Source organism: Lissotriton helveticus, chromosome 6 (assembly GCF_964261635.1).
Source record: "Lissotriton helveticus chromosome 6, aLisHel1.1, whole genome shotgun sequence".
Taxonomy (NCBI): Eukaryota; Metazoa; Chordata; class Amphibia; order Caudata; family Salamandridae; genus Lissotriton; species Lissotriton helveticus.
The window spans coordinates 1,345,431,787-1,345,503,875 of record NC_136067.1 but is presented as its reverse complement, the minus strand read 5'-3'; positions in this window follow the sequence as shown (position 1 = coordinate 1,345,503,875).

Sequence of the window (72,089 nt, the reverse complement as noted above, 5' to 3'; positions counted from 1 at the left end):
ACAGGTCCCCTTACAAAAATAAGGCATGGTGAGGCGAACGAGAAATATGACATGTCTTTGGTGTATATCACCAGTTGAGGTGCACCATGCATATATGGAGTTATTACTGTAAGACAATACATTTGAGTAGAAAAATTTGTACCTGTATGACAACATGCATTACATCTGAGGAGTATCACATGCACATAAGTTGCACATGTTTGCACTGAGGAGTCATTGCGTGAATCACTGTGGAGGCCAGTAATTAATGAAGTAGGCAAGGCACTTGAGCAAGAAAAACAATTGTGAGCATCGTGGCAGGACAAAAAGCAATGAAAAGCAATATTAATATAAGGAAAACAAAATCCAAAACCCCGACCCTACCCGCCCTCAACCCAAAAACCCTCCAACCCACCCCTCTAGATAAAAAACAGACATGCTGACTGGGGAAGAAGCCCCCCTCTCATGTGAGCCAGACAAAATATGCTAATTGCATGAGATCATTGTGTGGCTTGAGAGTAGCAGCTTCAGCATTAAGAACTAAGAGCTGAGAACTAAGAACTCAGAACTAGGGACTAACAGCAGAATGAGGCCGGGTTAATGTGTCAGTTAATTCCAGGATATATCGCAAAATTCATGGTAGCAGTGTCCCTTAAACTTGCAAAATCCACTGATAGCAATATCTATCAATATCTAGCAGTATCTAGCAATATATCTGCCAATATGTCTAGCAAATCTAGCAGTATCTAGCGATATCTAGCAATGTCTAGCAAAACACCTAGCTTTATGTAGAAAATCCAGCAACCTCCAGCAACATATAGTGATATATAGCAGTAGATCAATACATAGTAACATGTAGCAATCTAGGAATATATATCAACATATAGCAATATATAGCAACATATAGTAATGTCTGGTCCTGTCCATCTAGTGCATATCTGCTGCTTATCCAATGACCTGCCTGTCTAATGGGTTGTTCAGGCAATTCAGGCAGCTAGTTGGGTAGTTGGCATCTAGTTGTTTATCCATACCGAGGTACCAAAGTAGAGAAGGCCAAACATTGTTGCACATGTCACAGCAGATTTTTAGAACACAACATGGTCAGGGATCAACAACCTGCAACAATCTGCAATGACCTGTATAGGTTGGAAATAATTTGAGCGCTACACAACCTGAGAGTGTCAAAGTGAATATAAGTAACCCAGAACCCAGTAGCGGTCTAAGAGCCTCTAGCAGAAGGACCGGGTGTCGTAGTGTCCATGGCGGGATTATCGGCGCAGTCGAGGAATTTCTTTAGTTGTAGGTAGTCTGTGAAAAAGTGTGGGGATCGCTGGATCATCACTCTGAATTTTGCTGGTCCTGCGAAGGCGGCATATTAATAGTTCAAGGCTTGCCTTGGTTGGAGTGCTAGGAATCCCTTCCTGGTGTCCATAGTCTATTTACTGTAGTCTTGAGAGATGTAGATTTTATTGTTCCTCCACAGGATATGGTTATTTTTTGGCCTGAAGCCAAGGATCTGCTCTACATGTTGGTAGCGGAGAGCTTTGCATACAATAGGCCTTGGTGATCTCTGGCTTGCTACAAGTCTAGTAGGGACCCGGTGGGCCCTGTCAAACTCCAGCGGCTTACTAAAGATCAAGTTGGTGGCTTCCGCAAACCATCTTTCCAGGAAGACGATGCATGAGCCTGAGAGATCTTCCTCTCCTTCCAGAATCCAAAAAATTCTAAGATTCCCCCTTCTGTTCCTGTCTTCAGCCCTGCCAGACGTTTTGTCAAGGAGTCTGTTGTGACTGTAAGCCTTTGAGGAATTTACACATTCTAGGTTCGGTGTCTTCTAGATGGCTGAACCTGTTTTCTGTCTCTGATAATCTGACGTTAGTGTCTCTGATGTCTTGCCTAATCACAAAGATTTCTTCCTTTGTTGATTTGGCGAGATCATGAAGCCCAGCTAACTTGCTTAGAATGGTATCCATTGTTGCATTAATGTCTTGCTTGCCTTTAATGGGAGGAACTGGGTTTGGTGGGTCCACCTTGACTCTCTTAAGGCCCTTGGCCTTTTTATCTGCCATTTTAGGAGATTGCCGTTTTCTCAATGTACCTACAGATCCGAGCAGCAGCCCGGTGTATTGTCTTGGTGTGATCTAGTATGGCTTGTATGGCTTGGTATAGTTGAACTATTTGTTTGTAGTTGTGTAGTAGTTGGTTATAGCACTAGTACTCAGTACAGTACAGTACCACATTGAACTCTGCTGGTGGCTGACTGTGGTTGCGGCAGATAGCAGCCGGTTTGTGATGCTTACAGTGTATATAGAGTATAGTGTATGCAGAGTATGCCACACCACGAGCGATACTAGAACACTAGGATCCTGGGAGTAGGTTGCTGGTAGGTCAATGCAAGGTGTCACCAGCTATTGGATGAAATTATTTGATGCATGAAGTAGATATTGCTGCTAGGTGTTAAGTGTTATCGGGTGGCGGTAGGTGTTGGTGTGCATTGATTATACTGATTGATTGACTGGCGGTCAAGTTGACAGGTAGATACCGTGTGCTGCATGCATAGAGACCTTCAGATTGCACAAAGACCTTCAGAATGCACGTAGAGTGCACACAGAATGCACATAGAATGTAGTAGTGGAGTGAAGTAGTAGTGCTCGGCGTGGCCTCAGACTTCTTAGAATATTACCATTGTCTCTCAGGGGACTGGTTGAGGTCTCTTGAGGTGCATAACCTTGAGGTGCATTACCATCTTGAGGCACATTACCCTGTGACCATGTGGCCACTGAGAGATGGGGAGCAGTTCAGATAGCTGCCATCTTAAGTTCAGATGTTCGACTGCCAGTTATAAGAACATACATGCATGCATGCATGCATCTCATAGCATTGCTTTAAGGTGTTGTGAACAGATTGAACAGTATGCCCTAGTTTGATCCTGCCGTTACAGGTGCACAAGCGCACAGTCATTTGGGTGACTTTGTAATTTAATATTTACGTGCCGGACCTTCACGCTAATTTGGCCGCCATTATGTGTCTCTTGCCGTACACTTCCGACATCACTCGGTGTACTGAAACCTATATGCACCGCTTTTAAGCAGCTATGTTGCTCCTGTGTTAGTGAAAAGTCAGGGTGCAGCGGAGCAGAGGAGCACTAGAAGAGGTCTTGGTGCGGGTGAACATTTGCAGATACAACCGCGGGCCGCGGGCACAGCCGCTATTTTAATTCTAGCGGGCAGCGGGCAGCGCGCAGCCTTACTGTACATTCTTACTGAACACTCATTGTACTTGCTGGTTTGCTAGCATTGTCGTTTTGCTGTTTTGCTGGGACCGCTCCTCTTTGGTTGTGGAGCATTCACACTTGGCATCCAATATCAGCGTAATGCCATCCGATTCATCTCGGCGTGTGGCCGTCTAGACTGCCTGTCGGCGGTGGTCAGAGGCAGACAAACTGCATTCGTGGAGCCCAGAAGCGCCCCAGAACGATACTACTGTGTATCGACAGTGTTCCGATGCGGATCTATCTACAGGTATGATCTGGATCCATGCAGGAAAGTGGTAAATATGTCCTTCTGGCATTCTCACGGGAGGAGCCAGGCTCACGCCACCATCTTCACCGGCGTCCAAACCACACCCTTTTGAGAAGTTTATAATTCTGCCTTCACCATGCCAGGCTGAATGGGGTGAGCCACAGAGTTGACTTAATGGAACACCTTGCCTCTAATAATCTGCAGGAAGGCTACCTGCCTTTCTTGTAACCCTTACACACAAAATGAAAGGAGGCCATCAAAGCGAACAACATCTGACCTCCTGGAGCCCTGACTAGGTTTGGAGAGTCAAATGTGCCTTTATCTGGACTTCCAGGTCAGCCCCGGCCATCACAATCAGGGTACAGTGCTGACTAAACACCACTGAGCAGGGATGTCAGCCTTGAATGTCTGCCTGCTCTCTTGGAAGCAAGGTTTGGACGAAAGGCCCATCATCACCAGTGTGCTGTCATGGCTTGGGCCAGACCGTGGCCACAGCAGCAGCCTGGTGAGAACAACCAGATGACAAAAGGGTCTCCTCTCCCTACTAGTCTGTAGCAAGCTACCCCTCTTTCTTGTAATATGTGTACACCAAGTCACAGGGGGGTGTCAAAGAAAACACACCCAAACTTTTAGAACTTTGAAGGCACTTAAATAGCAAAATAAGCCCTCATCGCAACTTCCAGGGCAGCAAACATCTGGGCGCTCCATGGGAATACATTCCTTTGGCACACAATCAGATGTCTGGGGCTTGGACGAGATGCCCGGCCTTGAAGGATAGCCATCTGGTCACTCTGTGTCTTATGAAAAAGTATTCTGGTCACCCTTGGAGGGCACAGGGACTCAGAGGCCCAAGTGCTCAAAGCCCAAGATGGGTATTAGGCAAGGGGCTATTGGCGGGCCTCACAGAGTTCTGACCCATGACCCGGTCAAAGTTTCTGAACCCAGACAAGCAGGCAAGACTGCTGGCAATGAAGATAATATAGTGCTTGACGCAGCAAAGGCAGACCACTTCTTAGTGCTACTGATAAGAATTTTAGTGGCTAAGCTAAACAATGCAGAGCTTGGAAACTGAATCATAATAACCCCTGTTTCTTTATTTGACCAAATTGTGTTATCTTTGACAAATAACTAGTTTTCCCATACATTGTTTCACAAATATTCACAAACGTGTTCTTTTAGAAACAAGTAAACATATATAGATTTGAGACAGAGTTTGTTATGGACTGCCTCGAGGGAGAAACTGTAATTTTACTTGCTTTTTCCGACCTTGTCCCAGATGCAGTTAAAAATTCATATACCAAAGAGTGGGCCTTAGTGTGAGCTCCTGTGTTTATCACAACCATGTGGGGTGGGATGATGGGTCCCCTTATCACATGATACAAGTGAGGTCAACCTCACAACCTCAAAGACAATGACCCATTAAGCATGAGGCTAAAAAACAAGTTTCAGAAATCCTCACACAACTTGAATACCAAGATGTAATTGAAAGTTGTACCTCACCTATGAATAATCATTTGCTTCCAGTAATGAAACCAAACTATTCTTATAGCGTAGTGTTAGCTTACAGACACTTGAGCACAGCTACACGTACATTCGCTGTACAAAACATGCACGGCACTGTACTAATAAACAACATAGAGCGAAAATGATACATAACCACATTAGACATTTCAAATGGATTTTCCTTCCAAAACATAGCTCCTGAAAGCAGGTACTTTACCGCATTCAGTGTGCTAGGTTTTGAAAATTGTTCTGTCGATTGCCCCAAGGATATAGGAATAGTCCGGGGTTGGTTTCAGTCCGGGTTACAGAACTTTTGCAAGATTTTGATGACCAGGAATTTTCCCATGTTGATGACATATATCTAATGGATGATGACATTTTAACTCACTTGGCTAGAGTAGATCACATCGTTTTAGGATTTGCTTACATCGGCTATCAATTAAATTTAAAAAAAACAAAAATAGCCCACCTCAGTGTCCTGCTCCTAGCATACGAGTTGTCAAGTGAAGGCAGAAACCTTGCAACACACTTCTTCACAAAGTGTGTGCTTTTACAACCACCAAACACATTGAAGAAACTCCAATCAATTCTCATGTACCCCACAAGGCTTACCTGTTGCTTGCAAAGTATTCTCACAGAGACTACATGAGCTATCGCCCAAGTACCCACCTTACCCCTGTTACGGAGTGTACACCAACCGGGATGGAGATGGGACCGGGGAAGGAAGCTAAAGATGACGAGGATCATGTTCAAAAGACCAGAAGAGAACCACCCTTGGTTTGGAGAAGAACCATCCACTCCGGCTGTAAGGAAGATAGGGAACATAGTTAAATCCGGCACAGGCAACACCCTATCTAGGTTTACCTCCTACGCACAAGTGGATCCTTGTGGAGGGTAGAACCTTGTGTGGAGATATCATCAGTAGTAACAGTAAGAAAAAGCAGCGCTCCTGCGCAATATTCAGGGAAAACGCAAACAGCTCCACAATGTTGGTAGCACTAGCTCCAGGGAAACTCAGGCAAAGTAAATGGCAAGCGCACCAGCGCGGTGAATAGGATTCACTGTCAAGCGCTAAGGGATAGTCAGGTAAGTTATAGTCTAACTCTCCAACATAGAGGGCAAGAAAATAAGCATGCGCTCCTGCGTGGTATAAACAAACAAAACAAGAGCTCCTGCGCGGTGCGTAAATACCAAATCAAGACTCAAAAGTGTGGCGTCTATAAATAACAAACAAAACCAAAGCGCTCCAGCGTGGCGTTTCAGGAATGCAAATAAGTGCTCCAGCGCGGCGTTTCAGGAATGCAAATAAGCGCTCCAGCGCATCGTTTCAGGAATGCAAATAAGCGCTCCAGCGCGGCGTTTCAGGAATGCAAACAGTGCTCCAGCGCGGCCTCTGGAATACCTGCAATGAGGTCCAGCGCGGAAGCAGGCGCTGAACCGACGGGAACAGCTGCGGTTTATGCGGTTTCCCCCGGAAGTGCTGAGGACACATTGGCATTTTCCGGTCGCAAGCTAGACCGCAACCCGCCTGCCAAACGGAAGAGAAGCAACTTGATCCCACATGCACGCAAGAGGTAAACGCGCTGCGCACTGTCGGAAGGTCAGACCCCGGGAACCATGACAGTACCCCCTCCCAAGACAGAACCCGATCCAACCACACATTTCAAACAGGGGTGGCAGGGCGAGGGTTCAGCGGGTGACTGATGTGGAAGGCGGGACTAGCTGGGGAGCATAACGCACGTGGAATAGGGGTTCCCAGGACCGCTCCTCCGGACCGTACCCTTTCCAGTCAACCAAGTAATAAAGCCGTCCCCGGGTTGCTTCTTAGGGCCATGCACGTTGAGGTTATGGACAGAGAGCCATACTCTGTCCCCTTTCTTGTACTCTCGTTCCTTCCTCCGGTGGTTGTCGGCGAATTGCTTATAGGTTTCTTTGGCTTTGGTCATCTCAAACCGGGCTTGTTGCCAGAGGTCACAAAGCTTGGCATGATAAGCCCAAACCGTGGGCAGGGGACTGTGCTGAGGTTCATCCCATGCTGTGGTACGAGGATGTTTTCCATGGAGGCAATAGAAGGGAGACATGCCAATGGCAGAATGCCTGTTGTTGTTGTATACATATTCCACCATCCACAGCACTTCGGCCCATTCCCTGTCCACCGCTAGTAGCAAGCAGCGGAGATACTGTTCCATGGTGTGATTTGTTCTCTCCGCTTGGCCATCGATCTGGGGGTGATATGCAGACGAAAAGTGTACGTCCATGTCCATGAACTTGCATACTTCACTCCAGAACCGGAACACGAACTGTGATCCCCGGTCTTTTATCACTATAGACGGAATGCCGTGTAGCCGGATTACGTTTTGCAGGAACACTACAGCCAGTTCAACTGCCGAAGGCAGTTTTTTCAGTGGTACAAAATGAGCCATCTTGGAGAGGTGGTCAACGATGGTAAGTACAGTGGTATAACCAGATTCCGTGGCCAGTAACTCCACAACAAAAGCCATGGAGATGGTGTGCCATGGATAAGGAGGAACAGGGATGGGATGCAACCATCCTTTGAGGGCATTGACATGTTCTTTCCTTGGGCGCCCACCGCACAACAAACTATATAGGCCTTGGTGTCTGCTTCCAATGTTGGCCACCAGAAGTGCCTTTGTAGTAGTTCAGTGGTCTTGTGGCATCCCGGATGGTTGGACAGGATGTGATCATGACACATGTACAATGCTTATTGTTGGTGAGTCATCAACGGCAGGTAGTACTTGTCGTCTGTGTACAGGAACCCGTTCTGTGTGGTTATACTATTTAGTTTCTCCACTACGGCACCTGGACCGGTCTGGTCTATATCCTTCTGTAGCTGGGTAAGGAACTCACAAGACAGGACCACCCCCTGGAAATGGTGCTCAGGAATAATGGACACCGGGTCTGGGGTGGATATGGTTTTGTTGGTTTCTTCCAGACGAGATAGCGCGTCGGCCTTAGCTTTCTCCTTACCAGGTCGGTGTGTAATGCTAAAGTTGTATTCGTTGAAGAATAGAGCACAGCCCAGTTGTCTTGATGTAAGGGCACGGGCTGAGCGATGGAATTTTAGGTTCCTGTGATCCTTGTAGATGAACACGGGATGTTTGGCGTCCTTCAGATAAGGACGCCATTCTTCGAACGCTGTTTTTATGGCCAGGAGCTCTCGGTCTGATACTGTGTAGTTGCTTTCAGCAGGTTGTAGTTTCCTTGAATAGAACGCCACAGGATGAAGGAGACCCGTTCCGGCGTCTCTTTGTGACGACACACCTCCCAGGGCGTCTTGTGAGGCATTGGCTTCCACAACAAACAGTAGTTCTGGGTTGAGGTGTCTTAGGATGGGCGCCATGGTGAACCTTCTTTTCAGGTCCCGAAAGGCATGTTTGGCTTCCGAGTCCCAACAATAGAGGACACCCATGCACAGCAACCGGGTGATAGGGATAACGATCCTGGAAAAGCCTGTGATGAAGCGGCAGTAATAGTTGGAAAACCCCAAGATCCTCTGGACTCCTTTTATGGTGGTTGGAGATGGCTACAGTAGAATGGCTTCCACTTTTTTGTTATCCATTTGGATCCCGGCAGGTGTGATGATATGTCCCAGGAACTCGACTGCAGTGGTGTGGAACACGCTTTCCTCCAGTTTCACGTATGAGCGATGGCATTCCAGTTGCTGGAGGATGGTACGTACGTTCTGGACATGTTCTGTGATAGTACACAAATATATCAGTATATTGTCGATATGGCATATACAAAAGACGTCGATATAGTCCCTGAGTACCTCATCGATGAAGTACTGGAACGCTGTGGGGGTGTTACAGAGCCCGAAGGGTATGACCTGATACTCGAAGAGGCCGAACTTGGTCCGGAAGGCGGTCTTCCATTCTTCACCCCTTCGTACTCGGCGGAGGTGATATGCCCCCTGCAGGTCCAACTTAGTGTATAGGGAGGCATTTTTTGCCTGGTCCAAAAGTACTCCAGTGCGGCGTTTCAGGAATGCAAACAAGCATTCCAGCGCAGCCTCGCAAATACCTGCAATGAGGTCCAGCATGGAAGCAGGCAGGAACAGCAATGTGTAGGTGTCAATCTGAAGGGCTGAACCGGCGGGAACTGTTGTGGTTTATGCGGTTTCCCCCAGAAGCTCTGAGGACACATTGGCGGTTTCCGGTCGCAAGCTAGACCGTAACCCGCCTGCCAAACGGAAGAGAAGCAACTTGATCCCGCATGCGTGCAATAGGTAAACGCTCTGTGGACTGTCGGAAGGTCAGACCCCAGGAAAGACCCCAGGAACCATGACATTGTGGAAAAGTAAATTTTGCCATGTTCTGTGTCCCTACGTGTCATCCATCATATGTTATGTGTGTATGATTAAATATGCATATGCATTCCCCATGTTCGATTAATGACGCAATTACAGTTGTGTCCACCTCTAGTATGCCAGTTTCCAGTCCTCGTGAATACTACGAATATCAGGCCTATGTAAAGCTACGTTGCCACGTTTCTCAGTGTGCACGTTATTCTATTATAAAGTCCCCGTTTCTAGGCCTCAAAAGGGCCTGGACACCAGATTCAGCTCCTGTCTCCTGACACTTCGCTGAGGAGCGATACAGCCCCCACCTGTATCCTCGACCCTTCACTTACTTCCTGCCTCGCAGTGCCCGGTCCAGCCTGGCTCAGTCTCTGAGTCTGCCAAGAATATGTTATGATTCCAGTTATCAGTTCAGTCCTCCTTCTCTGCATTCCTAAGCTACTGAACTGCATCAATAGTTTCCGTCATTGTCTAGCCTTCACGTCTCCACGTTAGAGAAATACTGCATTTAATGGTCATTTAATATTCATTTAATATTCTTCATCACGCACTACATGTAGAATAATGCATGGTCCAGTCTTAGAATCAAGTTAGCCTTTCCTCTCCTGACTTCTAGTTTATATCAACATGTTCTCTAAACATCAGATACTAGATACTGTTTAGGTACATGTCGCCCTGACTCTCCAGACTTCAGTCTCTGCTCCTAGCACAGAGTTCATAGCCCCCAGCTTCTCCTAGTGATACGTCATTGCTAGTTTGCGCGCACCATCAGGTTAGAGGTCCCGGCTCCTTAGGTAGCCCCCTCCATGGTTTCCGCCCCATTCATGACATATTCTGTTACGTTTGCATCACATGTCTATGTATACGCCCAGTTACACCTACTTTCGCCCTTATCTTTCGCGACTGCTACGCGTCACGCCTTCTGCTCCACCCACTGCTACGCCTACTGCAATGTAATGCTATGTGTTTGCGTTATGTATATATGCTCATGTATTGTTATTAAAAGTCAGCGCGCTCATCCCAGATCCAGCCCCAGCAGCTGCTGGGCCCTGTCATCCTATTCCTATGCAGGTTGTCCTGTTCCTGTCCTTATGCTGTAATAAACCTGCGAAACTCCTACTACCTCGAATCTTGACTCTTATTTATTGAGCTATCTGTTATGATATATGTCTAGTCAAAAAGAGAGGTATTATTTATTTATTTACCACATAATGGCGCCCGAACAGGGACTTGCCCTTTCACCACGCGTCGGTGAAGCCACGCCGACCCCCTGACCCTCTGCAGTCGTGACGGAACTCTTCTGCGCACCGGCAGATATTTCTGCTTCAAGTATCCCTCAGGCCCGCGGAGGAGACGGAGGAGGCGGTCCAGCATCCAAACGAGACGGTGGAGGAACGCGGCGAGTCCCGACCAGAGCCCAAGCCAAGAGTCCAAGGTCCGAGGTATCCGGAGGCCCACCCGTAACTGAAGTCCGAAGTTCGTCGTCCGTCGTCGTAGCAGTCCAGTCCAGTCCGAGGCTTTCCGTTCTTGCTGCCCGGTGAGTACCATTACTGGGGTAGTATCTAGACAGGGTCAATCTAAATTGACTCTGGTCCGTGGGTTGGTGGTACACAGACTCACAAACGAAGTGTTCACCTAGGTGGATACGGGTCTTGATGCGTCCCTTTATGGGACCGGTATGTTCCGTACTGTTTCAGCAGTGCATCCAGTAACTCTAGTCTGTTCCGTTCTCGAGAAATTCTTGTGTTTCTGTTCTCAGTATTCCAGGTAATATTCTGTCCGAACTGTTATGTTATGATGTTGTTCAATGTATTTCCAATGTCGTGGTATGCCTGAATTGTTTTCCCAGTTGTTATTGTTTCTCGTGTATTGTATTGTGTTCCGATTCAAGTTTACAATGTCTCTCTTTTTGAGATTACGTCAGCTAAAAACTAGAAAGGGTTTGTTAGAAGAAGCAGTTCCTGTTCCGCCGAGGGACAGTCCAGGTCATTTTATGTATCAGAAGCATGGCATAAGCGCCATATTGTATCTAGATTTATGGGTAGAGTATACCAAACAGTTAGAAGAAAAGTATAGATGGCCCGTATCGGGTACATGGGATGCCGAGTGCATCATGCGAGTAGAAGAAGCATTATGGAAAAAGAAAGCCAGACAATCACAGAAAGATGCCATCGAGTTATGGCGTAAAGAAGCTCATAAAAGAACTGAAAAAGAAATCAGAAAGTCAGAATTAAGTAGAGAATCCTTAGAACGAGCACAAGAAAAAGAACTAATCGAGATTGGTGAACAAGTCAAAGCCGAACAGTCAGACAGACAGAGGCATGCCCTTAATAGGGGTATGTATCCTCTCTTTGCCGAGGGCTTGCCAAAAGCGACCCCAGAGGCATCCAGTAATTTCCCGCCACCATTAGTTCCGATCAAGCTACGTCACAAACAGACCGCAGCTGATATTTTTATTTCGTCCTATTTGGACGACACAGTCCCAGAATATGCAAATCCTGTTCGCGCCCCGCCAGTCCCTGTAAATCAGGCACTTCCCGCTCCTCCAGACACCGTAAGTACCTGTCACGGTACCCCCGGTCCAGCCTGCCATACAAGTCCAGCCTGCATTTCCATTTCCCACTCTGCCGGGACGAAGAGCCTCAGTAGACGACTCCAGTTTAGGGGCCGCAGGGGGAGGTACTCCTCAAACCCCGCCGCCACACAAGCGTTTAACGTTAGCCGAATTACATGCACAAGCGTCACAGCGTACGCCCAGACATCAGACTGTAGCAGAAATAAGAAAATCCCTTGCCGAATGCGGCTATGATCCAGTCCCAGGCGAGGATAATATGGTTTTATATTCATTCCGCGTAAGAAAGGTGGCCGAGTATCTAGTCACCTTACCGAATATGAAAGAAGATCTAGACCGAATATATCGTTTCATCCGTACAGGGGATGATCCAGAAAGCATTAGCGAGGCCATGTCTCAAAGGAAAGCCGAGATCCAGCTCATGATATTAAAGTTTCTGATCAATTGTCTAATAAGAGAACAAGATTACCCATCTAAAGATCCAGGCGAAATGAAAATCCTGACAAGGTGGAGTGATAATATAGCCGAGGGTAAGCACAAGACCGTCGGTGCTATGGAGAGTATGTACAAGAAAATCCGTAGAGAAATAATAAAATTACACGAACAGCGTAAAGCAGCACAAGTAAGCGAGAAAGAAAGTAACTCTGATACTGAAGAGGTAGAGGACGAGAATCCCGCCAGAATAGCGTATGTAGGAAAATCTAGATTTCCAGATCGCCATTTACGCCTAGAACACAAGTCTATTTTTCATTCTCCAGCACCAGAACAAGGTTCACTAGAACAAGTATTCCAAGCTACCGATCACATTCTGAAATCACGAATCGGTTACAGTGAGTTAAGTACCATGCATGAACAAGAACTAGCCCGATCAGCAGTCCGATGGATTACTGATTCTACCACTTTTCCAGACGAAATAGTGGCACAAATGTTTCTGAAAATGCCCCCAGCCGAACAACGACTGGCGGGTATGTATATGATCCAGCACCTCATTACATTGTATGAGGGTCAGCACTCTGATCCAGGCCCGTTACATGATATCCTGAACGAGTTACTCCAGTATAGATGGAAAGGTTTAGGTACCGATTTAATTAGTGTCATTCTAGAACAGCGTCACAAATATAGAACGTTTCTGAACCCGCATTTTGTTCATGTCTCACCTCCAGAAAGTAAACCATTTTACATGGAGAGACAGAATCCGTTACGAGAAGTCCACCCAGTTAAAGGAACGGGTGGCGAAATGCAGCGAGTGTTTGTATACACTCCAATAACAAAGATGGAACTCCTCGAGATGAAGAAATTAATTCCCTGTCATGACAAAGATCCAGCAGGGTTCCATAGAGAATTAAAAGACATGCTCCGTATGGGAGAATACACATACCCAGATATAATTAAAATGTTAAAGGTTCTGCTGCCCGCAGGGGTGTATGAAAAGCTCAAGGAAAAAGAATGGGAGGTGGGAGAGAAAAAGATCGATTGGGCAGTTCTAGAAGCCGAAGACAAGGCACGAGTACCAGGTACCGGTCTTGGAGATAAATGTAAAGAATTACCAGAATTATTAATACAAGTTTTACCCCGATTATTGACAACTAGAAAAGAAGACTGGGATGCAATCTCAGCCTGTAAACAAAAGCAAGATGAGGATATTAGTGATTTTTATTCTAGATTTGAAAAATGTTTTAGCATCAACAGTGGCCTCAAGACAAGTAGTGAGTCATACCCTCACCTTTTTGTTACTAAATTAGTCGAGAATTCAAGTCCACAAATTAAAAATCGAGTTTTGAAAGTCGAAAGTACCTGGCAAGCTAATACCCCGTCCCAGATGTTGCAAATGCTTCCGTATCATCAGAATAGAATCAGAGAAGAGCAAGAACACGAAAGAAAACGTATGAAAGACACGAAAATGAAAGTACTAGTTGCACAATCTGTTCCTCAAGACAGTCAGAAGAGGGGTCCGAATCAAGCCAGTCATCCTGCAGCTCCCGTTAAAGGGAACTGCAATTATTGTAAACAGCCAGGTCATTTTATAAATGAGTGTGCAGTTCTGAAACACAACATATCTACTGGTAAGACTAAAGAAAGACCACGTCCGCCTAGACAAGAACAAGTTTCCCAGATTCCTCAGTCACAGAATGCACCACAGACAGTTACAGCACCGCAGCCTATTGCTGCAACACAGCATGTTACATCGCAGATGTACCAGTATGCACAGTCTGAGTATCCAGAGTACCAGCAGTATTCATGAAACAGCCTAGAGAGGGAGGTAGGCTTGCCTCTCATCGAGATACCTGTAGATCAAGAAGGTCCCTATGTTCACAGTCAAGTATTAGGGAAAGACAGAAAGTTTTTGATCGATACAGGGGCAAGTAGGACCACAATTAGTCATGCCGAAGTTCCAGGGGCTCCGCTCTCAGGCTCAAGAAATGTTTCCCTTGGATTTTCAGGAAAACCTATCGTAAATGAGATTTCAAAACCAGTTTCTCTAGAAGTAGGTCCATTGTCCCGCACTACTGATCTGTTACTTACTAAGTCATGTCCAGAAAATCTATTAGGTATTAAGACACTGAAAGAGTTAGGTGCAGTTATATGCTGTTCCCCAGAGGGAATACGATTGTTCCTACGTGACTTTAAGGGTCACTATGTATTACGAGATTTTGATTCAAGACTGTCTAATGTTCCGCAGCACTTATGGGCGCAAGGTTCAACTGATGTAGGTTACATGCAAATCACACCCTATCGTGTGACTCTCAAGCCAGGTGTAGTGTTACCACGAATCAGACAGTACAGATTGCCACCTGAGGCTGTAGCAGCCTTATCCAAAATTATTGACGAGCTCATGGCTCAAGGAGTGGTTGTAGAAACTGACTCCAACGTATGTAATTCTCCGATCATTCCAGTCATGAAACGTACTGATCCAAATGCACCCCCAGTATATCGATTAGTGATTGACCTACGAGAGCTTAATAAATGTATTATTCCGCAGTACCCAGTTGTCCCAGATATCTCTTCCCTATTAACGGCCATTGATTCCGAAGCCACGTTCTTCACTGTCATAGACCTCAAGAACGCATTTTTCAGTGTTCCTATTCATCCAGACAGCCAGTTTCTTTTCGGATTTTGTTTAAATGGAAGGAGCTATATGTTTACACGAGCTCCTCAAGGTTTCACAGAAAGTCCTAGTATTTACAGTCAAGCACTTAAGAGACAACTAGACAACATTCACATGCCAACTGACACTGCCCTGCTCCAGTATGTCGATGATCTACTGATCACAGCCCGTTCTGAACGTGCTTGCGAGCGAGCATCCCTTACAGTTTTGTATTTCCTAGCCGAGATGGGGCACAAGGTGTCCCCTTCTAAGCTTCAATTCTGTGTCCAGCAAGTGGTCTACTTAGGACACTTACTGTCCAAGAGGGGTAGGCAGTTGACACCAGACCGTATCCAGTTAATAGCGAGTCTTCCACAGCCCAAGACCCAGAAGGAGGTACGTGCTTTTATCGGCCTTACTTCTTACTGCAGACAATGGATTCCCCAGTATGCATTTCTAGCCAAACCACTGATACAGTTAACGACACAGGAGGCAGCCGTATCGACTGTCCTCCCTTGGACATCTGAACATACACTTAGTTTCAATGAGTTAAAGAAAGCCCTATGCCAAGCTCCAGTTCTAGCAACACCGAACTACAGTAAGCCTTTTACACTTTTCGTTACTGAACGTGAAGGTACAGCATTATCTGTTCTCACACAAGATCAAGCAGGACAATACAAGCCCTGTGCTTATTTTTCGAGCACATTAGATCCTGTAGCCCAGGCTCTGCCTGCGTGCCTCAAGTCAGTTGCAGCCACAGCCCTAGCTATCAGACAAAGTGATTCCATAGTCTTAGGACACTCCTTGACAGTACAAGTTCCACATTCTGTGGAAGTTCTTTTAAACCGAACACAAACTCAGCACTTGACAATTGCACGTTTAACAGGTTATGAATTGACACTGTTCCAGCCTCACATAGAAATCAGACGCTGCAACATTTTAAATCCTGCTACACTGTTACCATCAGTTACTTCGAATCCTGACCCACATGACTGTGTGGAAGTAGTTAACATTACGACAAAGCCAAGACAAGATCTGACAGATATTCCGTTACCAGACCCCGACCTGACACTTTATGTGGATGGTTCATGTATGAGAACAAGTACAGGAGAACTAGTCGCCGCGTATGCAGTGACTACTGACACCGAAGTTATTGAAACACACCGTATTGATACCCTGTCCGCTCAAGCAGCAGAGCTAGTTGCTCTGACACAAGCCTGTATACATGCCAAGAACCAGAAAGTTAATGTTTACACAGATTCACGTTACGCATTTGGAGTTGTACACGACTTCGGAGTGCTCTGGCAGGAGAGAGGTTTCATGACTTCTCATGGAACCAAGATTCAGCATGGTCTCCTTATTCAAGCTCTGTTAGATGCCATACATTTGCCGACATCTATCGCTATCATGAAGTGCAAAGCACATACGAAAGTTACTGACATTATTTCCCAAGGTAATGATCTAGCAGATCGCACAGCCAAGCTTACAGCACAGACTCTAGACATTCCAGTTAATCAGACACATACTCCAGATCCGACCACATGTATGACAGTTAAGGACCCTACACAAGATGTCATAGACATACAGTTACATGCTACTCCCGAAGAAATCAAGAAATGGTCCGAACAAGGAGGGGTCCAGACAGATCAAGGATGGTTAACGAAGGGTAGAGCCACATGGTTTCTCCCCGACTCTATGGTTCAAGTCATTATTAATACCGCACATAGTCCAGCACATTTAGGAGAAAAAGCTATGTTAGACAGTATCCAGAACATTTGGTTTAACAAGCATTTACGAGCTGCAGCCAAGCAGAAAGTCCGTACCTGTATGATATGTTGTCAGTTTAATCCAGGTAAAAGTGTCCCGGTGAAACAAGGTGGATTCCAGCCCCCTGACCACCCTTTTGAAGTCCTCCAGATGGATTATATTCAGATGGAGCGATGTCGAGGTTTCAAGTATGTCCTTGTAGTTGTATGCGCTTTGTCCAGGTGGACAGAAGCATATCCAGTCCCAGATTACACAGCCGCGACCACTGCCAAGCAGTTGGTTCGTGAGTTCTTCCCCCGTTATGGACTCCCTAGAGTCGTATATTCTGACAACGGCCAGCCATTCTCATCTGAACTCATGAAGCATGTTTCCCTGTTATTAGGGTACCAGTGGAAGTTTCATTGTGTACGCCATCCTGAAGCAGCCGGTCTCGTAGAGAGACATAACCAGACTCTGAAAATCCGTATCGCCAAAATATGTAAAGAGAAAGGTGTGGACTGGCTAGTAGCTCTACCAGTCGCTTTATTTTATATGCGCATGGTCGCACATTCCAGATCAGGTCTGTCCCCGTATGAGGTCGTTTTTGGCCGCCCCCCTAACATGTGGGGTACTCCTAGACCCCAAAGTATTACCGATGTTTCAAGTAATATGCTGACAGATTACCTAGCTTCCTTGATGTCTGCCCTCAACTCATGTCGTTCACAGGTTGCCGCCGCATTTCCAGACAATACCGAGGTGGCACCGCACGAAATCGTTCCAGGATCCATGGTGATGGTCCGCAACTTTGACAGATCAAGTCCGCTGGAACCTCGTTGGAAAGAGCCCCGACAGGTCCTCCTCACCACCCGTACAGCCGTGAAGTTGGAAGGACGCAAAGGCTGGGTGCACCTTTCTCATGTCAAACTTTTTAATGGACTGAAACCCGTCTTAAAGAACATTTCCCAGGATTTGAAGGATTGCCAAAGCATTGTTCTCAAGGACTGTCCCGCAAAAGACATTGCTACAACCCCTCCCCTGTTAGAGAAAACTCCACAACAGGAGTACAAGCTAAAACTCCGGTCTAGTAAAATAAGTCAGTCAGTTTGATTGTCTAAGTCCTCCCCTAGGTGAAACGGTTAGACTGTTTCTGACATGTATAAAATAGACCCCCATAGTGAGAGAGTTAGTCAAAACTCAATCCGATGTATCGTTTTTCTATGTTTCATATTGTTTTCCAGCCTTATGATTTCCTGCACCAGTTATGCATTTTACCTATGTTTCCCAGTTTCACATGTAAATAAGTCTGCTAATGCTACAGTAGAGCACACGTTTAGTGACCTGCCCCCTCATGAACTCTCTTACCGCCTCGCCATGCGAAATAACTCATTTATCCGCATGTTACATTACTCACACCAGTCCAGCAATGCCACTAATTGTTGGGTGTGTGGTCGACTCCCCCCTTTCCAGATACCGAAGGGAGTCCTGCCACTTTTTCCCTTATCCATTTTCACATAATGGTTCGTGTGGAGCATGGTCCACGTTAACGTCATCCTCAACAGATATATCTTTTCTTAACAATACATGTTTTCCAGACAAGCAAGGTCTCCCCCACAGAACAGGGTTAGATCTAGAAAATGAAGTGTATAATTTAGGTAATTATTCGTCGAATTTCATGGTCCTGGATGTTCAGTCTGATACTACTCCAGACTTACCTGCTATTTCAGTACTACCAGTCAAAGGCGAATTATGTGTCCGAAATTATGGTTCCATACACGTAGGACATAGTGATTGTACTACTATTGTCAAGTATAGTGACAGTGGGAAATCTATCTTCAAAGCTTCACGTCATTCTTATTTTATTTGTGGTCAAACCGCATATGTTCGTCTGCCCCTCGATTGGGAGGGAACCTGTTACATTGCCTTCCTACTGCCACCAGTTTTTCTAGCCCCACCTGATTATCATAGGAATACACATCTAGTACACATTAGACATAAAAGGGAGTCCCCAATTGTCGATTATACTGAAACTGCTCTAGAACAGTATACAGATTTCAACAGAGGTTTCTTCTTCTTTATAGGACCTATCCAGAATAGTAAACTGATCCGTAGGTTAACCAGAACCCTCGAAGCTGTAGTAAATGAGACTGCCTCTGCTCTAGGTAACTTAACCGAAGAGCAATCTGCTATGAGATTTGTCGTTTTACAGAATCGTCTCGTCCTTGACGTCATACTGGCCGATAGGGGCGGGGCCTGTAGAGTCATCGGATCTAGTTGCTGCATTTTCATTCCAAATAACGCGCCGTCTGTTTATTCAGCTATAACCAGACTCCATAAAATTGCCCATCTGATACACCAAGATCCAGGCACCTGGACATGGTCCGGTTGGTTCTGGAATATAATTTCCGCCTGGGGATGGAAAATATTGTCCTTTCTAGGTATTTCAGTAGCGATCATATTCAGCTGCTGCCTCTGTATACAATGTGGCCCTGCGATTTGCGGCATTTGTGCTACCTCTTGTATTCCTAGTCCCAAGCCCCGTTCTACATCCCGTTCCAGGATAATTCGAGACGAGCAAATGATACTGTATGAAATGATAGATGGTATCATGAATATTGATGTTTCCTGATGGAAACGTAGTGACAAGGAGGGAATGTGGAAAAGTAAATTTTGCCATGTTCTGTGTCCCTACGTGTCATCCATCATATGTTATGTGTGTATGATTAAATATGCATATGCATTCCCCATGTTCGATTAATGACGCAATTACAGTTGTGTCCACCTCTAGTATGCCAGTTTCCAGTCCTCGTGAATACTACGAATATCAGGCCTATGTAAAGCTACGTTGCCACGTTTCTCAGTGTGCACGTTATTCTATTATAAAGTCCCCGTTTCTAGGCCTCAAAAGGGCCTGGACACCAGATTCAGCTCCTGTCTCCTGACACTTCGCTGAGGAGCGATACAGCCCCCACCTGTATCCTCGACCCTTCACTTACTTCCTGCCTCGCAGTGCCCGGTCCAGCCTGGCTCAGTCTCTGAGTCTGCCAAGAATATGTTATGATTCCAGTTATCAGTTCAGTCCTCCTTCTCTGCATTCCTAAGCTACTGAACTGCATCAATAGTTTCCGTCATTGTCTAGCCTTCACGTCTCCACGTTAGAGAAATACTGCATTTAATGGTCATTTAATATTCATTTAATATTCTTCATCACGCACTACATGTAGAATAATGCATGGTCCAGTCTTAGAATCAAGTTAGCCTTTCCTCTCCTGACTTCTAGTTTATATCAACATGTTCTCTAAACATCAGATACTAGATACTGTTTAGGTACATGTCGCCCTGACTCTCCAGACTTCAGTCTCTGCTCCTAGCACAGAGTTCATAGCCCCCAGCTTCTCCTAGTGATACGTCATTGCTAGTTTGCGCGCACCATCAGGTTAGAGGTCCCGGCTCCTTAGGTAGCCCCCTCCATGGTTTCCGCCCCATTCATGACATATTCTGTTACGTTTGCATCACATGTCTATGTATACGCCCAGTTACACCTACTTTCGCCCTTATCTTTCGCGACTGCTACGCGTCACGCCTTCTGCTCCACCCACTGCTACGCCTACTGCAATGTAATGCTATGTGTTTGCGTTATGTATATATGCTCATGTATTGTTATTAAAAGTCAGCGCGCTCATCCCAGATCCAGCCCCAGCAGCTGCTGGGCCCTGTCATCCTATTCCTATGCAGGTTGTCCTGTTCCTGTCCTTATGCTGTAATAAACCTGCGAAACTCCTACTACCTCGAATCTTGACTCTTATTTATTGAGCTATCTGTTATGATATATGTCTAGTCAAAAAGAGAGGTATTATTTATTTATTTACCACAACATCAATATTGGGCTTCCGGAATTTTGGCAGAACATACATTCCAGACTATGTAGAGTGGGTAAAATCATTCTACAACTTGATTTGTCAAGTCTTTTCAAGCACACACTGAACAACTGAGCACACACAAATCATGCTAGCTTCTAAACACTTACACCCACACGTGGTGATCTGTAAAATTGTGCGTATATCATGGTACACCTATGTTCCATTCAATGAAGGAGACACTGTATCAATTGCTTATAATTCTCATTTATACACTAGTGCAGTGGTGCGTTTTGCACCAACAGAAAATATTCTGATGGCGGTATAGACTTCTGTAGTGAAAGAAAGATCTTTGGCTCAGGGGAAATGCATCACTGTCGTGACTCAGGTCCAAGCCTTAGAAGCTGTCACAAAGGTGAGTATTTCAAATGCAAAAGCTTTACATCCTTCATGGATACAAAGGGCAAACTCTCTTACTGTAACAGAAGTAGATTACATATTTGACTCTACACTACAGGTACAAGCATTGCTGCAATATGAAAAGGAATATCCTCTGCCTAATGAAGTCATGGCTCTAGATCAGTATGATTACATTATCTATACTGACGGATCTGCACAGCCTGCCATAGGGACAATTGTGTGTTGCTCTGAAGAGTAGAATTGAGGATTGACCCTCATAAAATATACACACAGTCACTAGGTGACTGCACAGCGTAGCTAGCTGAACTTAAGACCTAATCAAGGAGAAGCATTTCCTCTTTATATGTGTGAAGTTTAATACCATCCAGACACAATGTGGGGAGTGTGGCCAAGCTGGCGACTAAGATGGCCGCCTGCGCCTGAAGCTCCGTCGGCCAGGCACTCCGCAAGCCCGATTTCACCATGATGTGCTTTATTTAACTACACAGACTCCTCAATAAAATACCCAGGAAGAGCTGAGGAATGCTGCGAAACCTGTGGTGGACAGCTGGGATGGGCTGATCGGTGTTTATGCGGACCTGCACTGCTACAATCCGGGTGTTGGGACCGGGGCCTACTCCAACCCGACGCTGATGTGAGAAGATCGGCACTAAGGCCGCGAGGTGAGCGGAGGCCCCCGGTCGGTGCCCTTTGCAGGTCTCGCCAACGCCTCCTGTTGGGTGGGTGCCCTCCCCCTGCCCCCCCCGGTGGCTCTGTGTGGTGGTCTGTGGGGTGTGAGCGGCGGCAGCGGGGCTCCGCTGGCCCAGCTGTCGTGGCCTTGCCCGGGCCTGGTTCATCAGAGGCCGGAGTGATGCTGGGGATGCGGTGGGCTAGTGGGGGCGGCCCGCTTGATCCCGTTTTGGGAGTTGTGGCAGTGGCGGGCCTGGCCGGGTGTGCATTGTTTGGCCTTGTGGATGGTATGCGGTGTTGGCCTATTAGCGTTGAAGCTGCGGCCCCTATGCCTGATTTGGGGGGCGCACTGGAGCGGGGCCCCGCGGGGGCTGCCTACATCCAGGGCGGAAGGAGAGTGAAGAGTGGCTCTGTCCTGAGGTTCCATGCGGTTGAGATTAGACTGCATTGCTGAGGCGCTTGGTCACGACGTTCGGCTGGGCTGAGGTGAGGTGCAGAGCGCTGTACGAGGATGCGCCCGGATGCTCCCGCACTGCGGCGCCCTTGCTGGTCCTGGGGGTCCCCGCTGTGCCCAGTACTGTGTCACCCTGAAGTGCCATATTAAGTGCAGAGTGCACTCACTGAAATATACTATCTGCTGCGCACGGGCTGGAGGTGAAATACGGGTGGACTCTTCTTGGTGGCAGGTAGAACACACTGGCTGACTGAGGCACAGACGACTGTCCGCTGTAAGGCCGGGGTTGCGGTGCATACTGCCCTGGTCCGGAGGTAAGGCCCTCTGCATCGTGGGCCCGGGCCGCGCAGGTGGGTCAAGAAGGCTGTAATTTTGCCTGCACTGTCACTGCTGTGGTCCCGGCTGGAGGTGGACTCCTCATCCTTGCACTGCCTCGGGTGTACGCTTCTGCCATTCGGCGCCTGTCCTCATGGGCGCGGTCAAGCTCATCGCGCCATGGGACAAAGGATATCAAGCAGCGGACACTGCCATTTGAAAAGGTCACAGACAACCTGCCCGATGAAACTGCAGACATGTCCGAGGGACCGCAGGGTAACAAAGACATCGATGATCGTGCTTCCCTAACTGCCGCAATGCTTACAGAGATGAGGGCTGGCTACAAGGCTCTGGACGGCAGGTTTGATGCATTGGACAAGAGGCTGGTTGACATGGGTGCCAAGGTTCAGGCGCATGATCGCCGGCTAGATGTGGTGGAGGCACGAGTTTCAGATGTGGAGGACGGAGCGGCTCAGTCGCAGAAACGGCTGGAAAGGGTGGAAAGAATTTTTGAAGAAGTGGCGATAAAGAACAAAGATTCAGAAGCCCGTAGTCGACTAAACAACATGTGCATCCTTGGCGTCCCAGAGACGGCCACCTCTGGCCGAATGGATGTCTTTGTGGAACAACTACTGTCAGAGGTGTTTGGCAGGGAGTCCTTCACGCAGGGTTTTGTGGTGGAACGTGCCCACAGATCGTTGGGTCCCCACCCCAAACCCGGGCTACCTCCTCGACCCATCATTGCAAGAGTGATGAATTTCAGAGACAGAGACACTGCCCTTCGAGCCTCCCGTGAATGAGGTGATGTCCTGTGGCAGGGGAGTAAGCTGTCATTTTTCCCGGACTTCACAGTTATGGTACAAGGTGCACGACATAAATTCAAGGGCGTGAAGGCCACTTTAAAGAACTTGGGGCTCTGGTAAGGTATGCTCTACCCTGCAAGATTGAAGGTTGATGTGGGCGACAGATCCTGTATCTTGAAAAGTCAGACTGAAGCGCAGGAGTTTTGCCAGGAATATAAGAAGAATAACAATGGAGCGACGGCGGCTGAGCGTGTGGTATCCCCCCTCGCAGTGGTTCAGAAAGCAGTATGGAACTCTTCTTTAATCCTGGATTGGCTGATGCATCCTTGAGTATCGAGGTTTCTGTAAAGCACATTTCCTTTGTTGATTTTTCACTTATTGCTATTATCGTATTCATTGCTGCCCGGCCGGCGTGGCGTTGCTGCGCCTCATGGTGGACACCAAGGTATGTTTGTTGTATTTGCTAAGTTCACAGTGTTTGTGTGTGATGACTACATTGCAATGCTCATTCAAATTGCACCGTTCTATAGTTTTTGGGGTATGGTTCTGCCTCGCTAGGGACAGGGTGAGGCTGGGTGGTGGGTGGGGGGGGGGGGACATTTGCTGTTTGTTCATGGTTTTTCAGGAACTGGTACACAGGTATATGTTACATGGTGCTGGGTCAGCTTGCATGGTCACACGCTTAATGTTGTGCTCCCTGAATGGCACAGTTAGGTTGGTAGCCTGGTCCTTCTGGGCTATCTTTGCTGTCCTGAAATGTCAGGGGATTAAACAATACTCAGAAAAGACGCCAGGTACTCAATTACATTGCTAGACATAACATCGACATAACTAGCCTGCAGGAGACACATTTGTCCAAATCTGGTGCGCCGCCTATGGCTGCGTGTTGGGAGTCCCATAGATATTTCTCAAAGTACAGCAGTTATGAGAGAGGGGTGGCTATACTTATTCAGAACAGGGTTCATTTCACTTTGAGCAGGGTTGTGGATGATGGGGAAGGCCGCCTATTAATTGTCACTGGCTCATACTGTGGCACTGGTGGGCCTATATGGTCCCAACGTAGATTCACCAGAATTCTTTCACGCGTTACAAGTGCACCTATTGGCTCTGGATCCATGCCAGATAATAATGGGGGGTGATTTTAATTTCTTGTTAGACACCACAAGAGACAGCACCTCCTCCTCTCCCGATTCTAAACACCGCTCACGCCTTGCTCTGCAAGATATCTGTAGATAATTCTCACTGGCTGAAGTTGAACGTATACATCACCGGTCCTCCATTTCCTACACTCACTCTTTGGGGTTCCACAACACCTGAACTAGAATAGACTATTGGTTAGTCTCACCGGGAGTTGCTGGTTGGGTCAGTGGTTATGATGTGATGCCACGGTCGTTTTCGGATCACTCTCCTGTTGTGTGTCGGCTTAACATCCCTAGACCTGGGGGATATGAGAGACAATGGCAATTTCCTGGGAGAGCACTCCAAGACTAGGTGTTTCTTGAAGAGGTGAGGGAGGCCATTGAAGGTTACTTTGAGATTAATACAGGGTGGTGGATATGGCTTTGATGGTAGAGTTCCGTGATGCTGCAGAGCGGGAACTTTAATACCTCAGTAAACAGCATGTGGCCAGGAGGTACAGAGAGGGTGAGCGTCCCGGTAAGATTCTAGCGCACACGCTCTGCCCTCCGCAAAGTAAAGCCTATATTACCGAAATCAGAGGCCCGGATGACCAGCCGCTGCATTCCACTCCGGACATATGCAACGCTTTCCTGTGTCACTTTAAATCTCTGTACACCTTTAGGATAACTGGGGACCTCCGGGAGCAAGGGGGGTATCTAGAGGAGATTGCCCTGGTCTACCTTGAGAGGCATATGCAAGATTTTCTTGCCATTCCCGTATCCCAAGAAAGTGTGGTAGAAGTGATAGATGTGCTCAGGGGGTCCTCGGCGCCTGGCCTTGATGGGTTCTCTGCCGATTTTTACAAAGCATATAAGGATATATTGGTCCCACGGTTGATAGAGGTTTACGCAGAGGCACTTGAAGTTGGAATCATCCCACCCACTTTTAGAGAGGCTGTTATTATCCTTCTCCCTAAACCTGGCCAAGACCCTTCGCTCTGTGGCTCATACAGGCCCTTATCACTGCTTAATCTGGATTACAAAATATTGGCTATAGTGATTGCTATCTGGCTTTCCTTATTGATAGAATATATTATTTCTCCAGCTCAATCCGGGTTTATCCCACACAGGTCCACCTCGCTAAATTTATGGACCCTGTTCCCAGTAATCCATAGGATAGACCCCAATGTCCTGGAAAAGGCCTTTGATTCCCTTGAATGAGCATTTTTCTCTCGGTAATGTGCCAAATGGGAATGCTGGAATGTTTTGTTTCTACTGCCGCCCTTCTATACACAGAACCCTCGGCAAGACTACGCCTCAATGATACAATATCCCAACTTTTTCGCCTGTCCCGCGGTACACGTCGGGGTTGTCCCCTCTCCCCATTACTTTTCATTTTAGCGATCGACCCTTTGGTGCGGCATTTTCAAGAGAAGCATTTACATTGCGGCATGCAGTTTCAAATGGGCCCTCTACTGGTGTCGTTGTATGCAGATGATACCATTTTATATGTGTGACACCCCCAACTCAACCTTGAACCTATTATCAGGGAAATCCTTCAATTTGGCCGGTTCTCTGGACTTAGTGTTAACTGGCACAAATCTGTGATTTTCCCATTACCGAGCAGCGTGGCTCCATGGGAATGCGAATATCCGTTGAAATGATACCATGACGTGGTCAAATATCTTGGAGTTTATATACATTTGGAAGCGGCTTCCATCATTAGGTTACATTATGGCTGGGCGTTCAGCTCTTTGGAATCGCAAATTGAGAAGTGGCTGCGCCTGCCTTTGTCGATGGCAGGAATAATTGCCATTATTAAAATGGTAGTCCTCCCGAGATTTCTATATCTATTTAACAACATTCCCATTCCTCTCACTCAGGCATTCTTTTTGCAATTGTGGCACCTCCTTTTAAGACTGATATGGGGGGCAGGAGACCACGGGTGAACTGGCAGACACTGACTCTCCCCTATGAGGGGGTGGGTTTGGGGTCCCTGATATGTATTTATATTATTTGACGGTGCAGTGCTGCTATTCGTATGCGTGGTACCACCCAGATGCCCGCATCCCTTACTTGAAACAGGAGACTGATATGGTACTTCTGCAGAGACTGTCCACGGTTCTACCTAAAGGGATCCCGAGGGACCCGTGGGATATTCAAATGGTATCCACCACCAGCTGGGCATGGGAGAAGCTATGACGATTATTGGGGTTGGACCTATTATATACCCCGGCATTGCCACTCCCGAACCCCTCATGGCTACACATCACAGGAGAAACATTGGTACAATGCACATTGGCGAAGTTTCAAATTTATACGATAGGTGACCTCTTCCGCAAAAACCACGTATTCTCTGTTACGGAGGAGGCTTGGTTCCAAGACTGCTCCTTTATGGACGCCTTTGTGTTGCGACGTATACATTCCATGGTACGGGCCGCCTTTCCCACATATCCTGTAGCCCCCGAACCTGCCTCCACACTAACGCTAATTATTGAAAGTCCCACTGGTGCACATTTGATCCCTAAAATATGTAAACGATGTGTCATGGATCGTCCCTTTTCTGATGGTAGAATTCGCACGGCATGGGAACAGGACTTGGGCCGCCCTATTACTGATGAACAATGGGAGCAATGCTGCAGAGTCACAAGAGAGGTGTCCCTGAACAGTAGGCACAAATTGTTATATTTTAAATTTCTCCACAGAATGTGCCGCACCCCGGCCTGGTCCCACAAGCTAGACCCTTCTAGGCCACACCAGTGCTGGAAATGTTCTGCTCTACATGCAGATTTTGTGCACCTAACTTGGACCTGCCCAGACTTACAACACTATTGGGTGCAAGTACACGCCGCTCTGGGAGACATGCTTTCGTTGTCCCTGGTCCCCACCCCGGAAATTGCACTGTTGGGCTATATGGCCAATTTCCCCAAGAAAGTATGAAGGTTCACAGCACTTGGGTTTCTGTTGGCCAAGCGAGAGGTGGCACTGAAGTGGGGCAGGAAAAAAGCACCTACAGTACAGGCATGGCTTCGCAGTTTAGCGTATTGTAATGTGAATTGCGAGGAATATACGTACTTATGCCCAGTTCCTCACAACTTATAGATATATGGGGCCCATAAAGAGTGTATATTGCAAATAAACGCAGTGAATCTGACACGCAGGTGGACAATGGCATTGTTCCTGAGGGGGAGGTTAGGATTGGATATTACAGCATGACTATTTATAACATGGTTTCATTCTGTTTCTGTGCCGGAACGCCAGTAAAGATCGAGGAGGGGACCCGGGGTGAGATCTGGTGTATCAGCTGGGGTGTCCTGGGGTGGGGGGCTGGGTGGTAATGGACTTTGCAATATTCCTGCAAGCTATTGTTAATTTGAGTTGACCTGCATCCCAGTTTATTTTTACTGTTGCCATGGGTTCAGACATGTAACCTACATCACGACTTAACTGTTTAAGTAAATGCCTAAACAATGTACCTCTGTTACCATTGCTTTTCGCTATGTATGTATAAAACTGAAAAATAAAGATTTTTTTTAAAAAAGTGTTATGCCATCCATATGTTATCAAAATTCTTGCTTCTGTTCATTGCCTTCAGAGTAAAGAAAAATAAACTTCAGTAACATTTTGGAGTCCTGAAAATCTCTGACACAAAGGCATGGTACACAATGTCAATCCGCATTACGCTGTCACTTAAAATATAATACAAGATTAAGCATGCAGATTATAGTTATCCTCATGGAGAATCAGTGATACTCTTAAAGGGGGTGAATGGAGATACAGAAGTATTACATGGGGAGATCATCCTTGCCTCCATGCCTCTAACAGAATTTAAACGTTCCTCCATGTTAGCTAGGAAATATGTCAGGACTGCAGGCTTGGATTAGGTCAATTTAAAGTTTATTAACCACCAACGAGGCAACATTCAAGACAGGCTTGAAATAGAATTTACTAAAAGTGGAGTCTGAGGACCAATCTGCCGCATTCAGAATGTCCTTCAAGGACCCCCTAAATGGAAGGCTTTGAAGGACATGGCTTCTCTGGTGAAAAGAGCTCCAGATATCGAAATGTCAGTACCTGCTTCTTGCATTCCCAGCTTCACCCATCTCATTATAGATTGGGATGAGACCGCTTTAAATGGTTTCTTCAGAGCAATAAGTAGCTGTGATGTTCCCGGAGGGCGAAGCTCCTCAATCATCAATTCATACGCCCTTAGGCATCTTACCACGCATAACTTTAGATGTTGAGGGAAAGTCGGATAATGATACTCTAGTACTGGACCTACCCCTTCTTGAGATGGAAAATTAGACCCCTTTTGGGGGGGGGGATTCTGAAATATCAAGAGCTTTAACATTCAACACTCTCTTACAAGAGATTAGACAAAAAAGGACTGCCAACATACCTGAAAGTTGTTTCAGTTAAAGAAATGTGTTATCCTGTCAGAATTCCAAGACTCCCAATACATCATTAAAGTCCCACCAAGAAGAATACTTGGGGACTGGAGGTCATGATAATCTGATGCCTCTCATCACCCTAGAAACTAGGAGGTGTTCTCCTGCTGGGATATCTCGAAAAGGAAAGTGGCCTGCCAAAATGGCTAAACGGCAAGCATTGGTGGTCCTGTAGGCTAGACCCTTCTCTGCCAATTCAGACAAAAAACGGACTATTTCTACTACGTATAACCAGACTCCTACGCAAACACCAGCGGGACCATATGTGCTAATCAGACTTGTATTGCCTGACTGCAGAATGTGCCCATGCTCTGTTGTTGAAGTGAGTAGCTAGCTGTGATAAGCCTGGGACTTCCCAATGTGACCTGTACTCAGCCATGCCATTTTTGGGAACGTTTCTGACAGAACCAAATGGTGCAAGTTGCTGTGAGCATCCTTTAACAGATTCAGTATCCAGGGAAGTAGGACTGGAGAATCCATAGAAAGTTCCAGAAGAACTGGATACCAGACTTCACCAAAGTGCTGTCACCAGTACCATCTCCGGTTGTCGTCTGAACTAAGCAATCGGACTGCCTATCATCGTAAAGTGGGGAAAGGCATATCCTTTGATTTTACTCCAATCCAGTAGAAACACATCTGTGGCTTCTGCCAGAGGATCCGGGCATCAGCTGAAGAAATGTGGAAGTTGATTGTCCAGAAATTAGGCAAACAGGTATATCTGGCATGGTTCCCACTTGCTATCAGGTCTAGGAAGAGAGATGGATCCAACTGCCAGGCACTGGAGTCCTCCGATGTCTGGACTGCCAGTCCGCTGTTCGATTCAGCCTTCCCGGAAGATACCCCACCATCACTGAAATCTTGTGGTGCAGGCAATAATGCCAACAATCTTTAGCCAGATTTGTCAAGGCATTGAAATGTGTTCCTCCCAGATGGTTGAAGTGTCTCATTGCTTACACAAAGTACATTTTCAGAAGAATGGAAGAGGACACCTTGTTCGAAAACAGGATATTTAAATATATCTACATGCTGTATTGTTAGGGGTATATATTTGGTATTCAGACAGAATATCGTGCTGGAAATGTCGACTTACACAAATAACAAGTTGGAAATTTCGTGACACAAAAATATCTACAGCAAGAATATCGTGGTCAGGGATAGTGAATTTAAGGAAAGTTGTTTAAAATATCGATTTTTTAATTAGTGTTATGTATTTTAGCTTATATTTTAAATGCTTGTGATGTAATTTTTTGTATAAGTATTGTTTATGTTTTTTAATATATGTGTTACATTTTTTGTAGTCGTCAATTTTATTTTAAGTAAATTTTGAGTTTTTTAGTTCTGTAGCGGGTTGTGGGTTTATAGGGAATTAGGGTGGGAAGTAATTTAGTAATAACAAATTAATTATTATTTTGTATTTATTAATATTTATTTAATTGAGATTTTATAGTGTTAACTATGGGAAGTAATTTATTTGTAATGAATTATTAATTGGTTGTTAATTAATGTTAATTCATTATTTGTTAATTATGGTAATTGTGTAAAGCTTTATAGTAGCGGGTTGTGGGGTTTATAGGGGTAAACGGTGGGAAGTAGTGTATTTGTAATTAATTATTATTTAGTTGTTAATTAATGTTAATTATTTGGTAATTAATTATGGTAATTGTGTAATTTTTTTAGGTGCAGGTTTTCGTCCTTGAAGGGGTAATGGGTGGGAAGTAATTTTTGATTCATTAATAATTAGTTGTTAATTTATATTAATTATTTATTGAAAATTAATTATGGAAATTGGGTAATTAATTTTAGGTGGGGGTTGTATGATTTATAGGGAAAGGGTGGGAAGTAATTTACGTTTAATTAATTAATAGTTGATCATTAATATTATTTCATTGATATTTAATTAGGGTATTTTTTATGTGTTTGGGTTTTGTTTTGATAGGGTTACAGTGTGGGGGAGTAAATTAATTTTACTTATTTTATAATTAGTTGTTAAATACTACTTGTTTTTTTTATTAAAAATAAGTTTTAATTGCGTAATAATGTTTTTACCATTTAATTCTAGCTGTGGGTTGTGGAGATTATAGGGGGGAAGTGTGAGAATTAATGAATTTTCATGAGTTTAAATTTGTTTTTAATTAATCATATTTCTTTAATTGATACATAATTATGCTAATTAAGGAAGTACATTTTTTAAAATTTAGATGTGGGCTGTGAATTGTGTGGTGTTATAGGGTAGGAAATAAAAAAAGTAAATTTGTGTAATAATTATTGTTTTTGTTTCTAAATAATTTCTAATTATAAATATTTGTTTGAAAAATATTTTTAATTTTATTTCACATAATATTTATAAGTATTTTTCAAATGTATTTAACATACAATATGTTTTCTTGTAATTTTTAATATTAAATATATTTGTATTTTAATTTTTAACATATTTATATATTTTTTTTATTTTGTGTTTTAAATATTTTTGTTGTTAATATTTTGTTTCTTTTAATTTTGAACTGACTGGAGTGAGACTATTAATTGTTAATTCTCCCCAATCCAACACTTTCCTTACTGTTGCACTCACTGGAGTGGGAATAGCAATTTTTAAACCTTCACTATCCAACACTTTCCCTACTGTTACAAATATTGGAGTGGTAATAATAATTTTGACCCCTCTGCTATCCAACAATTTCCCTACTGTTGCACAGACTGGTGTGTGAATAGTAATTTGTACCCCTTCACTATCCAACACTTTCCCTACTGTTGCACTGATTGGAGTGGTAATAGTAAATTGTATCCTGCCACTATCCAACACTTTCCCTATTGTTGCACTCACTGGAGTGGGAATAGTAATTTTTACCCTCGGCTATCCAACACTTTCCCTACTATTGCACTGACAGGTGTGGGAATAGTAATTTTTACCCCTTCGCTGTTCAACACTTTCCCTTCTATTGCACTCACTGGAGTGGGAATAGTAGTTTTTACCCCGCCGCTATCCAACACATATTTTTACACTCACTGGCGTGAGAAGAGTACATTTTATCCCACCGCTATCCAACACTTTCCCTATTGTTGCACTCACTGGAGTGGGAATTGTAATTTTCTACAACCTCCGCTATCCAACACTTTCCCTACTGTTGCACTGACTGGAGTGGGAAATGTAAGTTTGAAGATTTTTAAATAGTTTAATGTTTTAATTTCTAATAGAATTTATTTATTAGATGTTATGTTATTGGTACATATATATATATATATATATATAATGAAGAAAGTTTATATTTCGAAATGCGTTACATTGAGAGAAAATAAAACTGTTTTTCAACAACTTCTGAGAGCGCGCTTTACTTTGCGGATCTTTGGGAAAAAAAATAATATATATATGTGTGTGTATATATATATATATATATATTACCTACTGGCGGTCGCCAGTAGGTATATATAGTTAGGATTTTTTCTCTATGGGTTTTTTGAAAATTCTATGTCTAATAACTTTGGCGTTTGTGGACGGAATTGGCTGAAATTTTCAGGAAAATGGCACATTTTGTTTCTGAGCAGCCCTTGAAAATTTGGGGGGGGTTCGTCCAGTGGGGGCCGAGAAAAAAGGGGGGTCCCAAAACGTGTTTTTAACATTGAGTTTTCCATAGGGCGGTTGGCCTCACTTTTAGCCCGAACGGCTGAATGGATTTGCACGAAACTTGGCAAAATTGTAGGGACTGGTAGCCCGATGTGCCTTTTGTAGGTCTCAATATATGTGCTCCAGTGGATTTTGAGAAATTAACGTTTAAAAAAAGATATATATCTGTAACAGCGGACCGGGCAGCGCTCTGGTTCGCGGACTTTTCGCGCAACGGAGCTTTGTGAAGCGAAGCTGATTGGTTCTCCGGCGTCTGTCAACATTCCAAACAGTCCGTAGCGGCCGCCATCTTGTCTCTCGGTAGGATCGAGAGACAAGAGGAGGCCGAAGCGAAGGGGCAAATGACCATAAGGGGGCATAGTACATTGTCGCTCACCCCCTAGGTTTGATGTGGAGGTTTTAAAAGGGCCCCGCGGGGCAAAAAAAAATAAAAATAATAATAATCGAACAGCTGAATGGATTTGCACGAAACTTGGCAAAATTGTAGGGACTGGTAGCCCGATGTGCCTTTGCTAGATCTCAATATATGTGCTCCAGTGGATTTTGAGAAATTAACGTTCAAAAAAAGGTATATATCTGTAACAGCGCACCGCTTCGCGTACTTTTCGCGTTACGGAGCTTTGCGAAGCGAAGCTGATTGGCTCTCCGGTGTCTGTAAACATTCCAAACAGTCCGTAGCGGCCGCCATCTTGTCTCTCGGTAGGATCGAACAGCTGAATGGATTTGCACGAAACTTGGCAAAATTGTAGGGACTGGTAGCCCGATGTGCCTTTGCTAGGTCTCAATATATGTGCTTCAGTGCATTTTGAGAAATTAACGTTCAGAAACAAGATATATATCTGTAACAGCGCTCCGCTTCGCGGAGATAAAATTATATGTGTATTACCTAGCTGTTGCTAACACCAGTTAGCGACGGCTAGTAGAAGATAGCGACCATCTTGGGCCCCACTTTGCATGTGAGTGATATTTATCACTAATGACATGCAAAGTGGGCATGCCAAGATGTTAGCGACTGGAAACAGTCGCTAACATCGCTATCTCCTATTATCAACTTTTGGAAATATTCGAGATAAGGGCGAATATCTCTAAAAGCTACCACCTGCCCTGAGCAGTTCTTAGCCATGTTATCCAATGGGAGGTGGATAACATGGCTAAGAGCATTAGCTCGGTAATGCATGAATATCGCTGAGTTTTCAGCGATATTAATGCATTGCGGTCGTTTTTTATCGTATTTCCGATAAACCTTGATAATAGCAAGGTTTATCTGCGATAATTTCTGACGGTAAAAAAATCGTTGCTAAGCATCGTTAGGGATAAATATCGCTTAACTTTGGTAATATGCCCCAACGTCTGTTAACGTTCGATTCGAAGGAAATCAGGAAGTGTTGAAAAACATTGTCTGCGCCATCTTGTCTTTTTTCAAATGCCACACTTTTGTCGTGCACGGCAGCCATTTTAGATGCCTTGACCAGACCCACTCTGTGCACGCTGTCGATCCTTAGCATGGCTCCCCACCCTCGCAAACATCTCCCCCAGGCAGTGGTCACCCCCGCTCTCTGTCTTATGCATGGGTAATAAACCTCCCCCATCTGCGCTGCTGTTCCCTGAGAATCACACCCTGTGCCCGCCCGACACCTCCCTTTCGCCCTATTCACTACCGCACCCTCTGACACTCCTTTTCCTCTGTGTCCGATTGTCCAGGCTGGTCCTAGGGTATCAGCTAGCCCTGCAGATGTAGTTTATGGCCACAGCTGTAAAGAATCACCCCTCTTCAAAGGAGTTATAGTAGATCAAGGCCCACACTCGATGAGATTCGTCACAGCAGAAGCGTTGCTATTATCTGAAAACCATCCTGTATTGTGATTGGGGAGGGGACCGAGCCTGAAGCGGAAGATTCCAGGGATGACTGTTTGTACATCAAAGTTTTTACAATTATGTGTCACATTAAAAATATATAGCACTCCGACAAAGTAGTAAGATTATAAAACTTTAATAATTTATAAATATATACAAGAAAACAAAAATAGTAATAACATATAAACATTTTTAGGGAAAAACAACGAAGTAGCGGTCGGCTGTGCGAATAGTCCCAACGCAGCACAACGTCCAGATTTCCGGCGTGGGGCGTCGCGGGGGGTGGGTCATCAGTAGCAAACTGTTGTGCGAATAGTTCCAAGGCAGCAGAACGCGTTGAAATCTAGATGACACGAAAGTGATGTCTAGTAAGTTGCCACCCAGCAAATAACGGCATGGGGCGTCGCGGGGGGTGGGTCATCAGTAGCAAACTGTTGCGCGAATAGTTCCAAGGCAGCAGAACGATGGCACCAAGGTGATGTCCAGTAAGTTGCCGCACTGGTTTTGGTATCCTACAATGCTGCTCCGAATAACGGCGTGGAGCGCCCCGGGGGAGGCGGCGTGAACGGGCCTCTCCAGGTGGAGTGTCATCTGTTGTAGTGGGGCGCCCCTTTACCGTTTCAGTTGCCATTCCGTCCGTTTTTGGTCCACTGTGTCAAAAGCCGCAATTCAGCTGAGTTGCGCCCACTCTTGCGGTTCAGCGATAGGCGGCTGTCACAGGACTCTCAAAATGGCGGCAGGCTGTTTCCTTTTTGGGCCTGGTCCACTGAAATGGCCCTGGGACACCTTGGAAATCGGACGCTTGTCTGCTAGGTCTTGGACCTCATTCTCGAAAGCGTCCCCTCCGCCTTGAGAATTCATCAAAAGTTTTGGGGGCTCCGACTCCTGCAGGCTTCTGGTGGGGAGCGGCTGCCATGATTGCTCGCGGAATGACCACGACTGAGCTACGAGATGGTGGTGCTTTCATGCTGACGCCAGCTTCAGTCTGAAACATCCAGAAACAAGGTGGGGCTTTCATCGTTTGGGGAAAAAAAAAAAAGTTTTCATCCTATGAAAAGTGTTGTTTTTAGGTCACATGATCAAGCCTTCCATCATTAGGAAACCAAAAGTAAAATGAACCAATGAAAAGTTTTATAAACAAGTCACATGACCTGTTATGCGGCATAGGGTGTAAAATTAGGAGAAAATACGTTGGCACGTGAGGCAGCGTCAGTAGCGGACCGATGTGCGAATAGGCCGAAGGCAACACAACGCGCCAAGATCTGGATGGCACCGAGGTGGTGTCCAGCAAGTTGCAGCACTGGTGTGGCCATCCTACAATGCTGAAAGTCGGCGTGGGGCGCCCCGTTGGCCTGTGAGTTTGCGTCAGTAGCGGACCGATGTGCGAATAGGCCGAAGGCAGCACAACGCGCCAAGATCCGGATGGCACCGAGGTGGTGTCTAGTAAGTTGTCGCACTGGTGTGGCCATCCAACAATGCTGAAAGTCGGCGTGGGGCGCCCCGTTGGCCTGTGAGTTTGCGTCAGTAGCGGACCGATGTGCGAATAGGCCGAAGGCAGCACAACGCGCCAAGATCCGGATGGCACCGAGGTGGTGTCTAGTAAGTTGCCGCACTGGTGTGGCCATCCTACAATGCTGAAAGTCGGCGTGGGGCGCCCCGTTGGCCTGTGAGTTTGCGTCAGTAGCGGACCGATGTGCGAATAGGTCGAAGGCAGCACAACGCGCCAAGATCCGGATGGCACCGAGGTGGTGTCTAGTAAGTTGTCGCACTTCTGTGGCCATCCTACAATGTTGAAAGTCGGCGTGGGGCGCCCCGTTGGCCTGTGAGATGGCGTCAGTAGCGGACCGATGTGCGAATGGGGCCAAAGGCAGCGCAACAATATTTTCTGATTTGAAGACACCACAAGGCGCTGAGATGCCAAGATCCGGATGGCACCGAGGTGGTGTCTAGCAAGTTGTGGCACTGGTGTGGCCATCGTACAATGGTAAAAGTCGGCGTGGGGCGCCCTGTTGGCCTGTGAGATGGTGTCAGTAGCGGACTGATGTGTGAATGGGGCCAAAGGCAGCGCAACAATATTTTCTACTATATTTTCGGAGTAGAAGACACCACAAGGCGCTGAGATGCCAAGATCCGGATGGCACCGAGGTGATGTGTAAGTTGCGGACGGATGTGCGAATGGGGCCAAAGGCAGCTCAACAATATTTTCTGAAGAGAATACACCACAAGGCGCTGAGATGCCAAGATCCGGATGGCACCGAGGTGATGTCTAAGTTGCGGACCGATGTGCGAATGGGGCCAAAGGTAGCGTAACAAGATTTTCTGTATGGAAGATACCACTAGGCGTTGAGATGCCAAGATTCGGATGGCACCGAGGTGATGTCTAGGAAGTTGTGCCACTGGTGTGGCCATCGTACAATGGTAAAAGTCGGCGTGGGGCGCCCTATTGGCCTGTGAGATGGTGTCAGTAGCGGACTGATGTGCGAATGGGGCCAAAGGCAGCGCAACAATATTTTCTGACTGACACCACAAGGCGCTGAGATGCCAAGATCCGGATGGCATCGAGGTGATGTCTAAGTTGCGGACTGATGTGCGAATGGGGCCAAAGGCAGCGTAACAATATTTTCTGTATGGAAGATACCACTAGGCGTTGAGATGCCAAGATTCGGATGGCACCGAGGTGATGTCTAGCAAGTTGGTGTGGTCATCCTACAATGCTGAAACTCGGCGTGGGTCACCCCATTAGCCTGTGAGATGGCGTCAGTAGCGGACCGATGTGCGAATAGGCCGAAGGCAGCACAACGCGCCAAGATCCGGATGTCACCGTGGTGGTTTCATATTTGAGAGGCACTTCATCTGCAGTGGGGCGCCGAGATCCGGATGGCACCGAGGTGATGTCTAGCAAGTTGCTGTACTTGTGTGGTCATCCTACAATGCTGAAACTCGGCGTGGGTCGCCCCATTAGCCTGTGAGATAGCTGTTCTTTGGATTTGGGCCTGGTCCACTAAAATGGCCCTGGGACACCTAAGAACTCGAACGCTCGATTTTTTTTTCCTTTCCTGTACATGCAAAAAAAGGTAAATGCCCGGTATGTTACACGCTTCATCTGCCACGATGAACTCTCCAGAGGAACCGAAAAAATATATAGTTGTGGTAACTATACCATGCATCGTCATATGGAGAGGTGGCACCAATTAATTATAGTGCTGCATAAAAGAGAGATTTGGAGGAGAACCCCTGACCTGCTAGTACATTCATCAAAGAAGTGGCACTGAGAGCTTCAGAGGCAAGGGAAACGGTCCCAAATATTTAGAAGAACTTTGGAAAGATTAAAATGACATGTTTAGATTGTGGTAAATTAATTTCATGTGGGCAGATGAGTGTTACTCTAATAAATACAGCATATGAACATCATCATAGTCGATGGTTGGTAGAGACATTTTGACTATATCCTGGACCTGCCCGTCCTCGCCCAAAATGGCGCCGGAATAAATGGGACTCGTAACTCCTTGTTGTGTACTGGTTGCAGAACCTTGAAATCACGAGATACGTATGCAGTTTTGAAGCACATGGCGGGCGGGGACGAGAATTGATTGAATATTTCGACATCCCTATTGATATTAAGTTCTGATGTGTTATTGATTACTGTACTGTTGAAAATTCGAATTAACGTCACCCATGGTACTTGCCCGCAAATGTATATCTAGATAATTTTATTGTAACTGGCCCTGTCGTATTTTAATTATAAAATGTACGTCCACCGATTCCGTAACTGTTAGACACCTTAGTTTTTGCAACCTAATGGCCCGCCCGTTACGTTCCTCTACAGTGTAAATGTCTATTCATCATATACGATTACAGTTTGCTCCGTGGCAGGCCCACGTGGTTATAGGCTCGTATTTGTATAATGAAATTTTCACAATAAAGGTTTTTAAAAGAAAACATGGTAGTAGTGTATACATTGGTAAAGTTTTTAATAATAGTGACTGTTTTAGAATCATTAAAAGGCAAGTGAAATAAAGCAGACCAATTACATGAAGGGTAAAAGGTATAATACGAAGGAACGCAGTAAAGATAAATGGTCAAGGGCTGTTGTGTTTTCTATTCCTGCAACATAAAGTGATCGATAAGAATCTCATATTCAGGCGTATCGGCGACTAAGACAGCAGGTCGACCCTCTTTTGCTCAACGGCTCCGTCATGGGACGAAGAAACGCTCTTTTTCTCGAAAAAAGAATATATTTTACTTGCAGGACAGTTGTAAAATTTCCGGGAAAGTACATTAGCCTGGAACATTATAACATATATTTAAGAGAAAATAATGTTCGGAAGTAATTAAAAGCGTAATTTTTAGGTGATATGACCAAGGCTTTCATCATTAGAATAAGAAAAGTAAAATGAACCAATGAAAAGTTTTATTAACAAGTCACATGACTTGTTATGCTTACGTTACGCGCTGCGCGCCCCGGATGACTTCCGGATGCGCTAACGCGGCGCGTCATATGACGCATTACGCGACAACGCAGGTCCAGAATATAGTCAAAATGTCTCCACCAACCAGCGGTCGAAACACAACCCCTTTCAGCAGGCTAAATAGTTCTGTTAAATGACAACAGAAAGGACAGGCAACAAGAACCATCAGTCAAAGAGGGGAGGGCTAGTTCTTCTCTACCGGGTTACATTGGGGCGCTACCGGAACTGATCGAATTGGTAGTCTACAGTGTTTCTGGATGTTTCAGACCGAAGCTGGGGTTAGCATGAGAGCAGCACCATTTCGTAGCTCCGTTGTGGCCATTCCGCAACCAATCATGGCAGCCGCTCTTTATCGTTATTTTGGGCGGGGTGGGTGGCGGAGCCGAGCTGTTTTGCAGCCATCATTGTGTGGAGTTCAGTTCATCTCACTAGTTTTGTATTTGTCATGAGGGGTTGTTCCTAATGTTTCTATTTTAGCGAGGTCAAAAAGAGATCCCATTAGTGGCCTACTGATTTTGCTCGATTCCTTTTCTTTTTTTTTACACGATTTTTCGTTATCTGCAAAGACTAAACAGAGTATTGCGACTCTGTGTTTGTTTGTAAATAGAGAATGAACCAAAGAGAACTAATTCTAAAACAGTAAATACTTGGATAACAATCAATCAAATGGAGAGAGAAGCAGGCACGACGGATTACAACGGGGGCAAAGGCCTGCGTTAACTACCTTTCACTATCTGCAAAGAGAGAGTACTCCTAATAGAAATGAGGGGGGGGGGGCACCATTCAAAGCAGATCAGTGTGCATAAACACGAAAATGTTTTCACTTACCACGTACTTGACATTCGACAGCTTATGATATTTGCTATTAAAAAACCATTGAAATTCACTGAAAAAACCATAGGTTATAGACCATATATAGTTAGGAATTAGCATTTACAAAACCTTGAAAATTCACTGAAAAAACCATAGGTTATACACCATATATAGTTAGGAATTAGCATTTAAAAAACCTTATTTTACTCACACAAAACCATTGAAATTCCATATATAGTTAGTTGCACTAACTATATATCGCGCACCCGCAATCCACTGCTGATCATGTCACATATTACATCATTCATGACATGGTCAGTGACATCACTGATGACATCACTGATGACATCTCAAATGACATCACTGATGAGATCACTGATGACATCTCATTTGACATCAATGACCACATCACTGATGATATCATTCATGTGACAATACAATGCATCTCCTCACGTTTTAATATAACCTCTGTTTCACCCAGTGTTAAATACAGAGTATAATTTTTGAAACCATTGACACACCAATACTAGTTACTACATACGTACTCACTGATTCCTACGTCTACACACACATTCACTCATTCACCCATACAATCATTCATACATACAATCACTCATCTTTACAACACTATCATATGCACTCATACACCTATACAGACACTTACACTCTGCCACTCATCCATGGAGTTACTCACACACCTAGTCAGTCCTGTAAAGAATCAATCACACTTCCATTTTCTTGTCTATACAGTTAAACATAGAGCACCTTACATTTTCAAACATATACTAACACATACTTACTTTCTTATACAATCATTGATACAAGTACACATTGATCTGCACAGAGTCACACACCTCCCAGCCAGCCACACACACACTCAGTCTCCTATACAAATACTTGGACAATCAATCAATAACCCATATAGTTAATCATATAGCTACTGATCAACACATGCAGCAGTTTACAGAACAACAGACATAATGATGCACAAATTAAGACAGTTTACTCACTAACCCATGCACTCAGTGAGACACATTTAATCACTCACTCATACATTCAGTCATGCACCTACTAAATCCTTCGTCCAGACACTTATACATCTACTCATTCTTCAATATGTAAAACATATTTAAACTTTACAGAAACACACAGTCACTGGATGATGTCATCAGTGATCTCATCAGTGATGTCATTTGAGATGTCATCAGTGATGTCATCAGTGATGTCATTTGAGATGTCATCAGTGATGTCATCAGTGATGTCACTGACCATGTCATGAATGATGTAATATGTGACATGATCAGCAGTGGATTGCGGGTGCGCGATATATAGTTAGTGCAACTAACTATATATGGAATTTCAATGGTTTTGTGTGAGTAAAATAAGGTTTTTTAAATGCTAATTCCTAACTATATATGGTGTATAACCTATGGTTTTTTCAGTGAATATATATATATTTTGCTTTACGATGCTCCCTTTCCCAGACCACAAATCGAGGCGCACACCAGGGGGAATTTTCATCCGTTTATTGCCGCAAACAAAAAACCCGACAGACGCGTTTCGGCTACACGCGTTTGTCAATGTAAATATATATATATATATACATATACATATTTCCTCCATGTCGGACGTAAAGGGACCGAGCCCGTAGTTAGGTGGTGTGTATCCGTCGGTACGTCCAGAACCGGCAAATCAATTCCTTTCACTTTTTCCCAATAATACGCACTCTCAAAGTCTATTACTGCAAAGTTGGTAGCTATTTATTAGCTCGTATGTATATAATTTCTAAAATTGTAAAATTAATTAAAATTAAAAGTTTAATTGTTTTAAAGTAAATATATATATTAATTCTTATGTATGTGTTTACCTTTTTTTAATTCATTTTATTTATCATTGTTAAAATTTGTATTAAATCTACTTTATTTTTTATATTAATTTTATTATTTAATATTTATTATTTTATTTTATATATACATACAAATCAATATTTTTTACAACTATATTTTTTACATCAATATTATTTTCCTCGATATTTTTGTACTTACTAGTTTAAGTATAGGGAGTCGATATTTTTGCATTCTATATTTTTTCATTAATTTTTTACATCGATATTCTGTCAGTGAACCGTTTTTTTTTTTTTTGTTTTTTTTTATTTGTCCAGCTCTGCACCGTTTTATTACAAAAATTATACTGGCTCTGAAAACAGTAAACCTTTATCCAACAAACACAGCTAGTGCCACAGGAATCTTCTGGTGACCCACAGGGCTGATTTGTGCCTCATGGCTGCTGTTGGGCTGGGGGCCGTGGGTGTGGAGAGGGTTTATACCGTTGCTGTAAAAGCGAGGGGGAGGAGTCTAGTTGCTGCCCAGCCTTAGGGAGGGGATACACTCGCTCCTGCAGTGTCTGGTGGTCTCTGCTGCAGAAGGCATGGAGGTCACACTGATGCAGTGGACTTGGGGCTCTCACGCTTGCAGCAGATGTTTGCTGGTATCAAAGTTGCAGCACAATTGGGGATCTCACTGCTGCAGTGGTGTTGGGGTGCCTCACTGGTCGAACAGCGGTTGGGGAGATTGTGCTACAGCGATACAGGTGGGATTGGGGGTACAACACAGGTGTGGGTATCAAGTATGTGCAAAAACTGGCGATGTTACGGGTGCAGTGAGATTGGGTGGAATTTGTAGTAACACAAAACTAGTGGGTGTGGGGTGGTCTTACTGAAGCAGGAGGTTTTCTGGTAACTGCAGGGTTGTAGCAGCTCATTCCTGCGGTAGGACTGGCTTGGGGGGCTCATCACTGGTGCAGCGGGAGATTTGGATGGTGGGAGGTCACTTCTGCGGAGGGAGGGGGGAGACTGCTGCTGGAGAATGATGCCTTACTGGTGCAGTGAGAGTATTGGGAAGTCCTACTGTAGAAAACCTTGTGCGGTGCCACTGCTACAGCAGAACTGGGGGTTCGCTGGTGATGCTGGACTGGGGGATCCCTATTGCTGGTGGAATTGTGGGTTCACTTATGCAGCGCGACAGGGTCCTCACTGCTGTTGGGAGGTTGTGGGCCTCACTGCTGCTGGGCCGGGGAGGGGGTCTCATTGCTGCTGGGGGTTGGGAACATCAATGCTGCTAGGAGGTTGGGGACCCCACTGCTGCTGGGGGGTTGGGAACCGTAATGCTGCTGGGAGGCTGGGGACCTCACTGCTGCTGGGAGGCTGGGGACCTCACTGCTGCTGGGAGGTTGGAGGCAGATTTGAGGGGCTTAAAGGCTGCTGCAGGACTGGGGGTCTCGTGGACACAGATGTTTGGGGACAGTCCCCTCCAGGCAGGCCCAGGTGGCGTGCACTGCTGCGCCGTCCCAGCCAGTCGTCTCTGCTGCGCTCCTTCCTTTCCAGCTGTTTTTCATTTCAGATAATTTATTTCCGCCACAATAAAAGTCCAAGGTCTCATTCATCGTCGGAGAAGCGCAGATCCTGCACGATATCCGGGTCTCCCGCCGAGAGCGCCCGCAGGTCCGTCGGCGAGAGGGGCTTGGCGGGCACCTGCCGCGCTGCCCCCGCCTGCTGCTCCCCCTCAGAGTTTGAATCCCCTGAGAAATCGCCCTCGTCATCATCCTCGACCTCATACTGGCCCTCCTCCTCGCTGCTCATGTCCGAGAGATCCTCCTTGCTGCTGCTGTCACCATCTGATTTTCGGGATGTTTTGCCCTTGGATTTTCCTTTCACAGTGAGACCTCCATCCTCATCCTCTGAGCTGCTCTCCGAATCGAAGAGGTCTTTGAACTCCCTCTTGTCATCTTCCTTGTGCTCATTCATCTTCTTCCGTTTGATTTCCGGGAGGTTCAAGTCTTCCATCTTCAAACGCACCGCCCCCATCCATCAGCGCTCCCCCAAGCACACTTCACTGGAGACAGGTGAACGCCGGCTCGGCTGCGGCGCTGGATTATCCCGCGCGCGGCGCGAGGGCTACCAGTGAACCGTTTTTACGTTGAGGGAAATCTCGTCTATGTATGAGAGGCCCGGTCAGTGATGCATGGCCTTTCATCTCTGTAAGGCTTTAGAATGTAAGGGCCCTGGAAAGATGGCCTGGATGGAAGAAGCCAAAAGGCCTACAATTCTGGACAGATGTCACAAAGAAATCTTCTCCTTCATCAAAGTCCTCTGCAAATCTCTGTGAATCAGAGCCATCTTCTTTTGTCTTAATCTCTGAGACTGAAGAATGGAATTGATTACAAACCACAGAAAGGCTTTCCTTTAAGCGAGATGACTTCTGAATTCTGATCGTTGATAAGGAACCCTAGATTCTGTAGTAAGGAGACTGTTGATCTCATAGACAAACCGGGTCTTGATGCATGAGAAGAATATCGTCGAGATAGATGATAAGGCAGACACCTCTCACACGAAGCCATTCCATGGCTGGTCGCATGATCTTTGTGAAGCACCAAGGTGCTGTGGAAAAGCCAAATAGAATGCATGCGAACTCATAGATTCGTCCAAGCAAATTGAAAAAAAACGTCAGTGGGGAAGAAAAATAGATACTATTAGGTAGGTATCTTGAAGGTCTAAGCGTACCAACCAGTTGTCCGGTTGTAGGCTATGCCAGAAGAGGCGAATCCCTTCCATTTTGAAATGGCAATAGACCACCAATTTGTTGAACTGCCTCAGATTGATGACTTCTTCCACGACAGAAATAAAGTGCTGAGGAAGCCCTGGGATGAAGGATGTTAAGGAGACTGCCCCTTTTCGCCATTTGAGCACTCACCTCCTGATCTATCAATTGCACTGCCTCATGGGCAAAAGTCAATGTCAAGGGACAAATCCATAGGCAGGGAATTCCGTAAAAGTATATATGAAACCTTTTACCGCCTGAAGAACCCATGCATCACCTGTTAAGGTTCTCCAATTGTAAAAAAAGAATTGTGAGCCTGCCCCTCACCTTACATGAGAACAAAGGGTACTGCTTAGAGTTGGATCATCGGACCGCCACAACAGTCGTTCTAAAAAAAATCAAAGCACTAGTAATTCAATCAAAATCTGAGAATAGGGCTAAAAAACTTCTAAACCCATGAAATTAGCCAGTATAAGAGGACTTATATATATGGAAAAAAGAGTCAGAAGATAAACACTGAATTTGAATTGAGAAAGCTGATTTCGATTTAATATAAATGTGTTTTAAACAATATGTATATTTTTACACTAAAACAAAAATACTGCACTTTGTAAAACTGTATTTTTCGGTGTTTGGCTAACTAGGCCTGAACTAGGCCTTGACTCCATCTTGTTTCCTGTAGCAACCATGTTTGTTTTTGTTTTACTTATTCTATATTTCTGACACGTCACATAATCAAAACAGTTGAAATGCACTGTATTGACTTGCTATACTCAATGAAGTACGGAGAGACCCTTTTGTTACTTTTAAGTCTCTTCCTCTTTAAAATACTGTAAGCCTTTTCATTTTGTGAGACTTGCAGTGTAGTGTAACTAGATTTATACTGCTACCTCCGATGACATTAGGGTGCCGATTCCGATGTTGGACGGACTCAGGTCCGTCAGACATCGGTCAGGAGCCGTAACTGAATGACCTGCTGTGGTCGGTTACAGCCCTGCAAGTATGATGCGACCGAACCAATCCAATCCAAAAGTTCTTTATTTCGGCCATCAAGACCATAAAAGATACAGTAAAAACAAACAGTAAAATCACATATCAAATTACAGTGTAAAAACAGCAGGGGAAGAAAGAGACTGTAGTATAATATGTGTGGCAATACATAAAATTCCAGACCTAATATTACAATTCATTTCCAACTTAATGGTTTAGCGTTTTCAGAATGCTACTCCGTTTCCACCACATAGCCATTAGAAACTTTGCAAGTGCAAATACGATGTAATCGAGAGTACTTGTTTTCAGAATTCTATATGATTGTAGGCAGTGTCTGAAACCAAGATTCCTGCACATAGGTACTAACCAGTACTTTCTTGATCTACTATAGGCCGGGCAGAAAAACAGCACGTGTAGTTCGTCCTCCACGCACGTGCTGCAGCCTGGACAAATATTATCATCCGATGTGGTCCATTTACACGTAAATCCTTTGAGTGGTAGTGTACCAAGCCTCCACTGGATGAAAAGTTTCCTTGCTGTAGTGGGATAAATTATATCCATAAAATCCTCAAATTTAAATGAACTTTTGGAAACCAAGAATTGTTCGGTGCAAGTGCCTAAATTCGGGGCACACAGAAGCATATCTAATCTTTTGTCCTTGAAAATCTTGCTGAGCATTTTACGCGATACCCCAGAACAACCTCTTTCAGGATCATCCCACAAATCATCTAGACCCAATCGATAGAGCTCTCGTCTCACATTGGCCAGCCACGGTATTCTATCTGCACAGTTGTAGCTTAGAATGTGCTTCAGGTCTTGCTTATAATGGAGCAGTTCAGGGGTCGACCAGAGCCTATGCCAGAACCTCAATGGCATTAGGGCCAGATCCTCACCTATTGAGGGGAGCCCTAAATCCAGTCTCAATGGTAGAAGGGGCGTACCTTGAGGTAGCGACAGCAGTCGTCTAAGGAAGCTGGTTTCTACCTTGACTAGTTCTGTCCCCACCTTATTATCCCATAGTTCACCCCCATAAAGTGAGGCTGCCCTGGCTTGAGTTTTGTACATTTCCAAGGCTGGACTAACTGGCTTGAAGGTTGATGAGTTCGAGACCTTCAATATGGCCCCCACCATTTGTGATAGCTTTAAGCGAGATCTTGCTATCTGTGGGCCCCAAGATAGATTTTCATGAAGGGTTACCCCCAAATACTGGAACGTTCTAACCCTTTCGAGCCTTCCCGTTCGCAGAGTAGGATTTGGCCTAGTGCTTGCAGAGGGGTTAAAGACCATGAACTTGGTCTTATCTGCGTTAATCTCTAGCCCATGCGCCCTACAGAAATCCCCAAACCCGTCGAGTATCCGCTGGATCCCCATCGGGGATTTTGAAAGCAGGAGAGTATCGTCGGCAAACATTATTGCCGGGACCCTCCTGCCTGCCAGCCTGGGGTCGTCGCTGTTGGGGACATTGTCAAGGCATGATATTACGTTGTTGACATAGAGGCAGAACAGGGTCGGTGCTAGGACACAGCCCTGTCTTACCCCCCTGCCAACTGGAAACCTGGACGACAATGCCCCGTCCCTCCCACACCTCACCTGGGCAAAATTACCATTATGGAGGCGGATTATTATTTGCAGGAGCTGTGGTGGGAGACCAAGCTCTCGGAGTACCGCCCAAAGTTTTGCACGGGGTACTAGGTCGAATGCGGACCTCAGATCCACGAACACAATGTACAGGCTTCCCCCCTCGATCCCCGCCGTTTTCCAATAGAGGAGAACGAGGCAGAACCTGTTCTGTCGCACTGGTATACTTCACAATGGGAGCATGCATTCCGAGCGGAATGTATGCCTCCATTGTGAAATGCAGGGGTGCCGTTCATCCCTGCACCCTGTGGCCGGCACCCAAGGTGCCTGCCACCGGGTGCAAGGATAAACGGAGGGACACCATAGGTGCCCCCACGCCGTCATTCGGCGGCCTCACACCCATGGGGGCCCTGCTGGGGGACCCCAGAGACAGTTTTCGACTGCCTTTTCGTGCCGGACACACCGGCACAAAAAGGCAGTGAAAAACTGCCATCGTACTCCCTCAATCATAAAGAGGCGACCAGGGGAGTACTGAAGGATTTACGGATGGCAGACGGGCTCTCTGAGCCCGTCGTAAGCCATACGGAAATCCGAGTTGGATTCCATTCTGACCAAGCCCATCGGAATGACTCGGTCGGAAAGGAATCTGGCCGATACGTTCCGATTCGGTCAGAAGGGCTCCGAACATGGTTCGGAGCCCTTCCGACCAGAATCAGAATCAGCACTAGGTTAGAAGGGGTCATATTAACATTCAGTTAGGAGGTAGTGGTAGAATGGTGGCATTATTTGGCGTTGTATAAATCTGATTTAAGATTTCTCAAATTTATTGGTATGTTTGCTTACCCTAATTTCACTGTGCAATTTCTATTGAGTTATATAGTGAAAATGTCTGTATAAACTAGAACTTTTGGAGGTGGGCCAGTCTTGTCTTCTGACTCTCCGACTTTGGAGCCAGAACCCTTGTTGGTTTGTCTCATTATTTGGACTTAGAATATTTTTCATGTAGTCAATTGCTGCATTTGCCTGAGCCTTAAGCTAATTCCCTAAGTTGATTTGATATGCATTTTACTGATTATTATTTTTCCTTCACTATTTCTCCTTGAATTACTAAAAACCTTCATGGTTTACATATTCCCATCAATTCCAGAGGATACATTTACTTGAAAATGCCTTTCATTTGTATATATGGTTGGGTGTTCTTAGGGACATATTGCGTCATATATACTTAAGGTTTAATGCTGTCTCCAATCCGGCGTAGGTGCTTTATCTCTGTTTTATCAGAGTACCAGATAGTATCGTCAGTTTTGGTGGAAAATGTGGGCAAACCAAAAACCAGGCCTCCAAAAAATAGAGTACCCCAAAATGATGTCTGCTCTTCTTGTTCCGGTGATCACTAAATGTTATGTGTGGTGTTCCACTGTTCCTGATCTGTTCCTGGGTGAAGGAGAGTGTGGTAGATTTTGGCTTTGTCCGAGTGTATTGTGGTTTGATTGTGTTCATTATGAATTACACAGCATGTCAGCTCTTTGGCTTTGTAATTCTGATTTGTGGCTTAATTACTGTTATTTCAATGATTTTGTCATATTTTTAAGTTTGTTAGGTACTCGTTTTTGTGTTGAATTATTGCAGCTACTGGTGAAATTTTGTTAAACAGATTTGCCGAACTCCAAGATCTCGAGATATGCATTTTGTTAAACTTGTTGGCAAAGTAGTAGTGTGCTTTGTGAGGTGACACATGCACATTGAGATAGGGAAATTTCTGAATTACTAAATGTACAGTTGAATCTGCTCTAAATCAGATTGTATTTTATTTCTTTGTGCACGGAAATGGATGCACTGATAAAAGGTGGGTGATAATATATTATTCCTTCTCCGCACAACATTTATATATTTTTCTGTCTGTTTTAGTAAAGCAGTCAAGCGATTTTGTTGTTTGTGTATTTGCGTTTGTGGTCTGAAAGGCAATGTATAATTTTGAATCATGCTATAATTGGCTTGTTGCGAGGTCAACCAGAACTGTGCAACAATTGGCTGACTTTCATTGGAGGACTGCGCTGGAACTGGTGCGTTATCACACCCACCCACACTATTATTGGCTCTTTGCTGTAATAGTTCGTGCTGGGAATGGTTGACCTTTACCCTAGATGCACAGTGATTGGTGGATGGTACTTGTGTATTCAGTGATTTGTTTTTGATCACTTGGAGTAAAAATGAGTTTTACATTGAAATAACATTCTGCTCCTGTTATGGAAGGAGAGAAATTGTTTCTGGAAGATTCTCCTGCGTATGAAATGATGTTAAATTTGGGTGTCAATTTGCGAATTTGTGATTTAAAGGATGAAATGAAATTACTTCAGTTGACAGGAACATGCATTGTCCTTAGAATGAAGATAGGGCATGCAGGAAAGAGGAGGTACAATGTTGAGAGTGGGTGTGATTCCTGGAATTGTTATTGAGTCAGACGAAAGGAAAATGTCAAAAATGATGAGAATATAAATGAAGAGTATAATTTGGTGAGGAGGATCATTTCTGAGATGATTTATTAAAATCCAGACCTCCTCTATATGATTTGAAAATGCATAGACCGCCTCAAGATATCTGAGCAGGAGAGCCAAGTACGAGTACATTCCCAATACCTACTGCTCCTTCTGAAAACATTGTGGGTCTGGCAGTACTGTTATGGTTTTTGCTGCTGATACAGTTACAACTGTGACTGTTATTTAATCAGTTCAAGCAGAAAGGAGGGAAATTGATGTTCTTAGATTGTAAACTGAATTTGGGGAAATTTGGCAGGGTACTATCAGCATACAGAAACTGACTACGAATAAAAAAGATAAATTGGGATTTTTTTCAGTAAGGAAGCCAATAGATATGCTTGTAATGCATTTGCAAGATTTGAGAAATTGGCAAAATAGTTTGAAATCAATTTATATAAGAAACAAATGGCGAGGGGGAGTGGCTTGGACGTCGAAAATGGCGGTCGCGTAAGCCTGTAGCTCAGCACCGACCCACAATTATCCTGATACCCTGGCGGCGGAAAGGGCCCGAACTCTGAGCTGAAGGGCTGGGGTCGGAGGTGCCCTGGAGTCCGATACCGGGTGTCCCACTGCGCTTGGAGGGCTGGTGCATCGAAGTCAGGTGGCTGATGAATGATCCCGAGCAGCTACAAGATGTCGACTTGACCCTGGCACACTGACTTAGCGACAGGGGGCCTCGAGAGAACTGAATTCACTGCTGCAGCATTTAAATGTGGAGAGAGAGCCCCCAAGAAGGCTACTCGCCAGTGACGTGAGGGCGGAGTAGTTTACCCTACTGGAAGGACCGATGCCCTGACAGATGCAGGAAAGCACCTGGGAGTGCTTCTAGGAGCGGTGTCTGGGGAGTGATATGGACTTCCACAGGAGACAGAGGTGAGAGGTTGGAGCCGAAAACTCGCAACTGCCGGGCGGTCCCAGAAGTCAGGAGTGACTCCGGAGAGGGTTGTCGGGTCTCCCTCTGTCCGAGGGAGCCAACGCGGCACAAATAGAAAATCGGTGCCCTCAAGATGGCGACATAACCTGTTCGACCTGCTTTGGTGTCAGACTGGGTACGAGTTTACTGGTGCAGCACTGAGGGGGCCCCGAGTTACTTAGTTGCAAGTGATGTTGGTCAACGCTTGGCAGGCCTTACCGAGCCCCACAGTGCCCCAGCAGTAGCGGGAGTCTGCCCGAGAGAGCCAAGCCGGACGAGGGATGAAGCCCGGAGACCAAGACTGCAGTAATGAAATAGTATCACACCCGGCAGCTGGACTTGGAGACCAAAGGCAGCCAGTGCTGAGCAGTGAGACATCCAAACTGGGGGAAATAGCAGCTCTCATGGCCCCCTCTGAAAATCAACCGCACCATATGCGGCAGAGTCCGTAAGGAGATGCTTGGTGCTGACGTGGCATGGCAAGTGGTGGGGCTTTGTGAGCACAGTCGTGGCCTGGCGAGTGAATTGGCTTAGTAGGAACAACAAAACTCAGTGCAGAGCTATGAGGAGAGCCAACACAGAAACGATAATGGTTCATATAAGGCTGGGCTGTGCGGGCGCCCCCTTCCATAAACAAGCTTTGTCCTAGATAGAGGATTAGTCTCTAGAGAAGTGACAAAACCCAGGGTGTCCCAGCTGAGGCTAGCGGAGGGCCGACGACAGTGTGGTGACACGGTAGGGGTCCCCTGCCTGTGGGAACGTGAGCGGGCACTGTCCAGAGCCCTATGCCTGCATAGTGGAGGGCACAATTGAGACATAACACTGCATGAGTGTGTAAGCATGGACAATAGTATTTCAATATCCTTGCATAGCTGTGTAGTGCCCACGATACTACCGCTGAAATGGGAAAACGAGAGCACGACAGACAGGAGCCTCCCTGGAGGCAGAAGAAACCTTGCAGGAAAGACCGCAGAAGGAACCCGATGACCCTGTGCAGCAACAGCTGACCATAATATTGGAAGCCATCGCTGACACTAAGGCCACACTACACCAGGACATTGGTACGGTGTCAGTGGGATAGGGCCTTCTTAGGAAAAATCACAAGAAATTGGTTGAGAGAGTTAAAAGCACAGAGGCTAAAATAGCAGACCTCTCGTCAGTGCAGCAGTTCTTGACATTGCAGGTGGGGGAGCTCACGGACAGAATCTACAACCTAGAGCGGAGAGCAGAAGATCCCGAAGGGCGCAATAGGAGGAACAATATCAGAGTGCTTGACTTGCCCGAAGGAGTGGAGGGCAGGGACATGGTGTCCTTCCTAGAGCAATGGCTCCGGAATGTGGTGGCCCTTGAAGTCCTCTCATCCTTTTATATACTCGAGAGAGCACATCTTGTGCCGGTCAGACCAACGGACCCTGGTCGACCCCCGCACCTTGTTGTGGCTCGGCTTCTTCACTTCCGAGACTTGGATACTCTCCTACATAAAGCCAGGATAAAGGGACCTTACAGGTGGATAATAGCAAAGTCTCAATTTTTCCTGACTATAAGCTAGATGTCCAAAGAAGGCAGGCCTCATTCTTGGAGGTCAAGAAAGCATTGAGAGAAGCAGGCCTCCAATATTCTTTGATCTTCCCTACCCACCATTGATGTAAAGACACATTTCTGCAAAGGTCCAAAGGCTCCATGGGAGTGGATAGAAATGTACAAACCTGGGGTTCCATGACCGTCCCAGGCAAAGGAGTTGCCACCTAAGAAACGAGAGCCCAGAAAGAGATCCAGAAGACGCTATAGACGGGGTGCTGCAAAACAACCAACATCCTCTCAAACTGAAAGGGAGAGGGCGGAAGCGCTACAAGCAGTGGCAGCAATCATGCAAAACAGGAAATCCCCCTCAGAAGCGGGGTCGCGCTCCTCGAGGAAGACTGAGGAGATACAATAAGACACTTCCCGCAGCGGCAGCCTAGTATTCCCAGACCTGACCCCTAACACGACCGACAAGATCATTTGAGTTTGGAAGACTATCGAAGACCGTAGTGGACTTCTTGAGGGGAGGGAGGGCCCAGTGAACCTGCCAGAGCCCTAAATTGGTTAGCTCGGGCCGGTGAATAACGGGTAGGTTACACATCCCCGATTACATCTACTATTTTTGTCATCCCCCTTGAGATCCTTGCCCAATTGAGGTTGAGCCTCACTTAGAGCCCTATTAGGATGGCGGTCGGAAAACCACCCTGACCACCATGGTAGCAGAAAACCACCATCTGCCCGCACCGTGGCAAAACCAGCAGTCCGATTAGGATCCACTGCCCCAAAAATCCGAATGCAGCGGAAAGAGCCACCGGAAACCGCTCAACGCATGCAGGAAGGCGAAAACCCATCTGTGGCGGTCGGTTTCATGGCAGAAACACACCAACCTTCCACCAGGACAGCAGAGACACCGGCATTGAAATTAGGATATCCCCAATATGACTGCAGTGCCTTTCGCAGTTTCCGACCACCGTGCTCGAAAACAGTGATGAATGGGAGAGACGGCGGAAGGGCTGGAGCATGGCCACCGCTGCGAATGCTCCATTAAAAAAAAGGCGGTCGAAAGAAAAATACACAAGGCGCTAAGTGCACCCAGCAAACTAGTCCTGCCTCCAAAAACACCTAACACATCCCAAAGACACACCCCCATGGCAAATTCAAAAAGTAGAAATCCCAGGACAACCCACACAACACACCTGACAGCACTACCTCATTTTGACACATCCACATAGCTGAGTATAAAACGAGCCCCATCCCTGACCACAATCCTTTGCAACACTCCAGAAAAGAAAGGCCCAAACCCATATCAGAAAGGAGAGGCAAAACATTACACCACACACACATCACCACCACCACCACCACTTCCACACTTGCACCTCTAACTCCTCTGGACATCAGACAACATACACATCACCACCAAAACCTGCACTTCCACACCCGCACCTATAACCCCTTAGCACATCACACACCATGGCACCACAGAAAATGCCAAAATTCCCTGAGGGTGAGTTGAGGATAATTGTAGATGAGACAATCAGAGTTGAACCACAATTGTATGGTAACCTTGTCCAACAGACACCTTTAGCCACAAATGTGGGCAAGGATAGTGGACAAGGTCAATGCAGTAGGGACCACCCCGCATTCCAAGCAGGAAATCCAGAAGCGGTGGCATGACTTGAAGAGGGTAGTAAAAGAAAAGAGGAACAAGAACCGTGAGCTGGCTACGGGGACTGGCGGTGGCCCTCCCCTTCCACAAAAACATTCAGTGAATGAGAGGACAAGGTGCTCGCCATACTGCATCCAGAGAGTCTCACTGGAATAACCGGAGGAGTGAAGGCTGGTAAGTACATACAAATGTATACCATCACACTGCTATGTACTGTCTTGCAAAACTACAAAGTTACACCTCCTAGGCACATGTCCAGTCATCCGCACCACAACACACAACACAGGTCTCACAGATGTAACATACACTCCATCTGATTCACCCCCAAGACACACAACATTCACAGGGTGGTATGTGTACAGGCAACCAGCACCACAACTCCCACCAGGCACCCCTGTTCTACCCCTGAGCAGTATGGAACACTCCACCCCCATCCAGAACCATGTGGCAGCTATTGCATAGTTCACCCTCACCTAACAGATAGGTAGCCATCTTCCCTGGGAGTACTGTTTGGGGGTATGAGGCCTGCGCTACGACTCCCACCAGGCCCCCTGTCCCACCCCTGAGAAGGATGAACACCCCCCCCCACCCAGAAGCATGTGGTAGACATTGTATGGTTCACCCTCACCTAACAGGGAGGTAGCCATCTTCCCTGGGAGGGCTGTTTGGAGGTGGGAAGACTATACCACAACTCCCAACATGCCCCCAGGCACACACCTGAGCAGGATGGAGCACTCCACACCCAGAAGCAGTTGGAAGCCATTGTCTAACCACAAACAAACTAACAGGTAGGTAGCCATCTTCACATGGAGGGGTGTATGTGGGTGGGAAGACTGCACTATAATTCCCACCTTGCCCCCTTCTTCCCCAGCTTATCGAGATGGAGCACCGCCCCCACCCAGATGCATGTGGATGCCATCACATTCCCCTCATCAAACTAACAGCTTGGTAGCCATCTTCCCTGGGAGGGCTGTTTGGGGGTATGAGGCCTACACTACAATACCCACCAGGCCCCCTGTCCAACCCTTGAGCAGGATGGAGCACTCCACCCCCACCCAGAACCATGTTCCAGAAAGTACACAATCATGTGACAACAGGACAGGTAATCAGTCAGTGCATGCACTCCAGCATACATCCAGAAAAGCATAGAGACAGATGACAACACAAGGCCTCACATCACACAAAAATTGACACAGATGCAATCTCAATATACAGTGAACAGACAGCTTAGCATATGTACTGTGACAGACACAGGAGTGTGACACACAAAATAAAAATGTTGAAGCAAATCAGGGCACCAACATGCACATCAACAAATGCTCCCTGTAACTTCCATGTGGGCTGACCCTAAAGGACCATAGGAAAAGTAAACATGCATGGTCTGTTGAACAAAGAAATCAAAGTACAGGACAGGACAAAGGAAGAAATGAGATGACAATGGCTAGTTCATGCGCAGATGTAATGGCTGCCAGGCAGAACAATCAGCAAAGATGCTTCCCACCAAGCTGTGTATCCGCCAGTTGTCAGATGACAACCTTTCATCAAGATCATGAAATATGCACGTGGGGTATGGTATGCATTGACATGTCATCCCATGCCCAACAAATGTAGGTCCCCCCACATCATGTCAAGTGGAGAAGCGTGGCTCAGTGGTTAGAGGCGGCAGACCCGGAAGCTGAGATCGGCCGTGGACCAGGGTTCGGTTCCCCACCTCGGCGGGTCTCGTGCTCAAAAATTCCACGGACTCGACAATTCTCGCTCCGGTGCCTACTCGACTCACGGGGTCACACTCTGCGACTCTGGGCAATAGCTTGCTTAATCTCCACTACGGCCCCTCGCGGCGGGATGCCTGGCTTTTACCTTGTGGATACCCTGCCGGGGTATCTCACAGGGGAATACCAGGACGGGTTCCCTAAGCAAGCGCCTTGATGCCTTCGGGTGATACGTGCGCTATATAAGTCGCAATACATACATGATGTTAATCACTGTGCAGACTTACAATGTGTGCAATAGTCAACTGTGCATTGCATTACCTATAAATTAGAGACAGTGAACAGCAAGCTTGAGGTGTGCACGTCAATGACTATCTCCCCTCTGTCCCACGGTGACCAAGAACTGACTGCGGAGGACGACAACACCAACCTGCGGAGGCAGTCTCCTCCCCCGGCACATGGACTCTCTGGGGCAGACTCATTGGATTCAGATGATTTTGAGCAGGAAACCGGCCCATCTGGTATGCCAGGGTGCAACCGATCCCAGGACACCACAGCCACCCCGCCCCCTCAGCAACAAGTACGACAACTACAACACCGAGCCTTGCTGGAACAACCCCTGTGGCCACCACCACCACCAGTGCTGGCTGCAACACCCGCCCCTTCTACAGAGGCTGTTGATTCCACCTCAACAACTGGGGAGGCCAGGGGGAGTAGGCGTGTGCAGACGGTGGTGAGCCAACAAGCCTGTGACACCAGGCCAGGGGTGAGGCCAAGGGACACGCGGAGAGAACAGCACCATGGGACCGAAGCCCTGGCAAACATCACCAGGGTCATTGGGGCCTACGAACAGGTCCAGGGACAAACTGACCAGGCCCACCAAAATGTCTGTGAGCTTCAACAGGTGCGGAGGTCCATGGACCACCGCATGGGCCAAATTGTGGACCTCCTGGGCCAGCTGGTGGCGGAACTGAAGATCAGGCCAGCGGCATAGACGAATCACTGACATAATATCGACAAACAATATATCGAGTTGCCAAAATATTGTCACTAAAATATCGATGACAATAATATCGAATACCAATACTTATTAAAGAAAATACACAAATATCGAACACAAAATATCGTACATCAAAAACATGGAATAACACATTATCGAAAACATAAATATCGTTAACAAAAATATCGATGTTCCTTAAATAAAGAGTAAAATGACCTAAATATTGAAAACCAAAATATAGACTACAATTATATTGGTTTTCTTTAAATATCGACATTTACAAAATTACCTAAAATGAACATAACTTAACTCCAAAACGTATTTTCACTATATAAAATGTAACTACACGCATTACAATTATTATAAACCTGTATTATAACATATAAACATATAAAAACATAAAAACTTTACTAATCACACTATTAAACTTCATATAAAATATTATCAAAATTAAAACATACAATGCTATACATTTTAAACTATATTAAACATACAAAAGCAAAGAAATACCTTTAAAAAAAAAATAATTAGTATGAACAACTTCTTAATTAGTGTTTTCCATATATGGAATTAAATGCCAGAACCTTTAAAACAAAATGCAAAATAACGAATAGAAACCTCAAACTAGGAATACCAGAATTGTGGTCCCACCCAGAAAGCACAAGTACCAGGATCCCAAGGAAAGTACTCTCCAGAGTATACTATGATAAAATGCTTTCCAGAGCCCTGGACAGTGCACGAGAGGGTTCTTTGACATACCGTTTCATTACAATCAAAGATTCTTACAATTTTGAAAGTGTCCTGGACGGAATGTCTCCTGTTTTAACAAGAAAATTATTCCTGCAATGGAGGTATGGGACACTTCCTCTAATGTCTTTTACCACAGCATGGTCTGGCCGGTCCCCTATTGAGAAGTGCCCTGCATGTGCCCACACCAAGGAGAACGAAGTACATGTTATCTTTTTCTGCAGAGCTTACCGAAAAAGCAGGCAATTCTGGCTCGTCCCCCTGCTTAGAAACTTGGGTTTCAGAACATTTCTCCCTGCGTTCAGAGTTCTAAAAACAGATTTATCCCCACCAACCGTGTTTGCCCTAGCCAAATTTCTAACAGCAATGTGGCATGCTCGAACTCGCTACTTAAAAATGGCAGGAGACTCTTGAAAAATTCCCTTGCCCCGATACATTCTTAGTCATGTTTTAATTTTTTTATCTATGTATTTAACACTAATGAATTACTGATGCTTTGAATTTTAAATGATGTGTTATTGTATATCTTTTATGATCATCTGATCGAAATAAAGATTTGAAATTTGAATTTGAAATATTATAAACCTGTATTATAACATATAAACATATAAAAACATAAAAAACTTTACTAATCACACTATTAAACTTCATATAAAATATTATCAAAATTAAAACATACAATGCTATACATTTTAAACTATATTAAACATACAAAAGCAAAGAAATACCTGTAAAAAAAATAATTAGTATGAACAACTTCTTAATTAGTGTTTTCCATATATGGAATTAAATGCCAGAACCTTTAAAACAAAATGCAAAATAACAAATAGAAACCTCAAACTAATAAAATAAACCAATGAAACAAACGCATCAATTAAACAAACATTAATAAACAACACATTTTTACACTTAATGCAAACTACAACGCTACACAAAAAGAGAAGAGGAAACGCTGCCGGATTACTTGCAGAAAGCATATTTACTACTCTGAAAGAAATTTACAACAGCACCAAGTAAGTAAAACACAATTTAAACTAGCAAACTACTTATACTTTTCCCTAAAAAAATATATCAAAACGTAATTTACTAATATATCTGTCTTGTAATTATATCTCCTCTACAGATACCTCCTAAAAGGCATCCGAAAACTACTTCTACTACATCAACAAAAACGTCATTTAAAAAGTAGGTATATTTCTCTTTTATATTCCACTATTCCCTAAAATACCCACTAAAAAACCCACTTATTCCCAAGTTCCCCATCACCAATATATTAATAGAACAAACATTATATTTCTTCTTACCAACAGAAATATTTTAGAATAAAAGAAAACAGAAGTTTGAAAATAAACAACACCATCTTCAGTGACATCAACAGCAACATAGTAAGTATATAAAATGAAATGTATATGTATTTGCCTTTATTATGTACTACATTATATCAATTAATATTTTTTAATATTTTTCTTAGACCTAAACAAACCACCATGAATGAAGGAGCAGAATTTGTTATGTCACAAAAAAGCAAAATATTATTGTGTTATATGAGTTATGTATACACACAAGAAAAACATAGTGGTTTAAAAGTATTTTGGAAATGCAGTAAATATTATTCTAATAAATGCTATGGTAGGGCTATTACACAGGAAACAACTGTTACATCTGTGAAAGACCATAACCATGCACCAAATGTAACAGAGATAGAAATTAGAAGTGGCCTTGAAAATATAAAAGAAGCTAGCACTAGCACAGATAGACCTACCACTAAGATACTGAAGGAGCAATTACTAACAGTACCCCAACATACATCTAGTCAATTGCCATCTATTGACTCTTTAAAAAGAACCATAGCAATACAAAAAAAACACGACATCTAGTACCCCTACCTCTAGAACATTTCAAGAGGTTGAGATTCCCCCTGAGCTAAGTGTCACACACACCAATGAACCATTCATATTTTTCGACAATAAATGCAATGACAAACAAGTTATTATATTTGCTACTGCAAACAATTTAGTAAAATTGCAAAAATGTAATACTTGGATGATGGATGGGACATTCAAAATTTGTACCAAAACATTCTATCAGTTATATACAATACATGGCTTTTTCCAAAATCCTCATTTGTCTATACTCTACTCCCTAACAAAAATCAAACTACCTACTTGGAAAATGTAAACCAAATAAAAGATAAAACCAATCATTATTTCCCTCAGAAAATAAGGGGTCCATTAGGATGCCGGGCGGTGGCACCACCGCGGTGGTGGCGGGGCAGAAAAACAGCTTTTTCCGCCCGCGAGCAGCAGTAGTCACGTCCGCCACATTAGGATAACAAAGCATAGGTCAATTCCTGTCCGCCGCGGAGCGACGCGTACCACCATCAAAGTGCGCCCGCCACCGCGAGCCAATCGAGACACTCTGCCGTGCCGAATGACGTCCGCCCCGCTCGACAAATTAGGATGGCCCAAACAAGCTCACGCACCGCAGCGGAGACACCGCCCAGCCTGAGCAGGCGGAAAGTCGACAGCGGAGCACGAACGCCGAGACCCGGTCATGAACGCCATGGACCCAGCCCTCCATATGCATCCGGTGATGTACCTGCTACAACACTACCGCCAGATGGGCCACCGCGGATAACACCGCAGGTACGCAACTACACATTTGCAACACACAACACACATGCCGACACAGGGCTCAAGCACCACACAGACACCCTGCTGGGGGACACAACACATCCACACGGGCACCCACACATCACCCACCTGACAACAAGGCACCCCTCTGCATCCGGGACACAAATCGTCCGCCAACCAGCAGCAACGTCCTGGACCCAGTCACGTCACCGCCGCGGCCAACACATGCGCACTATGCAGAAGGCAGGGCCACTCCAAGGCATGGGCAGGGCACAAACACCATAGGGACACACCACCCCCAACCACACATCAACACACCCCAACAAGTCAGAGGCCAGGTGCCCATCCTGTGCACCACCCAGGCACAGCAACAAGCACTGCAACAACAAGCACAATGCACACCCTCTGCACCACACAACACACAACCAGGGACACAGTCATTGCAGGAGTGGCTGACAAGGAACACACAACACCAGTGCCACACACACTGAAGGCACATAATCCTTGCAAGCACATACACACACAAACAAACACACACCCTGGGTGTAGCCACAAACACAACACACACACAGGGATGCCTCAACAAATGCCTGCAAAAGAACAACACACAAACACTACGGGAACACATACTGAACTCCAACAGAAACAGACATACCCTGTCTGCCAAACTGGGGAAAAGCAATGGGAGCACAGACACAACAGGAGTACACAACAACATCACTCAGGAACAAAACACACACACCATAACACCAATCACACAAGAAGTGCATCTGGACAAACACACACTGCCACATCAAACCGACCACAGATGCACATGAAACCCCAACGAACAAACACCACAAGACATCAGGGGATGCACATCAGGCGATGCCAAGGCCACATACACACACCACTGCATGCACAACAAGCAGTGAGTGCATAACAAGCACAACAGCCACACACACATGATTGACACAACCGCATCACACACACCACGAATCAGCACTGCACAAATACAACAGCACACCCAGGAACTGAAGCAATACCACAGCCAACATCCACACATCCAACACAACAACTACACATGGACTATTCTGGGATACAAGAGCCCAGCCACCTCCACCAGAGCACTGGCCAGCACACACAGCTGAAGTGCACATGACCACTACAGAATGACCAATAGCACAAGGACAGCACACATAAACCATTGGGGCAATGTCCAGAGTGGAATAACACTCATGGCCCAAGAACTGCACACAAAGCACAAGCCCACAAATGAAGTGATGTGGAGGCACACACACATGGAAACCAAGGGGACAGCTGACTTCAAAGTGAAACAGCCTGCATGTCAGTAGCAGACATGTAAGGGGTGTACCACACACAAATAGAGGGAGGGAACTCCCACAATGGCCAGGTACAAGTGGCACACATAGTGAATGGTCCAAAACCACACACACCATGCCATACAGGAGTGTAAAAACCAACCACCATGTGCCTGCAATGCATGACAAACACAATGCCAGTGTGGAACAGCAGGGCCACACAGTTTACAGAAAATCACCCAAAACACATTGAGGATCAACCAAACACAACACTGATGTGCAACTCACACACTTTGCACACTTCAAACTTACAAACACAACAAGGAGGAGTCACACACAACGCCATGGATACACCAACACACAGCACAGTGCACAACAAACAGCTCACACACGTGCATACAATCCTCTACACAGGGCAAGACAAAACAAACAACAGGAATACAACTCCTGGGTGAAACATGTGTGTCCCCCACAATATAGGGGCACACATACATCCACTACAAACTGACACCCTTCACACTGCACACCTCTGCTACACCCAAGACCACGTATCTCATGTAGGCCATGGTACCAGGACCAAGGGCCAACACAAGATGACCATACACATACAAGGCTGGGCACACAGAAAGGAAACCACACACATACTTCATGACATATCCCAGCCAGCTCCTAAACATTTGCACACCATCACACCCTGTGCTGGCAGTGTCCCCCAACCAGACATGTGAACATTGTAGGCAACAGTAGCAAATCACTAACAAGATGGCTACATGGCAGGTAAAATAGCCATCACACATGACAACATTTGCAGGGTCAGAATGGACTGAAGACCCTGTCACCCCTGTCCAAAAATATGATGCCTGCAAAGAGCCTTGCATTGTTGACGGTATATATGGAGCATGGTGCACAGGCAATCAAATGGAAACAGAAACAGAACTGAAATCAGCAAGGACACTGACAAAACACACAATCGAAGTAACTGTATTTATTCACAGATTGCACAGATGTAGCGGTACAACAATTGTAGACAACAGCAAGGCTCACAATGATGTACAAATACCATGCACAGGTGAACCACAAACAGGAAGGCCAGTGTCCATAGCACAGGGGAGAGGCCAACACAGCAGAGCAACAGGGCCAGTGTCCATGGCAGGTGAAAGTACAGCACAGCAGAGCAACAGGGCCAGTGTCCATGGCAGGTGATAGTACAGCACAGCAGAGCAACAGGGCCAGTGTCCATGGCAGTGGAGAGTACAGCACAGCAGAGCAACAGGGTCAGTGTCCATGGCAGGTGATACAGCAAGTAGACGAGAGGCTGCCCAGGGGAGAGTACAGCACAGCACAGCAACAGGGCCAGTGTCCATGGCAGGTGAGAGGCCAACACAGCAGAGCAACAGGGCCAGCAACACACCCATGTTCCAAACAATGTACAGCACTAGCACACCTGTATGATGCACAGGCGTATGAGGGTGATGTCAACTCACTCCTGGCTGTCATGCGGACTTGTACCTGGCTGTGTGTCGGAGACAGCAGGCCATCATGACTGTGGTGACAGAGCCCCAGGTGCTGTGGGGCTAACAATGGCTTGGCAAGCTGGAAGGTTGTGTGGACCAGGTGCCATAGTGGCACGTGGAGGTGGAGTCATGCAGACCTCTGACACAGTGTGGGTGGGTGAGGTTGGCGGGGTGCCCTAGCACTTTTTGGGAATATGAAATGGCTTCCCTGTCTTGGGGTTGATGGGAAGTGGTGATGACACAACAGGCACACCCCCCAACTGTCCCACATCAGGTGCAGACACTGGCACTACCTCTGAAGAGGTGCTGGAAACCGCGGAACGCTTGGTCTGGGTACGCCTCTTGACCACCTTCCCCTCTTTTCCAGGTGTACCGTGCCCTCCTTTGCCTTCTTGCCAGGGGTGGTCTCTACACTGCCCTCCTTTGCCTTCTTGCCAGGTGTACCCCCTACAGTGCCCTCCTTTGTCTTCTTGCCAGAGGTGGTCTCTACACTGCCCTCCTCCACCTGCATTAATGGACGTGGAATTGGGGTAGATGTTTTTTGTGGATGTGTCCCTGTGCTCTTCCTAGGTGTACCCCTGATATGCAAGACCTCCTCAGTGGGCACAGACACTGCATGGGTAGGTTTGTGTGATGTACTACGGACAGGAAGGTCTTTTGCTGGTGATGCCTCTGCAGCATGTGAGGCTGATGTCTGCCTCATTGCTCTTCTGGCCTTGCCCTTCCCTGACTGGCTCTTGTCTGTGCATTCTGGGGTGGCCATGCTCTTCAGTGGGGATGTACCCTTTCGTTGACGCAGACGAAGCGTGCACACTGTCATCTGTTGTGGCCACTCTGTCCATCACCACCCCCCTTTTTGTAATTATTTTGGCCACCATGAGTGTGGAAGGGTATGCTCAGACATGAGTCCCTTGCTCATTGCACCATAAGGATTCAAGCAAGCCGGGCCGAAGACGGCTGTAATGCCAGAAACCGGTCCCCGGAAGCTTGTTTCCTTTCCAGTGAAGAATTGGCTTGGTAGTTTGGTCTGCCCTGTTCCCATGATGCACTGGGCCAGGGACAGACTAATTTGCATATAGCCAGGTTCTGAACTGGGATGGTGCAGTGAGCTAAAAAACGGTGATGGATCATGCCCTGATCTGTTGACTGGGTAGGAGTGTTCTGATTAACTCAGATACTCTGTCCATCACCACCCCCCTTTTTGTAATTATTTTGGCCACCATGAGTGTGGAAGGGTATGCTCAGACATGAGTCCCTTGCTCATTGCACCATAAGGATTCAAGCAAGCCGGGCCGAAGACGGCTGTAATGCCAGAAACCAGTCCCCGGAAGCTTGTTTCCTTTCCAGTGAAGAATTGGCTTGGTAGTTTGGTCTGCCCTGTTCCCATGATGCACTGGGCCAGGGACAGACTAATTTGCATATAGCCGGGTTCTGAACTGGGATGGTGCAGTGAGCTAAAAAACGGTGATGGATCATGCCCTGATCTGTTGACTGGGTAGGAGTGTTCTGATTAACTCAGATACTCTGTCCATCACCACCCCCCTTTTTGTAATTATTTTGGCCACCATGAGTGTGGAAGGGTATGCTCAGACATGAGTCCCTTGCTCATTGCACCATAAGGATTCAAGCAAGCCGGGCCGAAGACGGCTGTAATGCCAGAAACCGGTCCCCGGAAGCTTGTTTCCTTTCCAGTGAAGAATTGGCTTGGTAGTTTGGTCTGCCCTGTTCCCATGATGCACTGGGCCAGGGACAGACTAATTTGCATATAGCCAGGTTCTGAACTGGGATGGTGCAGTGAGCTAAAAAACGGTGATGGATCATGCCCTGATCTGTTGACTGGGTAGGAGTGTTCTGATTAACTCAGATACTCTGTCCATCACCACCCCCCTTTTTGTAATTATTTTGGCCACCATGAGTGTGGAAGGGTATGCTCAGACATGAGTCCCTTGCTCATTGCACCATAAGGATTCAAGCAAGCCGGGCCGAAGACGGCTGTAATGCCAGAAACCGGTCCCCGGAAGCTTGTTTCCTTTCCAGTGAAGAATTGGCTTGGTAGTTTGGTCTGCCCTGTTCCCATGATGCACTGGGCCAGGGACAGACTAATTTGCATATAGCCAGGTTCTGAACTGGGATGGTGCAGTGAGCTAAAAAACGATGATGGATCATGCCCTGATCTGTTGACTGGGTAGGAGTGTTCTGATTAACTCAGATACTCTGTCCATCACCACCCCCCTTTTTGTAATTATTTTGGCCACCATGAGTGTGGAAGGGTATGCTCAGACATGAGTCCCTTGCTCATTGCACCATAAGGATTCAAGCAAGCCGGGCCGAAGACGGCTGTAATGCCAGAAACCGGTCCCCGGAAGCTTGTTTCCTTTCCAGTGAAGAATTGGCTTGGTAGTTTGGTCTGCCCTGTTCCCATGATGCACTGGGCCAGGGACAGACTAATTTGCATATAGCCAGGTTCTGAACTGGGATGGTGCAGTGAGCTAAAAAACGGTGATGGATCATGCCCTGATCTGTTGACTGGGTAGGAGTGTTCTGATTAACTCAGATACTCTGTCCATCACCACCCCCCTTTTTGTAATTATTTTGGCCACCATGAGTGTGGAAGGGTATGCTCAGACATGAGTCCCTTGCTCATTGCACCATAAGGATTCAAGCAAGCCGGGCCGAAGACGGCTGTAATGCCAGAAACCGGTCCCCGGAAGCTTGTTTCCTTTCCAGTGAAGAATTGGCTTGGTAGTTTGGTCTGCCCTGTTCCCATGATGCACTGGGCCAGGGACAGACTAATTTCATATAGCCAGGTTCTGAACTGGGATGGTGCAGTGAGCTAAAAAACGGTGATGGATCATGCCCTGATCTGTTGACTGGGTAGGAGTGTTCTGATTAACTCAGATACTCTGTCCATCACCACCCCCCTTTTTGTAATCACTGTGAGAAGTTGGCCTGGTGTATGATGTTCACTATTCCAGTGAGCACCTTGTACCAGTCCAAACAACCCTTATGGTGATTGGTTGTAAGTCACCCTTATAGACAAGCTATCCTAATGGTAGCATGGACATAAGCAGTCTTAGGCTTAACTCAAGAGGGCATGTGAAGCCAGCTGTTTTACCATATGCAATCCTTTTAATACCAAATGAAAGGACGCCACACAAGTTATATATTATAAAATATATGTATTTATTACTAGACTAATCCCCTGTACTCTTTATGAGGACAGAAGCAGAAGCGTTAAACAAAGAACTTCATATAACATACAAAGGTTGCACAAATATGGATAGGCCCTGGTGGCCCCTAAAACGATATACTAAAATAGTGGTATAAGAACCACGTCACGAACAATGGTAAGGCCTAGGGCTTTGAGAATCACTGGACTAACAGAAGTTAGGACGGGGGCGGCCCACAGGATGCGGGTGCAGTGTCTAAATGCACATGCGTGCACCAATAGAAGTCAATGGTGCGTAAAAGTTACAAAGTTGCAGATTTGGAAGTCTTCCGACTGGACTAGAACTTAACTACTTAAAACTTAGACACTAGGGATGTAAATCTCTATAGGAGCACCGTAGTGCTGGCGTTACCTCACCCACAGGTAGCGGGTGCATAGGTGTTAAAGTGCGTCGGGTTTCTTCGTGGAGTTCTATGGAGCCTGGAGGTAAAGATGCTGCAGGTGGCCAGGAGAGAATAGTCCGGTTGGATCCAAGGGTGGATCAAAGATGAAGAGTACCTGAAAGCAGAGGGGACAGAGTCTGGGTCACTAGCCAGTGACCAGGAAGGAACCAGGCGATGTCGGGCACAATCAGGTGGTTGTCGTGAAGCTTGTCTCCGCTGCCACGTGGACCCGGGGGCATCGACGATGACCAGGAGTCGGACACGGACTGTCTCACAAAGGCTCTCACTGTCGGCGGTGTCGGCTTCTGGATTGGAGTCAACAGTCCTTGGCAAATGCAACACACGCAGGAATCAAAGATGGCAAGGTCTGATGGGCTGCTCTTTTTCAGTGGAGCAGGGGCCAGTCTGGAGCAACCAAACCAGTGGTGTAAATTTGAAGGTTCATCGTCACAGAGGCCACTAGCTAACGGGCAAGTGACCGGACAGATGCATCAAGCAGGAAAATGCAAAAGGGCCCCACGCAGCACTCGGTGAGTGTGGAGAGGTGATCTTCGGTGCAAAAGCTGCTCGGGGTTGGGGCTTCTCAATCCCCAATGCACAGCTTCGAGGGTGCCTCGGGAGCTGCACGGGAAGCACTTTGCAGGCTTTCCAAGAAGGCCAGTCCCACGTCTCACGTCGCCTCCTCGGGTCTCAGCTTTGCTGTGGTTGTGGATCGGGCTGTTGGATGTCTGGGAATCCGGTTCTTGTTGATCTCTGTCGCTCGAGCTCCGGCGGGAGCTGCAACAAAGCAAACTGTTGAGCGCTTGATGGTGCCTGCTTGCACAGGGTGGTCACTCCTTGACCACAAGGGAGATTCTTCAGTCTTCTACGTCGAGTAGGATGTCGAAGGGTCCAGAGTTTCGTATCAAAGTTTCAGTCAGGATTATCTAAAGTCTATGGACACAGCTCCTACCTTTATTCCAAATCAAGGGGCTGGATTACCTGCTAGGTCCCTCCTATGGGTGGGACCTAGGAAGGGGGTGGTTACACCCCTTTCCCTTTGTCCAGTTTTGCGCAAGAGCTGGGGCTGGAGTGCCCCAGCACCGGTTTGAACTGGGCTATGCATGGGACACCTTGTGTGCCCCAGGCAGTGTCTAGTTTCATTCAGCCCTCCCTGCCCCAATCCACTATCTCCTGTCTGGGGTGGTGCTAGCACCCCCCTGTGACAGGAAACCTTTTGTCCAAGCCTCCCCTGCCGGAGTTTCGGTCAGCAGCAGGAGGCCAGACTCATGTCTGTGGCAGCAGCATCCATTTTGTGATGCTGAGGCTCTGGTTAGTTTTACCCGTGTTTAAGTAAAGTAACATGTCTTCTCCCTCTAGAAGGGTGGAATGCTACCCCCGTCGCCAAAAATGGCAAGGGGGTAGTATTCCAAAGTGTATGACACCTTACACGACATGTTTTGATAAAGCCAAACCAAAGTTAGCAATAACCGCGAGGATTATAATGCACTTAAGAGTATATGGTATGGCAATATCATAAAACAGCTATAAGGACATGGTTCCGAAAGCTGCAGACAGGCTCAGCTCATGCTAGAGCACCATCTCACATAAAACCAAGCACTCTGCCTCCAGGATTGTTAAGGCCTGCCATAGGAGTGACTTATAGGTGCATATGTGTCTATATGTAAAGGTAGATATAGGAATACTATACCTAAGCAAGGGGTGATTACACGACCTTGCCCCAGCTGAGTGATCAGCCAGTTGTGTAGGTTTGGATGGCCAGCCAGGGGTGGCAAAAGATATGCTGCAGCCCCTGGTAGGCTTTGGGTGCACCTATGCCCTGGGTACCTATAGTACACTGTACAGGGGCTGATAAGGTGACTCAATATTCAATTAGTTATGTACCTAGAGTACATGGAGTCCATTTTACAGAGAGAGCAGACAGTCTGGGGCCCTGATTAGCAGGGTCCCAGGCCAACTAAGTCGAAAACCAGCTAAACACAAGGCAAACAATCTGGGTAACCATAGTCAGATATCCATCCTCCTACAGCCACTGACTGGGGGGCGGACTAAGGCACCTGAGCTGCAATGGGAGCATGTGCCTGTTGAAGGGCTGACATGACTGTGGATGACAACGCCTGGACTGTACGGTGTAGCCCCCCCATGTCTGAGTGTATGCCCTCCATGTATGCAACCACCTGGCCTAATTTCTTGTCATGGTCACTGAAGGCATTGAGCAGGGCGGTCTGGCCCACACAAAGCTGGCGCAGGAGCTCAACACACTCTGCACTGAGGGCAGCAGGGGGGACAGGTGCAGGGGCAGCGGAGCCAGGTGTGAATGTGACTCGTCCCCTCTTAGTGACACGGATACGGGCAGCACCAGAGGACGAGGATGGGAGGCTGGGCACTGGCCGCTGGGTGGTAGATGATGATGCAGACTCCCCATCCCCTGTGCCTGCCAATATGGATACATCCCCGCTGCCATCTGATGATGTGGTACTCTGTGTCTCTGGCACAGATTCCTCCTGCATACTTCTGTCCCCCTCAGATGCACTTTTGGGCTCTGTGTCACTGGCCTCCGGTGCAGCTGTAGTGCTACTCTCGCCACCACTGGTTTCGGGCTCATGCTCCTCCGTGGTCTCTTGCGAATCTGCATGAGAGAGAGATACAGGGTTGTGTAAGTGTCATCATCTGGTCACACGTATTACAAGCAATGCAGTATAGGAGATGCCCAAATCTACATGGTAACCACCACACCCTGCAATCACTGTGCAGCAACACACAACATAGACCACAACAGTGCATGTAACGCAGAAGAAATGCCATGATTGAGCCATGTTGATGCCACACAGCACTCCTCCCTGCCCGTAGATGGAGTGCCCCCCCAAATCGCCCTGCCCTAGGGACATGATGTGGATACAACACTTATTACCAATGTCAGATCTTCAGTGAACAGGAGGGGACAACACACACATCTATTAGGTCATTACAGTCCACAATGCCAAGTAGGCCATAGCAAGCACCATGTGGTAATCTGGGGGACATTGTTTTCAGATGTGTGGGCCTCAACGATCATGGTGCATGAAAAGTAGGCATACATGAAGTCACACTCAGAAAGTCGACACTGCAGTTCACCCCATTATGGATTCCCCACACTATCCCAATGAAGAACGAGCATGTGGAGCCTAACCCATCTGGCAATGCGAAAGTACAGCAGGGATTATCAGCTCAGTAAGGCCAGGGTGGGCCAATGCCTGGTAGAATGACACATCACAGCAGCCACTCACATTACACAGCACATCACAGCACCGCACGCACATCGCATGGGTCTCAGGTGCCACAGGCCCTGTACACATGCATCCACTCCCAGCAAATGTCACCCTTCCCAGATACTCACCACCCCTTCGTTGCTGCCGATGCTCCCTCAGACGTGCATCCAGGTCTGGATGAGTCACTGCCAAGATGCGGCCCATCAGTGGAGTCATGCTCACCGTGCCAAACGCCCTGTGCGTGGTGCGTGGTAGCAACCCCAAGGTCATCTCTGCCACTTGCTTTGCCAGCCGGCTGATGTCGTCCCACTTCTTGTGACAGTGGGTGCGTCGTCTGTTGGAAGCCCCCGGGGCTCGCACTTTTTCTGCAATGGCCCTCCACAAGGCCTTACGCTGGTGTACCTTGAGCTGCAGGTATGAGAGAAAAGAAGGGTAAATGTCCAGTTACACAATGTCAGATACCAACATCTATCAGAGCGGTAGCAAGACACAGACTCATGACTAATTGTAACCTCCCTCCCTCCCAAACTGGAGGCCCCTTCACAAGGGCACTATGCATGGCCCAGACATTTGTGATTGCATGCACACATTGGGGCGTATATGCTCCATGATATTCCCACAAATGCATGATGCCTCAACACAATATGCATCAACAGAAGTGGATAGGTCTGCAGTAATCCAGGGCATAGATGGGGCATATCTACTATTCAGTGTGAAGGAACTGGAGCAAGAAGCATGTAAGTTTGGTGATGTATAATCGTTTGGTGGGCAGGCCCTGAATCTACTCTCTGGGTCACACTGACTCAGACTACAGGTGCACACAGGAATATTCACACATGCAAATACTGTCCTGGCACCTACATGGCTATCAACTGTTGGCTCTGTATGTCTGACAACGTAACACACACCACACACACATACAAGTCCAGGCATATAAAAGAGTGACATTGTGACACACACACTCCCTTGCCCTGGAGACAGCTTGTCTGTCAGTGTTTCACACGACACCACACCACCAGGCATATACTGCAGCTGCGCAACTACACGTCTGACACCCCCCTGCCCTCCAGCTACCTTCATGGTGACTTACCACTACATTGGGACCACCAAACAGCCTTGGGTACTGTGCCAGCACCTCGTCCACAAGGACCTCCAGCTCCTCACTTGTGAATGGACTGGCACGGATCTTCTCTGTCCTTGCCATCCCTGTGGACATGTAACACCTGTGGTGGAAGTGAGTGGTGAGGAATCCCAGGCAGCAGGTTCTTCAGGCAGCAGCAGGAGAGGGTCCCAGGCAGCAGGCTCTTCAGGCAGCAGCAGGAGAGGGTCCCAGGCAGCAACAGGAGAGGGTCCCAGGCAGCAGGCTTTTCAGGCAGCAGCAGGAGAGGGTCCCAGGCAGCAGGCTCTGTGAGCAGTGGAAATGTGAGGCTTACTCCCACAGATTTATAGCCCCCTGGGGTCGTTTGGAAGCTGCAAAGCAGCAACAATTGGTTGTCCAGGTCTGCCTCTTTCAAAAGTATCCGCAGAGCACACCTTCCGCGACTTTCAAATCTGCAACATGCCACCACGATCATCGCTCCCATTGGCTGTAGGCTATGCTCCATGGCGGTGATGCACCGCGGGTGCCCGGGGTGCGCTACCTCGATGGTGCATCATTCAAAAGTATCCAATGACTGCCTCCGCGGTGGCGGGGCACACCTTCCGTGACTTTCAAATCTGCATCATGCCACCACGATCATCGCTCCCATTGGCTGTAGGCTATGCTCCATAGCGGTGATGCACCACGGGTGCCTGGGGTGCGCTACCGCGATGGTGCATCATTCAAAAGTATCCAATGACTGCCTCCGCGGTGGCGGGGCACACCTTCCGTGACTTTCAAATCTGCATCATGCCACCGCGATCATCGCTCCCATTAGCTGTAGGCTATGCTCCATGGCGGTGATGCACGGCGGGTGCCCGGGGTGCGCCACCGCGATGGTGCATCATTCAAAAGTATCCAATGACCGCCTCCGCGCTGGCGGAGCATGCCCACTGCCATGTACACATGTCCATATGCCAATGGCTACCGCACTTGTGAAGGGGTGGTGCTGGCGTCACACCGCCAGGGACAGGCGGTAGGTACCGCGATGCATGCGGCGGAGCATGCCCACCGCCATGTACACATGTCCATATGCTAACGGCTACCGCACTTGTGAAGGGGATGGTGCTGGCGTCACAACGCCGGGGACAGGCGGTAGGTACAGCTATTTTCATAACCATTAATGGCTATGTCAATCCTGAACACTGTATCTGTACACAGCAGCAACATGGTGAAAGGCACATCATTGTACACACAATGCCATACTTCCATGTCATCCACAGGTGGACGCACGTTCAGTGTGACACACTTTGGTCTGTGGTCCCTGCCATGTTAGTTATGCATTTGATGGCTGATGATGCTTGACACTCTTGAGCTGGTGTTCATGAAGTAGTACAAATCAATTTGTTGTGGGTCAGTGATGACCTTGACAAGGCTTGTGTCACTGCATTGTATCGTATCAGACTGGTGCATTCACAACAGCACATGCACATAACTGAACGTTTTCCTGATACTGTGATCATTGTGTTGATGGATGTGTGCAGAGTTTACATGATGCATTGAGGTGTGACAGGTACAGCAGATGGGTATGATACAGACATGGTAATTTCAAAAACATTGGCTGATGTTGCAGCACCTTGCCTGCACATGTGAATTGTGTTCTCCAGTATGTGCGCATTCACATTCCCCATGTGTTTGTGGCACTTGTGTATTTTCAGTGGAGAGGTGTGCCCTTTGTGTGTATCAAAAGGCCACCCATGTAACCTGGTGTGCCATGCATCTCTCAGGCAGTCTTTGTTTTTCCATGACATCATTGATGATGGTTGTCACTGACATTTTCAATTTTACATCTCAACTAGGAGGAGGCTAAATCTCCTACGTCAC